Consider the following 65,833-nt stretch of genomic DNA (forward strand, 5'->3'; position numbering starts at 1 on the left):
CCCAGCATTAGCCAAACAAAACACACTTTCAGCTGCCTTAATATGAGACTGAAAAAAGGTCAAAATAGACAGGCTTTACAGAATAAATCCTGAAGATCCATTCTAATTTCCACTCAAGGATCTTTTAAGCAGTTCTTGGATGCTCTTTATGGTACTTTGATCCAAGCATAGTTTCATTAAAACTTTGTGGCTTGGTATTTTTAAACCTGATAGCTTCACTAAACTAGTTCTGAAAATGTTAGCTAAGCCGCTATGCATAAAACTACTTTACTGTCATGGTGTCTTCTAATATCACCTAAGTACAGGCTGTTGCAATTTTGAAAATGAACCTTTTCTACATTCACCAGATCTCAGCTTGGGAATTTCTGCTTTCGCACTTGAAGGCTGTCTCACAGCATAAAGGGAAGGTGCTGCCTTACCCCCTTCCTCTCCCCCTCCTTGAAACCTAAAACTAAAATTAGCTGCTGTACCTTATTTGTTCTGGAAGCAAGTTACACAGTACTTCTATCCACTGTGGTTTCCAATTGCAGGATTAACACTGGATGCTTAAAAAAAAACAAAAAAAAAAACCCACCAAAAAAAAAAAAAAAAAAACCACCAAAAAACCAACCACCCAAGAAAAATAACGAAACATTAAATGGTGGTTTAAAATCCACTCTAATGATGGTGGGATAAATTCCCTTAAGACCCAGGAAAACAAACGTTACTTCCCACCTTCATAAGGTGGCATGTTAATAAATCTGATTTAACTGCCACAGATAAAAAAAAAACAAAACAAAACAACTCAACTGTGTCTCCAGAGATTGTCCTTTGCTCCCCTGAAAATGAGGATGGCTGAAAGGTTAGGCAACAATTTTCTTCCTCACGCCTGGTGCTCACAAAAGCCTTGATTTCTCAAGGAGCTTTTGTGGTGAGTTTGCATTACAGCAGTTAAGAGAATTACAGAAAGATGGCTTCAGAAGGGGCTGGGCTGAGTTTTTGAGAGAAAATACAAGCAAAGGATTATATTTAAAAAAAAAATAAATAGTAAAACAGAAGAGATTGGATTTGCACAGGCACCCTCCTCCCATCTGAGCTGAAGGACAAACTCCCACTAATTTTCACGAGAGCAGCAGTCATTGCTGGGAAAAAAACAACACAAAACTTGCAAGACAACCCCAAAAACACCTTTGGCTGGGAGATTACTTTCATGCATGGTGGACATTTAAGACCAAGCTGGACAATTCAGACCAAAACAGGAGCTTACCTGTATAATCACACATGGAAATACAACTTTTGTTATCTGCAGTCACCCCCTGTCCTGGATGGGTACAAATATCAGCCTTAAACAGGCCCAATGCTGGTTTTTAACCACAAACCAGTGATTCTACAGGGTCTGAGCCCAGGATCCAACCTCAGCTCTGGCCCCAAGAAGTGCTCCATGGGACAGTTTTTCTCCAAACCCATGAATATGAGTTTTCACACGGCCAAGGTTTTCATGCTCACTTCTTGGGCCGGGGTTGCTATTAATTGTGTTGTAGGAAAGGCCAACTCTTGGCTCTTTAATTCTCTCAGATGGTTTCTCCAAAAAAAAAAACGGAATTACCGATTTTTGTGAGCAGCTGCTGCCCAGTGGGTTGGGATAAGACCATCCCACCTCTCATCACCTGGCAGGAATGGTTTGGTTGTTTTCACTGCTGCACACACCTCCGAGGGGTCAGCAGAGAATCCTGTCAGCTGAAGGGCTGACAAAAGCTCCTGATGTCAGGTATAAAGAATGCCACCTACAGCTTAATGTCTGCACAAACCCCTCCGACTTCGGGCAAACAATGAACGTTTTTGTCTCCTTAATGCCCAGTATGCAATCGAGTGGAAATGCTACTTCCATCCTTAATCTACAAATGAAATTAAAGTTGTTGAAAGACACACGATAAACCGGGATCCTTTGTTTCTTACAGAAGAGGGGAAAAAATTGAAACCACTAAATATTTTAGCAGATTTACTAAATTTCCAATTAAATCTGGAATTATGGCAGAGCCTGTATCTCCCCTCTCACTCCACCACACACATTTTCTATTTGAATAAAGTAGGTTAGACACAGCGCTCCCTCCACCCGAGCAGGAATATTAATGAAGCAGATCCGGCGCTGGGGATGCTCGGGCATCCCTGGGCAGGGAAGGGATGGTTTATGGGGAACAGGCTCGGCTATCCGGAGGGAGAGGGATAAGCAAGGCAAGAGCACCCTCTGCCCGCTGGCAGGAGGGTCTGGCTCTGCTCACATGCCCCCCCATCCCTCCCCCTCCTTCCCTTCGCTGAGGAAAGGTCACGGGAAGCAGCTTACACAAGCCAGATGAGGTGGAGACCAAATCAGGACCAAGATTATGTGTCAGGGACTTAGAGACGGGAGCGGAAGGGCTGCGTGCGGTGCCAGTGCGTGTTTGCTGCCCTTCCTCCCACCCCACAGAGCTCTGGACGTGCCAGGGGAAGGGGAAGGGTCCCCTGGCTCAAGGGGGTTCCAGTGCAGGTGGCCGCGTTGGCCGGGACTTGGCCAAAAAGGTTGGAGACGCGTGGACGTGCTTGTGGCTCTTCCAGTCTGGTCCAGCCCCGTGTGGAATTGGAGGTGCTGGCCCTCATGGGAGGCACAGCTTGGCTGTCCCCTCGTCTGCTTGGGGGACAGGTGGGGGATGTCCCCTGCCACAGGTCAAACCACAAGGGACAGGCCCATCAGGAGTCTGAGCCTGGAGCCTGGAGCAAAGCCAGGTGACATCGGCTCTAAGGACGGGGTCACAGCTCTGCTGGGCCACTTCTGGGTCCAGCAGCTGTGTGCTTCCAACACCAGCCACACCCTGGAAATGAGGGAAGGGAAGGAAATGAGGGAAGGGAAGGAAATGGGGGAAGGGAAGGAAATGAGGGAAAGGAAGGAAATGAGGGAAGGGAAGGAAATGAGGGAAGGGAAGGAGCACAGAGCAACTTTCCCCCACCACCATCCCTCAGCATGCAGAAATCAGGGCTTTAGGGATGCCTTGATCCAGGATGATGCATTTGGGACCATCCCCTTTATGTTTTGGCTCTGACATTTCTGGTATCTGTGGGGATGTCACCTCAGGGACACACAAACCCTGGAGAGCCCAGGGAGCCTGTCACCCTGCAGCCACAGGAGTGCCAAACATGCAGCTGAGTGAAAAATGCCTGGCCAAGGATGCACAAAGGTGGGCACAGACCCTCCAGAGTGGCTTTTGCTGTAGCTCATCCTTACACACCTTCTGTCACCTGGAGGTGACACACACCTCATGGGCACTGCTCACAGGCCCTGTTCCACCCTCACATCCTCTGCACCTGCAGGGATAGCTGAGGAATTTCCTCCAGGGTACTGCTGGGGCACCTCAGCCCTGTGGGAAGCAACCTGCCATGGGGGAAAATGCTTCTTATCTGGTGGTGAAACCTGAGCTCCAGAGGAGAGCACCTGAGCATTTACACATTTACAGAGCCAGTCCTGAGCATCTCCTCATCAGCCACCGTGAGGAATCCAGACACACCACTCACTTCTCCCAGGGGGATCAGGGACAGGGGTGTGTGACAGGAGGGGCTCACAGAAGTTGCCTTTGCCTCACGCTGAGCACACATCACTTTTCCTATGCATTAGACAAAGCTTTTCCTCCCTGGACTCTGTGTCCCTCCAAAACCACTCACTCCCTGCTCTGCCTGCTCATTGCAGTGCTCAGGGACGTCACTCTCCTCTTTCTTCTATTCCTTTGCACCACCTTGCACAGGAGAGATGGGTTTTTCCTGCCAACAAAACAAAATAAAAGAGTGGAAGATCCTTTTCTTTTCCTTACATGTCAGCTAAGCCTGTGCAAATTCATCACAAGTCTTTGCTGTGGCACAGAGCACTTGAGAAGAAGGCCAAAGAAATCAGCAATTTCCCTTAGTTTCTTCTCTTTAAAACAGCTCAATTGGCCCATTGCAACTTATTCCTGCTGTCTCTATTCATATCTTTTCTTCCAGGCAGCTGCCAATTGATGCTGCACATTTGCTTGGAGTGGAATATACCGGTGGGCCTGAGCTCTAAAACATTGTTTCAGTCATATTTCAATATTTAGCTTATCTACATCTGTATAAATCCTGTATTTTTCAAAACCTTGTACACTAAGAGAGCTAAATGGGAGTTATTCCCTTGTTTGCTGTGGTCAGAAAATGCAAATTCCAGCTGCAGAAGGTTTTGCCACCTCGTGTGGGCTTTCCCATACTGCGGATGCCAAAGCCTGAGCTTCAAACCTGGGCTTCCTCCAGCATGGACTGAGAGAAGGACACCCCAACCTCCCCATCCCCTTGATTCCTCCAGGATTGCTGCCTTAGGATGGGATGGATCACCTGGAGCTGTGCAGCCCTTCCAGGAGAGTCTTCCCTGGGAAAGGCTGATGTGCAAAGGGGATGATGCAAGGGGGAATTGGAGAGGAGTCTTCATCCTGTGCTGCCCCAGCCTGGAGAGCCACTCAGGAGCCAGGTCAGGATATGTCCCATTTTCCATGAAACATCAGTGAAGCTGAGGAAACAGAGGGAAATGTAGGAAATTCTCTGCAGAGATGTGCTTTCTTATTTTCCCTACCAAGAATGTATTTATCATGATTTTATATTTTTAGACTTTAGACCTGAAAATTCAGGGGTGAGGGCTTTTTGGGTTTTTTGTGAGGTTTTGGGTTTTTTTGGTTTGATTTGGCTTGTTTGTTTGTTTGTCTGTCTGTTTGTTTGGTTTTTTTAACAAAATGTAGGACATCTCATTTTTAACAGTTTCCATTTTAAATGGTCCTGTAAGGAAGAAGCCTTTGAAACCAAAAGGCCCAAATAATGCTTCAAACAGGGCAAATTATTCCACTGCTGTTTAGTGGAGTATCTCAAAGTAATGTTTCAACAGCAGAAAAAAAGTGACTTAGTCTAATCTAAACTGGCTTCAAACAAGTTTCATAATTCCCAGTGGGAATTCCTGCTTACCATTGCCTTGTGAGTTGTAGAAATATCCACAACCATCAACCTGCCATGGGCTTGTGGAGGGCAGCCACCCTGTTCTTAACCAAAGAGAGCAGACACAAAACCTCCCTCAGTGGGTTCAGTCAATCCCTGTGGCTTTTACTCCCTCTAAAGCAAAAAGGAATTTCTAAATTCTAAATTTAGAATTCCTAAAGGGAAAAGGAAAAGCAGCCAGAGCTGCTGCACATTTCCAGCACACTGGGTGAAACCCAGGGCAAGAGCAGTTTTTCCTCCTCCTCAGGTCCTGCACATCCACTTCCAGGAGTGTTTTGGTTCACCAGAACAGCAACACCCTTTGCTTTCCTGCCTCGTTGGAGCTGGAGGTTCCCACTTCTCACCAGCCTCAAGCTTGGCAGAAGGGGTGGGAGGCATTTGGGGTCTGAGGGACAACTCAGTGGTTGCACAGTGGCTTGGGATTACAAGAGCTGGAACCATGGATCCCTTAGGTTGGAAAAGTCCTCTCAGATCATCGAGTCCAACCATTCCCCCAGCACTGCCAAGCCCAGCACTGACCCCTGTCCCCAAGTGTCACCTCCACACAGCTTTTAAATCCCTCCAGGAATGGGGGCTCCACCACTTCCCAACTTCATAAATTTGTGGATTATTTTTTCCTTGTAGAGATCTGCAGATAGATCTTGGATCCCCCTAGCCTGGACTGGGGGACTCAGTGATCTCTGTCCCTAAAATCAGAGACAACACAAGTCTGGGACAGCTTGCTCCTGAGGGTCTTGTAGGCACTACCCTGGGTTATGTGATTAAACAGCAACACTGAGTCTGCAAAGCTGTCAATCCCATACCTTTCATAAGCACTTAATTCACATTAAAAAACAAACAAACAAAAAAAAGGAGTCACACCAGCCCTTAAAAGCTTTGGAGCTGCATTTCTCATGGCTGCAATAATACTTACTTACAATATGGACTCTAGCTGCTTTTTATGTAACTGCTGCTCGTAATCAGCTCAGTATTAGCAGCTCTAACCTGCTCTTGCTTGATTTATTTTATTTTATTTTATTTCTAAAACAAACATAGCTTTACAATCTCTCTGATTTCCCAGCTTTTATGCCACTCCACTGAGGCGCTTTAAACATCTCATTTATCTCGCATACGTTGGGAAATTACAACCCCCCCTCCTCTCCAAAACAAACAAGCAAGCGAAAAAACCTCCAGCTAAAATCTACACAGTTGGAAAGTGTTGATTTAAACAAAAACCCTGAAACAAGATAGGGAGAGACTAGAACATGAAAACAGGCTCCTTTTTTTTCCCATGCACAGATTGAGCTCTGAGGTTGTTTGCATCAAACATTGACTTGTTCCAAGCATCTATTGAGGTGTTGTGAAACTGGAAGGAACCAGCGTGAAATACATTTTTCAGTTGTTTGTGAAAGACTGTGCTGTTGTATTTCTCCTCACACACATTTCCCCTCTCTTCCTTCCTCACCACTTCATCCCACTTTCTGCGAAGGGGGCTGGAAGCAGTGGGAATAATTTGAAGTATCAAGCTTTCCAAACGAGGATGGGCGGGAAGAACATGTTAACAGGGGTTTTTTTTTTTTCTGATCTGTATTATTTATGAAAAAAATCCTCTCCTAATCAGAGAGGCTGATTTAAGGGTTGTGCTTCTTCCTGGGGATGTGCTTCTGAATACTGACTGCACTTAGGAATATCTACCCTCTCTGCAGTAGTGAAAGCGCTGCCGTGCCCCAATGCTTCATTTTTCTAACTGCACAGTTCACGAATACAAATATTAGCAAATTTCTAAAAAAAATCTGGCTTCTCTTACATGTTCTCCCCACCTATCTACTGCTTAGTGCAATCACAGGATTTATTCTATAGTGAGTGAAACTAATGGGAAACTTTCTCTCCCCAGTCACTGTTTTGTTATATACAAACCAGTGACTCACACTTTTCCATAAATCAAAGGGACAACATTCCCCTCCTTAAAATTATCTTCAACCTGTTTTGCATTAGGTTTTGGTGGTTTTTTTTCACTCTGTAACATTTTTATTTACCTGCAGAAACCCACATAAAAACACTGCTGGAAGAACATTCTACCACAAGATGCATCCTCTCCCTATCAGCAGCCAAGATTTGAATTTTTAATTGAAGACATCACTCAAAGACCAAAACAGCTCCCCACACTTTACCAAACCAACCCCAGCAATTTAACGAAATATAAAGTGGGCAAAACAAGAAAATCTCTTATGTATGGATGGGGCTGATGGAGGAGGGAGGGTTATAAATCTAAACCCTCCATTCCAGACCACATCCCCAAATGGAAATAAGCACCAAAGCATGTTGCTACATATTTTTGCAGGAAATAATTCCAAACAGCCTTATCAGCGGCGGCTGATCCGGCGTGGCACCCATCACTTATCCGTTGTGCCCTCTGCTGGATGCAGCACACAAAGGCAAGGAATATTATTTCCAATTAATTTTTGGCATCATCCCTTGGCATCTGCGTTAGGAATGCAAAGCGTGAAATTTGTAGTAGCAGGTTTAATATTTGATCCAGCCAAAAAAAAAAAAAAAAAAATGTTTTTTTTTGCTACAAGGACTTACCTTTGGTAGTGTTTTCCTCCCAGCTCGCCCCCCTCCTCCGGCTTCGCGTTGTGTCGCTGCCACCGAGCCTTGTTTATGGTCCAAACGGAGAAATCTGCCACCGAACGCCATCCATGGCAGGAATAATTTCATGCTGTGCAAAATTTGTTTCATTTCACATCCTGTAAGAATAATTACTTAGCATAATGCCACTTAAGCTGAATTTCTAGCTGCAAACATTAAGGAAATGGTAAAAAGCTAGATCCCGGTTGGGAGAAGAAAAAAAAAGGGGTATTTAGGGGTCCCCAGGGTTTCTTCAAACTGGTTGATTTTAATACCAGGAACAACTGGAAGAATTAAAGTGTTATGAGTGATGTCACTGAATTTAAAAGCACAATGAACCCAAATATTTTCATTGATATTTGAGGGCACCCATGGGCTCAGGTCCTCAATAGGACACTGCCTTCAGAAATTGAGGACAAAATACGCAGCCCATATTTCCCACCTTTCTCATGTTTTCTGCAAATAAGTTTATTTGAAGGTGACCGCTGCCCAAAATGGTCCTGAATAAAACAGCAAGTGAAGAAGCTGAATCCTCTTCATGTCATGTCACAGATTCCAATATTTTAGTGACAAAAAACAGGTCTCGGTAGGTTTGGAGGAGAGTCAATGTGATGGGTGAGCAGGGTGTATTGATCAAGTATCAGCATAAGCTGATGCACTGAGCCAAAGGCGGCTCTGACCTCCCTTCTGGGCCCCCACAAGAGAGAAAAATCCTCTTTCATATCTCGACAGAATTATCCATGGTTCACTCTTACCTTCTAGCAAAACCAAGCTGCTGTCTTCAATCAAATGCAAGACTGGCATGGTCTAATTGAATTAGCTCAATTAAGTTTAAAGATTAAAATTATGATTGCGGATTTCTAAAAAGAAATCCCACTTTCTCGATGCCAAACGTTACAGCTTGTAACTGAGTAGTAAATTCTGACTTGTTCTTTCCCAAATGCTGGAAACAATCACTTCCAGAAATCTTCTTTTTCTCCAAAAATGGCAACCCTCATGTATCAAGTATCCAGCATTACCTTCATCTTCCTTGAGACCACCGTGTCTCTTCCTCACTCACCAGGAAAGCCCAGTTTTGAATGAGACTATCAAGGATTTACTGGTAAAATTCACTGGCAATAAGTACATTTGCCTTTGGTTTGTTCAACCCAACAAAAGGCAAAATCTCCAGTTTGTTAGAAGCAGGCTGTGAAGGATGGATGGATGGATGGATGGATGGATGGATGGATGGATGGATGGATGGATGGATGGATGGATGATGGATGATGGATGATGGATGATGGATGGATGGATGGATGGATGATGGATGATGGATGGATGGATGGATGGATGGATGATGGATGGATGGATGGATGATGGATGGATGGATGGATGGATGGATGATGGATGGATGGATGGATGATGGATGGATGATGGATGATGGATGGATGGATGGATGATGGATGGATGATGGATGGATGGATGGATGGATGGATGGATGGATGGATGATGGATGGATGGATGGATGGATGGATGGATGGATGATGGATGGATGGATGATGGATGGATGATGGATGGATGGATGGATGGATGATGGATGGATGGATGATGGATGGATGGATGGATGGATGGATGGATGGATGGATGATGGATGGATGGATGGATGATGGATGATGGAGGATCGATGGATGATGGATGATGGATGGATGGATGGATGGATGATGGATGATGGAGGATCGATGGATGATGGATGATGGATGGATGGATGGATGGATGATGGATGATGGATGATGGATGGATGGATGGATGGATGATGGATGGATGGATGGATGATGGATGGATGGATGGATGGATGATGGAGGATGGATGGATGGATGGATGGATGGATGGATGGATGGATGGATGGATGATGGATGATGGATGGATGATGGATGGATGGATGGATGGATGGATGGATGGATGATGGATGGATGAATGATGGATGGATGGATGGATGATTGATGGATGGATGGATGGATGGATGGATGGATGGATGATGGTTGGATGGATGATGGATGATGGATGGATGGATGATGGATGGATGATGGATGATGGATGGATGGATGATGGATGGATGGATGGATGGATGGATGGATGGATGGATGGATGATGGATGGATGGATGATGGATGGATGGATGGATGATGGTTGGATGGATGGATGGATGATGGATGGATGGATGATGGATGATGGATGGATGGATGATGGATGGATGATGGATGATGGATGGATGGATGATGGATGGATGGATGGATGATGGATGGATGATGGATGGATGATGGATGGATGGATGATGGATGGATGGATGGATGATGGATGGATGGATGATGGATGATGGATGGATGGGTGATGGATGGATGATGGATGGATGATGAAGGATCGATGGATGGATGGATGGATGGATGGATGGATGGATGGATGGATGGATGGATGGATGGATGATGGATGGATGATGGAGGATCAATGGATGATGGATGGATGGATGGATGGATGGATGGATGGATGGATGGATGGATGGATGGATGGATGGATCGATGATGGATGGATGATGGATGGATGGATGATGGATGGATGGATGGATGGATGGATGGATGGATGGATGGATGGATGGATGGATGATGGATGGATGGATGGATGGTGGATGATGGATGGATGATGGATAGACGGATGATGCATGGATGGATGGACGGATGATGGATGATGGATGGATGATGCATGGATGGATGGATGGATGGATGATGGATGGATGATGGATGGATGGATGGACGGATGGATGGATGGATGGATGGATGGATGGATGGATGATGGATGGATGATGGATGGATGATGGATGGATGATGGATGGATGGATGGATGGACGGATGGATGGATGGACGGACGGATGGATGGATGATGGATGGATGGATGGATGGATGGATGATGGATGGATGGATGGATGGATGGATGATGGATAGACAGATGATGGATGGATGGATGGATGGATGGATGGATGGATGGATGGATGGAGGATGGATGGATGGAGGATGAATGGATGATGGATGGATGGATGATGGATGGATGGAGGATGGATGGATGGATGGATGGATGGATGGATGGAGGATGGATGGATGGAGGATGAATGGATGATGGATGGATGGATGATGGATGGATGGAGGATGGATGGATGGATGGATGGATGGATGGATGCTGTCAAACACAGCACCCTCTCCAACCAGCCCTCCACCAGCTGAACAAAGTGATTCCATATTCATTCTTTGTTTTCACTCTGTTTCAAAAAAAGCCTTTATTGAAAAGTCAAATGTAACAGGAGCTTCAAGAGGTAGGAAGGGAAAAAAAATAAAAATAATTTGGAGGGGCAAATCCTTCAGGCCCGAAGCAGGCAGCAGATCCTCCTTGGGCTTCATGAGCAGTGGAGTTCTTCAGGTATCTTTTTTTTTTTTTAAAGTGGTTTTATTACCAAATCAAAGAACATGACAGAAAAGACCCCCAAAACCACCCAAACCCATGCTCCACCTACATGTTTTTTCCCCAAATTTCAGCAAGCTCCATCTGACCAGCAGCAATGTGCTATAACTCCAGAACAACCAAGAACACTCAAATGCTCCTAGAAGGGACAAGTTGGTGCCACCAGCACCCTGCAGTTCTGTGTGGCCCTTGGTGGCCGTGGAGCCAGGCAGTGTCTCACAGCCACCTGGCAGGAGCAACGCTCCAAATCCATCGGGCAGATCCGAAGCCAACAGCCTTTCCAAGGGTTCTGACCATGATGTCTTCATTCCCCACTGCCTGATGGGAGAGCCTCAGCTGCCCTTTGGCTCAGGTAGCACCATGCCAAGCTCCCTGTCCTGGAAGTCCCTGGAAGAATGGTGTGGGTTTTGCAGGGTACAGGCACTGGCATCCCAGTGAGAGACACCATCCTTACTGTGGGCACTTTGGTTCATGAGACCCTCAAATGCAGAATTTGGGGGATGCATGAGTGGGATTTTCTGCTCTAAAACTCTCAGCTCGGTGTCTTTCAGGTGGAGCTTGCCCATGACATTCTCACTTCTCATGTACCAGATGCTTTCACAACTTTGCAAAAGTTTTAGTCTTTGTTTGAAATACAGTGTAAGGGACACGGGGAGAGAGGTCAATAAGTACCTTCAAATTCATGCAGCACTCACCAAAATCAACATTAAAAACCAATTCACGTAAGAACATCCAAGTGCCTCCACGCTGAAATTCTTCCCATCTGTAAATCCCACCACTAAACCCAGGGATGACTCTAGGTCAGCCAGAGCTGTCTCCTGGAATAAGGAAACCTCAGCAGTGCTCTGCTTGACCCTGGAGTGGTTCCAAACTGTCCAGAACAGTGGTGGCCCCTCACAGACCATCTCCCACCGCTTTTGGGAAGCCTGTCCCATGAGGAGGTTTGTGTAATGCACACCTATAGGATACATGAATTCCAACTGCACTTCAGGGTGGATCTCCCTGAGCCACATCTGCCTCCATCACTTTCTTTTAAAGAGCAAACACAAGTTGCTGATATCCTCATGAAAGATGAGCCAAACAATTTAGCAGTTTCCTCCTTTTTTTTTAATATATATTATTCTGATATTTTTTTAAACACCACATCAAATCCCAATGGGATTTTGGGGGTTTTGTTTTAATGGCAAGGCAAAAATTTGCTGATCCTCCCCGTGGCGAAGTTACTTTCAAGTCAGTGAAAGTTCTTGGCCCGCAATGAAAAGTCTTTGCCAATTAGCGCTCAACAACTTCAATTCATCCCTCCTGGTTCAAGATGAGTAGGAACCTAATAAGGCTGTGATAAAAGGGCAAAAGGCACCGAGTACCCAAAGGGGATTAATGGGCTCTTCCATTTATTTGTCTTCCTAACAGCTGAACTGTTACAAGTATTGACGGTCTTCAAACGCCGGGCGCCGGGGTCTCCAATGGCCAACTCCAGCTCCTGGCCCCGAGGGGCGAGGGCTTCCCCCTGGGCGATGCCAAAACCAACAAAGCCCCGGGGATCAGGTAATGAAACTTCAGCTTTTCCCCCCTCCTCCTTCTTCTTTGAGATTTATTTACTGGCAGCTGACAAGGGGCAAATTCAGCTGGAATTGTGTAGTCAAGGCCCTGTCAAGCCTTCAGAGGCACCCTTATGTCGAATCACCTTCCTGACTGGCATGTCGCTGAAAAGCCCTCGGCGCTGGTCCTTAACAGCTCCCGACAGCACAAAGGACACTCCAGACAGATGCCTACATGGCATCCTGCAGCATTTTAAAAGAGAATTAGTGGTTTTAATTATGGTCGTCGTATGAAAGGAAACCATGCAAGCTCGGCAGGAGACCTTTGATCAAACCCTTTTGCTAGCACAATGCCGCGGAACTGTGACTATTCCTAGCAAGGGGCCTTTTCTCGCTGAATGACTCACCAGTGATCTTTGAATGCAGACAAGTTCCTCACCCTCCCTCTTCATTAGCGAGCATTTCTATACAGCCCCTATATAGTGCGCCGAGTCTTGGAGCTATACAATGGGGGGGAAAAAAGAATCCCTACAGATTCTGGCCTCTACTTAGGAAGTGCTGAAGGACTCTGAGTGACTTTATTCATTAAAACAGGTTGCTATTAATTAACTGTCATAATAAAATAAAGAACTATTATTTGCATTTCTTAGTGCGCTCCCTTTAGTAATATGTATAAAAGATGCTTGTAACAAAAATGAATTTATAAGGGAGAAAAGACCCTCAGAAGTCTTTTTTCCCCTCTGCCCCCACCCCTTTTTTTTTTTTTTAGGGTCTAGGCAGCAGGAGCCTGACTAATTATTAGGACCCGTTTTGCAAGAGAACAAATAGAGGTAAAACACAAATATGAAAGTAATTAGGAAATGCAAAATCCTGTTTACTTGGCAACCGATTCATGCAACTGAGACTAACGAAGAGCAAATCAGCTTTGCTTGTTTGATAAACTTCAGGGTGCCACCTAAGAGGAGCTGATAAAAATTAAACTCTGCCAGCATCCCTCCGCACCGCCTTTTAGCCAACAGGCTCAGCAACATCCACGCAGCGGCTCCGTCTGCGAGCACCAGCAAATCTCATTTGAACAGGTCCAGGGGGAGGAATTTTGGAAGTTCCATCAGTGCTAGGTATTTCCCCCCTCCATGGAATATCTTCTGCTGAACACCCAGCACAGACCCCTGCGTCTCACACGCGCAGGATTTATAAGGCGACAGAGAACGTCAGGGGCAGAGTTCTGATTTTCTCCCTAAAAAAGGCATCACCGCCCTACTGCTCTTCACACCTGGGAAGGCTTTTGCCAGTGGTAAAGCCCTTTTTGTAGCCACCACCACTATTTATTACAATTGAGGATGATACTTTATTCAGCACAGCCCCTCTTTTCTCCCGAGCAGATAGCGGGATCCACAAAAGCTTCCAATTATTTCAAGACTACGCGGCTAAGGAGGGGCATCTAATCAAGATAAAGAAAACCCTCAGCTCAGTATATTTGCTTGAATGGATTTGCAATAATGCAGGTAACAAAAGCATTCAAAAATTGGATTCTGGATGCTTTTCTGCTGGGGCTGGAGGAGGGAAGGAGAAAGCCCTCCCTGAGAAAGCTGCACGGAGGAATGTGTGATATTCCCTCGCTCTGTACAAACACTTCTGCGGGGATTGAGAGGAAGGAAGAGATTTAAGTGAGGCACAGCCGACCTGAAATGTAGTCAATTACAACACAAAGAGTTAAAAGGACACCCCTGAACTGCTCCTCTTCCCTCTCACCCCTCTGCTTTGTGGCTTTGCAACCCAGAAGCCACAGTTTTCCATCTTTTTATTGATCATTTCTCATCTGCTGTTCGTACAGGGATGGCTCACAGGAATTAACAGGGAATTGCATATGCTACAAAAAATAAATCAAGTGTGAGAGGATGAAAAGTAAAGGATGCTATTTTGCATCTGGAGTTAGAGATTCCCAGACAGCAGCTTGATTTTTACATGGGAAGTATTCAAAGTTGGAAATCAGCACTTGGATTTAAAAGGATCTATTAGGAATAGTGGCCACATGTCCCTACACACACCTCAAACCCCAGAGCAGCAGAACATCCACCTGCAACACCCCTCGCTCCTGTCCCCATCCCAGTCTGCTCCAGAGATGATGTTAGATAATGTCATCTTTACAGAAGTACTTGTTTCTTCTCTGATAATTTTACCAGAAGAAATCCTGGCCTGGCAGCAATTTGTGCAAAACACTGAGCTGAGATATCATAAAACCACAGAATAACGTATGAAGTTTTAGATGAACAGAGCTTTGCAGGAACATCACCAGAGTTTGGGGTCTGTTTCAAGCATTTGAAGCACTGTTAACTGACAAAATATTATAAAAAGCATTTATGTCTTTTTTTTTTTAAAAGAAGAAGCTGAGTTCTTGTTAACCCCAGAAGTCTCTTGGCTGTTGGGGCAGATTGAAAAGCAGGGTGGATTCGCACTCAATTATTTTGGTTAAAGCCTCAACACCTCCAAAACTGCACTTCTGGCATCCCCAGGAGCCACAAGGATGTGGCAGAGCAGATGGGGATTCTGGGTTCACACAGAAAGAGGCCACAGCATGGATGCCATGACCCAAGGAGACAGCAGCATCCCAGGGGAGCAGCATCCCAGGGGAGCAGCATCCCAGGGGAGCTGCTCTTATGTCCCATATGAGGTCTCAGGACCATGGTCCTTCTGCCCCAGTGCAGGAGATGTCACACTGCTGCCATCAGAGTCCCTCTGCAAGGGTAAATACACGAGTTGCTTGCTCAGGGTTGGAACTCTAAGCAATAAAGACCATCCCATCATAAAATCCCAAAGGATTGAAAGCAGCCATCCCTGAAAAGCAAGGGAGGCAGAAAAAAATGGGTTGGTCTCTACCCACCTCATTCCAGCAGGACATCCTGTTCTTCCAGCACCTAAAGGGGTCACAGAGAGGTGGAAAGGAACTGTTTACATGGGCATGAAGTGACAGGACAAGGGGGGAAGGCTTCAAAGGAGGGCAGGGTTAGACAGGATATTGGGAAGGAATATGTGAGGGTGGTGAGGCCCTGGCACAGGTTGCCCAGAGAAGCACCTGGCAGTGTCCAAGGTCAGACTGGAAGGAGCTTGGAGCAACCTGGGATAGTGGGAGGTGTCCCTGCCCATGGCAGGGGTGGAATGAGAGGATCTTTAAGGTCCCTTCCAACCCAAATCATTCTGGGATTCTGTGATTATGATTCTGCAGTGCCCTTGGGCACAGCCAGGGCTCAGAGCACATTCAAAACAGTGAATGACCAGGCTCCTGTGGGGGGCATCATCCCACAGCTTGTCCTGCTGGAAACCCACCACAAAAACACCCAGACACAGCACAGCTAATGAAAAATGGCTTTAGGAAAACCCTTGGCTCAGCAACAGAGGAAACAATCAAATGCTAAATACATTTTTACATCTAGAATGGATGCTGCATTCATAAAAAAACATATATATATTCACAGTTCAAGTTCATAGTTTTCTTGTAAAAGAAAACTCTCCTTTTTGAAACCCGCTATTTAGTGGTGAGCTTCTCCCCTACCCCCAAAAAAGTTCATTTGGCAACAGAAATCAAACATCACTGTGTTCCTGCAGAGGGGATCACACCTGATTTCCTCTCTGCTGCCATTTCTGTCACCTTTTAAAACCCCTCTCACGCTGCCAAGAACTAATTCAGATTTTAAGTCCCGGCTTCAACACTTCAGCAGGACCAGGCGCTACCCAGCTGCGCGCCTCAGCTCCGCCTTCCTCCTCCTCAGCCCCTGCAGCTCTTCCCGGAGGTGCTGCACAGCCTGCAGGATGTCCTGGCGCTGGGGATCATCCTCTGCCTTCTCAGTGTAGAGCAGGAAATGTTTCACAGCCTGGGAGAGCAGCGTTTCGGGATCCACGTCCCCCCGGCGGAGGCGCAGCATCCTCTCGCAGGCGATGGCGTAGTTCTTGTGCCAGTTCACCGGGTGATGGGGATGGGAGTTGACAATTTCTCTGTATGACTGTTAAAGGAACAAAGAAAAAGGGGAAAAAAAAAAAAGAAAAAAAGGAGGTGGGGGCAGCAAATTAATTGAATGAAGTGGGAGCAACAGCTTTTAACAGTGCTACAAAACTGCCTGGAAAGAAACAGATGCTATTTAGATGTCCAAGTCCAGAGCTGGAGTATTTCTGTAATTCGCTCTGTGTTTGCCATTCAGCAGCATGAATCAGAAATCCAAGGGGGGCTGAAATGTTTCCCTTCCAAGAGCAGCTGTTTGTTTAGAAACATTACAGATGATGGTGATAACCCCACGGCACATTATGTGCTTCCCCCAGAGAGGTGTTACACCAAGCTGGGGGAAAAAAGAGATTTAACTGCTGCGCCTGCGAGACATTTACTCAATATTTCAGGAGATCAGGACGTCTTCCACAGGACTTAAGCAGTCTGTTGACTTCAGTGGGAATATTCATAAGCTCAACAGCAGGCATGTGCCTGGGAACTTTGCAGAACAGCAAAAATCACAGCAAAATGGGCAAGAATTAAGGAAACTATTTGTTGATTCTCTGCTGGAGTATGAAATACTGCTCCTCTCTGCTGACACACACTGATCACTCCGTGCATCTGTTGGCATCTCAGGCAGTCCAGTATTTCCAGAGATACCTACACCAGCTTATGGGTGTTATTCTTTGGTGTGAAATGCAGCAGAATTAATTTGCAGTGAGAAGACTGTCGGATTTTACACTTGCTGGCTCAGACACACGACTGTGTAATGACAGAGGGGACAAGAGCATAGAGGGGACTTCAGGACAAGCAATCTCTTGGCATGGCTTTGCAGCCCAGCACAGACAACATAATTATAGCAAGAGCAGGGTGTTGACTGGTTTGCTTTTGGCATCCTCCATGACTGAGGGGGCAAGCAGGAATGGATAAAATCCCTGAACAAATCTCTTTGAATCGGCTATGCTCCCAGTTTGGATAAACAAGGGGAATGCAGATTACAGGGCCTGCATGGAAACACCCTATTTCCATGGACTCCAGAAATTTAAAAGAAAAGGGGGGTCCAGAAATTTAAAAGAAAAGGGGGGGAAAAAAAATTATGATGGAGGCTGCAGGGAGCATTCCTCACCCAAATTCAGGACTTACAGTGTATGCAAATGTGTAAAGTTGTGATTTCATTTCTGTAGTCACACTGGCTGTTTCTGCTAGGTCAAAGATGAAGAAAGCGGTTTTCATCCTAGGAAAACAAGAAAACTTCCATGTGGTAACTGCCTAATGCAACCAGCTCACATCATACATGGCTTCAACATATCCACCTGTGGGACAGCACACAGGAGCTCCATTTAAACCATCAGTGATACAAATTCCTCTCCATAATCTATTTTCTCACTACATCCCAACCGCCTTTGAGATACTTTGAGCAGAACCTTTTGGTGAACAAAACAGCCACTTTCCTGAAGGCTTTGCTGGAGGCCTTGCATGCTTCATCTCATGCTGCCAGCCTTTTCCTTCTAAAGCTTGGCACATGTAGACCCAATAAGGCCATGGCCCATCAAGCTGCCTGCTTTGGTGTGTGTTTCCACACCAGTGAGCTGGCAGCGCCCACTGGCTGTTGGAAGAGAGCAAAGGAAAATTACCTGGCTTGCCACATCTCCTCGTTGGCAACAGCTTCCCAGGAAGAGGGGCTGAAACTAAACAGGAATGGAAACAAAATTCAGCCATCAGATCCACGTGGCTGGGTTTCACCCACCACAACCCTTCCAACCCAGGCAGCTACACACCTCCCAGGCAGCAGAAAACCTGTCATGAAGCCTGTGGCTCTGACAGCAGGAAATTCAGCTGATTCTCTGTCCTTCAAAGAACTTTGTTCCTCTCTCTCCATAGATGGAGCCTCTGGTATATCAGGTGTTTCACAGCATCCCAGTTCTCAAAGCCAGAGATGTTTTTTACCACATTTAAACATTTAAACCTCTGGATGTCTCAATAATTTTAGATCCTGATCAAATTTTAAGGTCAGAATTGGACCTCATACTTGACTAGAGATGTCCCTGCTATTTTTCACACGATTAAAAATCACAGCTCATGGAATGGTTTGGGTTGGAAGGGACCTTAAAGACCATCTTATTCCAACTCCCTGCCATGAGCAGGAACACCTTGAACTATCCCAGGTTGCTCCAAGCCCCATCCAACCTGGCTTGGAACACTTCCAGGGATGAGGCAGCCACAGCTCCTCTGGGCTGTGCCAGCATCTCACCACTCTCACAGGGAAGAATTTCTCCCTGCTATCTCTCCAGAACACAAAACACTGAGATTATGGCTCTTGTTTAATTCCTGTAACACTGCAGCGGGTGTGGCAGTGCTGCTGGCAGAAAATGAGGAGCAGGAAGGAGCAGAGGCTCCTGTGCCTCATACCTGCCATAGTCCTCAGTCCAGTTATAGAGATTCCTTGTGAGACGAATCCACTCCCCTGGGTCAAACACAGCTCCAGAAGGAACCAACTTCTCACATGTACCCCAGGGCCAGAGCGAGTGGCTCCTTCTCCAGGTCGAGTCCCCTTCATGAAGACCTATGCAGACAAACACTTCCTTACTGCCAAAAAAACCAACAGAGAGAGCAATGGTGAAGCCACCTCAGAGACTGAGGCCACCCCGTGTCCCTGAGCAAACCAAACCCCACCACACTGTGCAGCAAACTCGCTCATCCAGCACATCTCCCATCAGCACAGGCACATTGTGGGGCAGTCTGGAAAACAGATGAATTCCCCATCTGGCATTGCCCATCTTGAGCAGCCAGCACAGCTGGCACATCCTGTCCCCTCTCCTGGACCTCCCAAACAGGCAGAAGCTGTAGGAGAAGCCCATTTCTCCCCACTGTCACCTGGCTGTGCTCCTGTGCCTCCCCACCCTCGCAGGGCTCACCCCAGCTAGTCTAAATGCAGATGCTATTCTTATTCGTGTGAGTATCTAATCCTTTCTCCACTCTTACTGAGCTATTTTTATATGATGATTATTCCTGGAATACATTCATTCTATGCTAATCAGTTGGCCACAATGTTCACAAAGGAGAAGCAGCAGCAATTTGCTCTCCAACCATCGTCGTTCTGAGTACACAGGAACGTTCCTATTCTCTGTGATGAATTGTATCAACAACAACAACAAAAAATCATCAGTAAACACTCTGCAGATCACCTTTTTTTCCCTCCTTCCTAAAAACCAAACCAACCACAAAACAACAGGCAATATTCTATCCGGATGGAGTTACTTTTGCAGAGATATTTTGCTTTAATTGCAAAAATAATCTCGCCACCGGGGAGGAAGTCAGTGGAGAAAATTGGTCTTTTGGATGCAAGCTGTTCCATAAACAATTTCAAGAGGCAAAAAAAAAAGGTCAGAGATTTTAGGAAAGCTGTTACATATGAAAGAAATGCTTACTGTTTATTTACTTTGAGGAAACGATGGAGATTAAAGGCGAGTGTCCCGTCGGGTAATACTCCTTCCACAGGATTCCACCGGTCCCCGGGAAAATAAACGCCAGGTAAATGCTTTGCCAGCTTGGGTAAATACCATTCATAAGTCATCATCTGGAATAAAAGATATTATCACAACTACAAGAGGAATCTGAAGATTTACAATCCAAGAAATGGATTCTGCAGGAGTAATGACCATTTGCTCAGGGAAGTCATCACATCAGCGAGGACACGGCAGCAGAGCACCAGGCTGGGTCACCATGGTCAGACTGGGTCACCATGGTCAGACTGGGTCACCAGACTGGGTCACCATGGTCAGACTGGGTCACCATGGTCAGATTGGGTCACCATGGTCAGATTGGGTCACCACGGTCACACCACAGCACCAGGCTGGGTCACCATGGTCAGACTGGGTCACCATGGTCACATTGGGTCACCATGGTCACATTGGGTCACCAGACTGGGTCACCGTGGTCAGACTGGGTCACTGTGGTCAGATTGGGTCACCATGGTCAGATTGGGTCACCATGGTCAGACTGGGTCACCAGACTGGGTCACCATGGTCAGACTGGATCACCATGGTCAGATTGGGTCACCATGGTCAGATTGGGTCACCATGGTCACACCACAGCACCAGGCTGGGTCACCATGGTCAGACTGGGTCACCATGGTCACACCAGAGCACCAGACTGGGTCACCATGGTCAGACTGGGTCACCATGGTCACACCAGAGCACCAGACTGGGTCACCATGGTCAGACTGGGTCACTACAGTCAGATTGGGTCACCATGGTCACATTGGGTCACCATGGTCAGACTGGGTCACTGTGGTCAGATTGGGTCACCACGGTCACACCAGAGCACCAGACTGGGTCACCATGGTCAGACTGGGTCACCAGACTGGGTCACCACAGTCAGACTGGGTCACCAGACTGGGTCACCAGTGCCTTCTGATCAGAGGCACCTGGTCCTCTCTCCAACACAAAGCAGCCACTGCTGGTAAGACACACAGCAGGGATTTGGTTAAACACCAAGAACTGGGTTTGGGATTTGCCAGCAAGTCAGACTCTTGTTGCAAAGCCAGGTGTGAGGATGATGTGGCAGTGAAGTGTGGGTGACCCATCCTGGAACTTTTTTTTTCCCTTTTCCCATTTCTCAGTGAAAAAGGAATGTGCACACCACGCTCCATCCCAGGGTTACCCATAAAGCTCTTTTTAAAAAAAATCAATTTTATTTACTCATCACATCATGAGCTTTCTTGAAACAGAGAGCCCCTCTCAAGGAGATCAAAGAACAACTGAACTTTTGCTGCCCATGTTTAAATCTGCCTTTCTAAACAGCATTTTCTGGACATACCTCCTGATCCACTAAGGTGATATCTGGCCTCATGCCCTCACAATAATGAAGGTAACGAAGAGCATTCCCAGGCAAGTCTCCTCTCAGCAGGATCACTGCCCCTGTTGGCATGGAGGACAGCACGTTCCTTGCAAACTTATCAACAACGTAGTTGCTGCTCTGATCACAAGTGCTGAAGAGGACAGATGAAAAACAGAATCTTAGAACCAGATATTTGCATGGCTTTGCAGAACTTCAGAAGGATTTTATGCAATGGGCACCCACAGGGAAAACCCACCCTGGTCAGGCTGGAAACGTCTCAGAGTCACAGAATGGTTTAGGTTGGAAGGGACTTGAAAGTTCATCTCATTCCACCCCTCTGCCATGGGCAGGGACACCTTGAACTATCCCAGATTGCTCCAAGCCCTGTCCAACCTGGCCTGGAACACTGCCAGGGATGGAGAGTGTCAACAACTTAATCACTACAACAACTTAATATCTCCATTTCCAGAGAAACTGAGAGACAGAAACAAAGCATTGAAAGCACAGGCCCTCAGAAAGCACCACCCACTACAGTTTCACCAAAATACACACTCACTGCCCACCCTCACCTTAATTCTGATTTCTCCTTGAGCTAAATCTAAAACCTCACTAGCTGGTTCTGGAAGTGCCAGTACAACAATGGTTCTGTAGAGCATTTGAAATCCTCCTCATCCTTTAGTGTTTTAATTAAGATTGAAAAAGCCAAGATTTTGTAGTATCAGGCAGAAGTAGATTTACATCACCTGAGGTTGGGTCCTTCTCATTACAGTGATGTGCACATACTCCAGGTATGGACCCAGAGGACACTCCAGGACAGGAGCTTTGGAAAAGGTGTGCCAAAAAAAGGATTCCTGAGGATGAAGTCTACACTTCCTTGGTCAGCCTGTACCTGAGCAGGATATTAGGAATCTATCCAAGTGACTGCACACAGTTATGGGATAGGGAAGCCCCAAACTACAGATAAATTCTTCCAAAATGGGAAAAATAAATAGAAAAAACCTCAAGGCACAAGGTAACCTGAAGGAAACCAAGAGAAGTTCAGGTCAAATGAATTCTACAAACCTCCTTAGGAGACAAAGCAGAGATTTACAAGAGTTTTTTAGTAGAAGTTTACACATCTATGGAGTTTTTTTCCTTCAACCTCTGTGACATCCCCATGTACAGCCTGGAGTTGGTGACTCTGAGGGAGATCAAACCAGGGAGTCCTGCAGGCTGTGACCAGGCAAGCTTAGGCAGGGAGTGAGAAGTGCCTTTCTCACTGCCAGCCAAAGACAGAAACCTCAGGAGCACCCCAGCTCACCCTGCGAGTTCCCAAGAGAACTTCTCACCTGTAATTCGCCCAAAGTTGAGCAGCAACGAGGGCAAGAGCAGGAAGCCACTCCAGGCATGGCAGCAGCCAGGTGCCCTCCAGCACAGTGCTCCTCCCAAGGCTGGCCAGTGTGGCCAGCCCCAGCCCTGCCAGCACAGCCACCACAGCACTGCTCTGCAGCCAGAACCGCTCCACCTAGGAGAGACAATCCCAGAACTGGCCTTGGCTTGGAAGGGACCATAAAGATCTTCCCATTCCACCCCCATCTCACACCTTCCACCAGAACAAGCTGTTCCAAGCCCTGCCCAACCTGGCCTTGTTGTTGTATTTTGGCACCTTCTGCAGCTTCAAGACAACTGCCTGCTCCTGGTCAGGTGGTTTTAAGGTTTTTTAAGTGTTTCTCTCAAAAATTAACATACCAGAGCAACTTACCACGCCTAGAAACAGAGGCTTTGTAACATCTAAATTTGCTCTCCAAGCGAAGAAAAGGGAATAAAGGCAGAGCATTCCAGTGAACAGCCAGATCACAGATGATTTCTGATGCTTTTTCCTATTAAAAAAATAATGTATCACTCCTGAGACATGATGAAAAACGAAGCAAAAATTGTATGTGCTTGAACTCCTTGCATACCAAAATGCATTTAGCACAAGGAGCAGATGAGTCTTTCTTTACCTTTGCCATTTATGAAACTTCTGTTTTCAAAGCACAAAACCATGAGGATTTCAGGAGTTTTAAGCTTGCCATCTACCAAGCCATGGGGTTAAGCAGGAGAAAGGGATATTTTGCTCTTAATCACAGATGACCACAGCCAATTGCTGCAGTTTCTGCAGCAGCAAGCAGAAGGCAAAGCGAGCTGCCCATGCAGGCAGTAAGAGAAAATGTGCAAAAAATGCACATTGAAGCAAATATTGTCCAACTTACGGCAGTGCTGTGCTCACACAGGCCACGAGTGCCAGGGCAAGGACGGGAGGGGAGAGCTCTGACTTCATCTGTGCCAGCTGGAAACTGTGGAGAAATTCAAGTGTGGATGTGTCACCCCCAAATCACCCCTTGCACTCAATTAAAGTGTCAGGAGAAGCAGGGAATAAGCACAACAGAACATATTCCCATTCTTCTGGGATTAAGTCTACCAGAAATGGAGACAAGAGTGGGTAATATGGCAGGATTTTAAAGGGAAAATCACTGGGATGGGGGATCCAGTGTTTTTCCTTCAGTGGGTAAGACAGAGGGCAGGAATGCTGTCCCTCTGGAGAGGATGAGGAGGGGAAGGACAGGAGCCAAGCTGGCCCAAAGGAGAGCAGCAGCAACAGGTTACTCTCCACTGGTGTTACTCACAGCAGCATCTCTCCCATACTGGATCCTGTCTCGGACTTGGCCTAAAATAAAAACAAAGGAAACCCATGAGGAACCCACTCACACTGATTTGGTATCACTGGGGCAAGGAAAGTCTTCTCATTTTCTGTTTGCAAGAAAGGCAACCTCTACTCAAACCTTGACTGCAAGATGTTCTGCCACATTCCTGTTTTATGTGATGCCACTGAAGGATTTACCCCCTGGAAAAGCATGGCTTCAAGGTGCTGACAACACATTATCCTGTGATTAGGGCATGTCATATGGTGTGGCCATGATCTCTGCTGAATCATGGAATCATTTGGGTTGGAAAAGCCCTCTGAGATCATCGAGTCCAACCAGCACTGCCCAGCCCACCACTAACCCGTGTCCCCAAGTGCCACATCCACACATCTTTTAAATCCCTCCAGGGATGGTGATTCCTCCACTGCCCTGGGCAGCCCATTCCAATTCCTGACCATTCTTTCTGTGATTTTTTTTTTCCTAATATCCAATCTAAACCCCTCCTAGCACAACTTGAGACCGTGCCCTGTATCTTCATGTTGCAATTATTTACTGGGACATCTCCCCACAGCCTGAGACAAGCTCAATTCCTCCCTTCTTACCACACTTGCCCCTATCTCCTCTGCCCTGACAGAGGCAGAGCTGGACAAAATCTTTGAGACAATGAGAATTTTTACTGCAGAGACCTGCAATCCACGGCACAAGTCTGAGAAAAAGACGTGTGGAGGCAAGGAATTACCTTCATTGCTGTGCTTGTTGGAAAAGTGGTGGCTACCAGATAAAAGATAAGATAAACAGGCTCAGGAGGTCTGGAAGGAATATTTAATCTCAATAAAAATGGAGTAGCTAATTGCATCCAGGATTTGATTAAAAAATAAGAGGATGGAGAGCCAGGTCACAGCTCCTGAAGCCCCATTTTGGTGGCAGCTGATGGCCCTGGACACATCCAGCAGAGAGATGACATTTCTGATCCATGGCTTACAGGTGGAACCCCCTCCAAAATATTTTCAGGGCTTTTTTTTAGACCCTGCCTGCCCTTAAAGCAGAGCTATGGGATGTAAAAGCTGTCTGTCCATCCAGCAGTGCTCTGGCATTATCCCATCTGGCAGTGGGACCAAATGCATGGATTTTGCTGTATTTATTGCTCCTGCTTCAGACAAGTTCATCCTAAATGTGATTTGTGGTGTAGGATTACACGCAGTCCATCCCTAAGCCTCCTGAACATCAACTTGAATTCATCACATTTGATGGAGAGAGGAGTTAAGGGATTTGCATGCCTTGGTATTGCTCTGCCCAGTGGAGGCTGATTCTCAGGAGATGGCTGGGAACAGGACAACAGGGCAAGTCTCACAAGTCCTCCAGGGAACTGATCTCTGGTCTCTGTAGGAGTGTTTGGACAGATTTAGTGGCAGCAGCAGGAATTATCATGTCTTTTGACACACATCCTACAGCCAGACAGCTCTCTGAGCAGGGTGGAATGGCACAGTGACAGTGATGCCTGCATGTGAGGGCTGATTTCTGAGGATATGGGGCTCCAGGACTCCAAGGAGTGACAGAACACGTAGACCACACCTTTTAATCCTTTTTCCTCCCAGTGGTGTGATTTCCCAGCCCTCTGCCCTGAAATCTTTGAAGCAGGACAAACTCTGGGGTGATGGGCTGGTGATTTCCTTGGGTGGCCAGAGCACAACATCCAAGTCAGAGCTGGAGGAGGCAGATGCAAACCCTACACTCTGAAAGCAACCACGGATTCTCCCCTCTCTTGGCAAGAGCAGAGACCTCAATAACTCAGATCAGAGGATCCAGAGAACCCTCAAACCAACCACTCACTTAAATTCAACATTAGTAAGTTAAGAGGAATAATTTAGAACCCTCAAACCAACCACCCACTTAAATTCAACTTTAGTAAATTAAAGAGGGATAGTTTTTAAATGAAAACTGTTTACAACCTCTTTAAATGCCTGGGTTAAAAATAGAAAAATAAGATAATATTCATCATAAAAACACCACGAAATGGATGAGTCCCTCTGGCACAGTTTGTTATTTGGGCTCCTACACACATAAGACACCCATACAGCTCCCAGGAAATAATATGGCTCACCCCATAAAGCAGTGAGAATTATCTCTTTGCTTTCCCAGTCAAGTGACCCATTCCCACAAAACCTGACAGGTCAGGAGGTTGAAATCAGAAATGAATGCTTAAAAAATGAAACATTTTCAATTTCCTTCCCCACAAGCCCTTAATCGTCACAAACAGAACATTTCTGCTGTTGCGTAAGTGAAAAGGAAGTGATTTAGGAAATGACCCTTGTTTACCAGATTGAATGTCCCATATTCTTCCCTCAGAAAGTGGGTCAAAAACCCTTGAAAAGTCGTCTGGTCTCCCCATGTCCAGCGGGCTCGATTGAGGTAGGACGAAGCCGGCAGATAGAGATAAGGCAGCAAACCAGCCAAGAAGCATAAACCCAACTTCAGCAAATGGCCTAGGGACAATTCCTGCACCAAAATATGTCATATTGCATAACAATGTTTATTTTAGTTTAATCACGCTGGAACTTCAAGAACAGATAAAGAAAAAACATCAAATATATTTACACAGAGCTGATCTCTCAATTTATAGTAAGTCCCTACAAAATGCTATGTTAAACCTTACGATTTTGTGGATTACTAGGAAACTGCATCAAACTGATCTCCTTTGCATGGCAGGGTGAAATTTAAGTGAAGCAAATAATATTAGCTAGGACTCATGAGTATCATACTCATTGCATCTTTCACATTTAAATCATGGCATGACATGCATAGATGGCTGAAGCACTGCAAGGCTGAGATAACCCACTTTGCAGCGATTAAGAGTTGGCTGGTTTTCCATCTGGCAAAAAAAAAAACAACCCCACATAAATGCTGCTCTAGTACAACTGCACACATCATCACCATCATCAGGAGTCAGTTTTGCCATTTACTCGATCGTGATTACGCTGGCTAAATTGGATAGGCCAACTTTTGGGGTGGGATTTTCGAGACTGCCTAAGGGGTCAGGGAGACAAGACTTTCAAAGGGACTTCTGTGCCTAACTCCTTTAAGTGCTTTGGAAAATCCCACCCTGGAATATTGCACGCTTGCTTTGTCGTTAGCCACTGCTCTGTCAATCAAAGCACTTCCTCAGCATTTGGGGTTACTGGGAGTGATGATCTATGGAGCAGAGAAAGGAGGTGGATAATGGTGGTGGTCAGAGCTCCTTCAGAAGAAAGGTGGCTCATTTGTACTTTAAAAAGGCAGTTTTCCATCCATTTCCTCTAATTCAGTGGTTTCCTGCAGCAAGCACTACTTGGCTGTCCAAAGTATTTCCCGGGATTATTATACTGGGACAGCACTGCCCTTGCTGGAAATCACAGAGATCTCTCTGGAAAAAAAACCCAAAAACTGTTTAAAGAACATAAATACATTGCAGAAAGTCATTCTTGACTGTGTTAATGGAAACATATGGCCAGAAAAGGGGGTTGCTGCAGATGCTGAAGGGATTTTGGATCGAGCTTGTCTGAGTTGCATCACATTTCTTGCAGCTCCTGTGCTTCACCCAGGCTTGGTTATGCCCTGTGCCACTACTGAGAACCACACAGGGTGGATGTGGCTTTTGCTGGTTACCACCAGGGAGCCAACACACAGAAACTCATCTCCAGGTGAGCTGATGGCATGAAGAATCTTGAGTTTTCAGCTCCAAGTATTATTTTAGCTGTCAGGGTATTTGCAAGCAGCTGGGGTAGAGCACTCCTGTGCCAGGGACACGAGGGGGTCACAGATCACTGGCATGAGGAAGGGCCCTAAACTGTGACCACAGAATCCCAGAATGGTTTGGGTTGGAAGGGAACTTAAGAGATCATCTTGTTTCAGCCCCCTGCCATGGGCAGGGACACCTTCCACTATCCCAGGCTGCTCCAAGCCCTGTCCAGCCTGGCCTTGGACACTGCCAGGGATCCAGGGGCAGCCACAGCTTCTCTGGGCACCCTGTGCCAGAGCCCCAGCACCCTCACAGGGAAGAATTTCTTCCCAATATCTAAATCTAACCCTGTCCTCTATCAGTTTTAGGCCAGTCCCCTGTCCTATCACTCCATGCCCTTGTCAAAAGCCATCTTGTAGACCCTTTTGCAATCAGACCCCCTTGGGATCAGTGGCTGTGGTGTCCAGACTGTAACTTCAGTGCGTTCTGATTAATCACATACATCAACTTAGAAGTGGCACAAGTTCTGGGGGAGAAGAATTAATCCCAGCCTTAGAAAAACAGAGGTGTGGGTCAGTAAATACGTACCCTCTTTCTGAAAAGCCGTGAGAGAACCCAGGGCACAACACAAACGACATAAAGCACGATTGTGTGCTGATTACACAGACTGAGCCCACAGCAAAAAGCACCCAATTTAGAGATCTGAGGGGGAAAAAAAAAAAATTTTCACAATTACTAATTACAAGTTTGCAAAAACATCCAGAGATGAAAAAGATTCAGCACAGCATCCTTACAGGAGAAAGGCAAATACACCAGTAAGCACTGGTCAGTTGTAACACAGAACTCAGGGGATTTTTTTTATTAGCTAGAGGGAGATTTCAACTGTTTAACAGAAAACATTCTTTAAGAAGTGTCCAGCTGAACAGCCATGCCTCCATGCATACAGAGATCCTGTGCAGCATCATCACATCACAATGATGTGATGAGTCCAATTCCTGAACCCAGCTGCACAGGGGAGGCTGCCCAGCAGTTCACTCTCAATGAGTTTTCAGAAATGTCCTAAAATAAAGCCATTATCTACAGAAATCTAATTTTTGTAACAGGAATGGTATTTTCCTCTTCGTTATGCACAGAGGGCTAAAGTTAGGGCTGCACAAACTTCCTAAGCCAAGGGAATTAAAGGTGACACCCCTGATTATTCCAAAAGCTCAAGCCTGTTCCAGTGCCCAAGCACCCCCTGGGGAAAGAACCTTTCCCTGATATCCAACCTAAACCTCCCCTGCTTGTTTCAGCCTCTGGAGAGGGCAGTGTGTGAGATGCAAACACTTGCCTTGGTGTAGTGATGGGATCACCTTGCAATTTTTAATTAACTGCTCAGCATTCCATGCTGGACACTGCCCTGCCATGGAAACACCTTGCCCTAAGTTCACAAAAACCTTTATGGGTTTCAGAGCTGCCTGGCAGGGCTCAGAACCACCTCAGTAATTTTTAAAGTACATGGATGAACTTCAATATGATGTCTGTCTGACCATCTGATTTATAAAAAGCACTACAAGCTTGCTGCTGGCTTCTTCCAGGCGTGGGATGCCAGACACTCAAAAAAAAACATTGGAACAAGCTCCTTAACTGCTTCTGAAAATCTAATTTTGAAAATCCCATTGGAAACCGGGCATGCAAAACATGGGAGAAGGTTGGGAAATGCCCAGCTCCATGTCTGTGGAATTCAGGTTGTGGGGATCTTGGGACACTGTTCATTAGAAAATAATAATAATAATAATAATAATAATAATAAAAAAATCTAATGGTGAAACAAGGTCTCTGTAGCCATTGATAAAACATGTTATTTGAGAACTCACGAAGCTGAGTAAACTACCACTGCAGACTCCTGAAATTCTAGCCTAGCCTGACAAAAATCCCTTTATTCACACAATTCACAGGAGTCACAGCAGGCAAGTCTGTTGGAGGAAAAGAGATCAGATGTTCGGGCAAACAAAAGTAGAAAGAACAAGACTGCTGAGCAAAAATATCATTTGGCTGCCTAGTCTGTTTATAAAGTAGAAAATACAGCATGAAATTTTAAGTCTCTGTGTTTAACAATGCCATTATTTTAGGGGCACATTTAATTTCATAAGAAAAACTGATTGAAAATTTGCTTGTTCCTGTTTTTGAGTTGAAATCTGGTTTCTGATTAGATAAAGTTTTCTGTAAAATATATCCATTTATCCCGAAGAAAATTACCAGTTCTTAAAACAAAACCTTGAACACCCACAGCCTAGTTTGTGTCTTTGATGCAGGATGAACTAAAATGTTTAGATTGAAATGATTTTGTTTTTCCTGCTTCCACCCTGTGGGTATTGAATTAACCAACCCCAAACCCAACCAACAAGTCCCAACTCAAGCAAAGTGGGCAGGGTTTTTTCAATGTTTGTCACTTTTGAACATCCAGGTAGGTCAGGGATGGACCTCACTCAGCACAGGTGCTGAAGCAAGACCCAAAATTTGGCTTTTTTATTTAAACAAAACTAAATCAGCAGTAAACAAACAGGAAATTAAACAAACAGGCGATAACCAATTACGAATAAAACAAAGAACAATTCACTTTGCTTGAGATGTTTTACCTTTGATCTTTCTTTTGCAGTGGATGCCTCCTCAAAACGAGCAGTGAGAGCCATCAGCAGCCCCACAAACAGATTGTTTAAGCTGAAAACCTCTGCCGTGATGGACCACTGCCATGTTAGACGAGAAAATGAAAACACCCCCGCAGCAAGGATTCCTCCAGCATATGAGCCAGAAAGCCTGCAAACACAGATAACATGAAATCTTCTTTTCCAACAAAAAAAAAAAGAGCCTACTTCATTGTCCTTCTTTCTTTAATTTTTTAATTTTTTTTTTAAAAAAAACAAAACCATACTTTAGCAGCAGCAATGAGTGGCACCCAGCACCCTGCCAAAACATTATATGGTTAAGATCTCCCTAATAATTTCTCTGCTAAGGATTGCCATTGGGGAAGAGCAGAGCCTGTTTGCCAGCCACCCAACACCACAGAATCTGCTTCTTCTCGCCATGAAAACTTCCAGGATTGAATTTGGTTCAGAAATCCTGATGAGTGAAGGCCCAGAGGGTTTGTGGTGCACGGAGCCAGGGAGTCATGGCTTTAATGGGATACTCTGGAGGAGATGCCAGCAAGGGTGCAGCCTTCAATTCATCCAGGAGCTGAATTAAGAGTGGATTAGAGCTATTCAGGATGGACAGCACTGGCAGGGCTTTCCAGGGGTGTCCTGGGGCTGGGTGGGGGTTCAGCACCCACAGTCCCAGCAGGGAGAGGGGCCCACCAGGGTCAGGATTGTGGGAAAAGGGTGCCAAGATCCAGCAAGAGGGAGGGAGAGGGTGAAGCAGCCACTGTTGGGATGGCTGTGAGCCCAAAGCCAGGCACCTCTGGGACTCCCAGATGGGATTTTGGCACACATTCCCCACGGAGCTGCCGGCCCAACTCAGCTGGATGCTGCAGCCAGCACAGGGAGCCCAGGAGGTGGAATTCAGGAAACCCTGAAGAGGTTTCTCCTTCCAGCCAGCCTCACTGGGATCAGCTCTGGCTCTGCCTGTCTGGAAGCTCCCCCCCTTTAGGAAGTCACCCTGAAAAGATGCCGTGTGGGGCACCACAACATGCTCAATTAAGCTTTATCCAAAACCACAAACAGCTGTGGCTGTGGTCAAAGCTACACTCCAAAAATTCACCATTCCACTGTAGGACTCAGCTAGTCTCCACCACATTTGTTTCTAATTCCAGTCCAGACACACAGAGTTCCATTTAATCCTAACAATTCTAGCAGGTTTAAACTAAAAAAATTGCAAGTTACCCCACCTCTTCATCGAGCTACATGTGTGATTTCTACATGAGATGAGGAAGCTCCTGACAGAGCCCTCTCTACAAAAAATCTACAAAAACCAATCTATACTTGGTTTGCCAGAGTATCTAAAGGTGTCTGGAAAACAGAACTAATGATTTTTATCTCCTCTGAGAAGTATTTTGAGATCTGCACCTGCAGGATGTCTCCAAAGGGTGAGAAGTATGGAGTTAACACTGGGGGGAAAAAGGAAACAATTCTGAGGTGTTCCAGGCCAAGCTCAAGGTGACACAGCAAGTTCAACATCAAGACTGTGGGAAGAAATCTCAAAAAACAACAGAATTGGGGAAAAACCTGAAGAAAAATACCAGGAAAGGGCAGCAGGACCATGTGTAACTAAAAACCAACACACAAATACACAAATCCACTTTGTAACATTCCTGTTTTGACTAAACTATTTGAACTGTTCAAACCTTTAGTTATAAAGAAACAACTTCATAAATCCCTTGGAAATTCCTGCAGGGAAATAAGGTAAAAAAAAGGTGAAACAACTTTTCCAAAAATCTTCTTCAGAAAAGCAGCATTTTAGGCAAATGTCCCAGTCATTCACCAGTTCTCCTTGTCTTTCCCAGGGAAGACTCAAACATATCATGAGAGTTCAAATGAGATGAAAGAAATCCCATCCTCTTGATAAAACCTCTCAAACCTGCGAGTCGAGTTTTATGAAATAAGGTTTAAGCAAAAGCCACTCAACCCAAAGCTTAAAGACTTATCCCAGCTATGTGGGACAGAGGACACCTCTCCTCACTGAGCAGAGCAGGGTCAGGAGCCCAAACTAAGCCCAGCCCACTGACCTGTCTGTCCCCAGAACCATAAAAACAACCATAGAATGGCTTAGGCTGGATGGGAACTTAAAGATCATCCTGTTCCAACCTAAGCCATGGCAGGGACAACTTCCTCTAGGTTGCTCCAATCCCCATCCAACCTGGTCTTGGGCACTTCCAGGGATCCAGGGGCAGCCACAGCTGCTCTGGGCACCCTGTGCCAGGGCCTCCCCACCCTCACAGGGAAGAATTCCTTCCCAAATCCCATCTAACCCTGCCCTCTGGCAGTGGGAAGCCATTCCCCCATGTCCTGTCACTTCAGGCCTTTGTCCAAGTCTCTCCTCATCTCTCTTGGAGCTGTTTTAGGTTTTGGAAGGGGCTCTAAGGTCTCCTTGGAATCTTCTCTGGGCTGAAGAACTTTCCCAGGAAATTCATGGGAAAGCCAAGCTGCTGAGCTCCTGGCTCATCTCCTTTGTGACAGCCCATCTCATGCACGGAGCACAAAGCTCCTCTAAGTAGAACAGATGCCAAAAAACCCAACAGGAACGTGTTGCATTCTTGAACATCAAGAAAACAGCTTTGGGAAGTGCAAGCTGCAGACCAAGGGGTTTTCTGCAGGCTCTGTTACCAGCAATAGAAATGATGGGTTTGTGAGCTTGATGATTCAGAGGAAAACTCCAAAGTGGAAGAAATCAGAGCAGGTATCTCCAGAGGAGGATGAAGAGCACCTGGCAGAAGAAAAGCAATAATCCACAGTGAAAAGCAGCACCAGCAGGACAAGTAGAAATTAATCCCATGTGACTGTCAGCATGATTTTTGGGCAAATGAAATCAATCCTGCCCTGTAGCTGGGGTAACGTGGCCATGCAGCTCATTTTGTTCAACATGAAGGTCTCCATGCTCCTCTGCCTCTTGGAGTTCTCCAGCACAGAGTGACAATGTGCCACATTTCTCCTGCCTCAAAGATGACACACTGACCAAGGAGGTGACAAAACAGCTCAGGCACCTACACCACTGTGGACCAAAGACCAACCTCAGGGTGGAGAAAACACTGATGGGTGTTCAGTGATGCAAGGCAGAGTGAGATGAAAGAATTCTCCAGAAAAAGCACAAAAAACCTGCAAAAGGGAGTAAAATAGAGATGGGAAAAACTTAAAAAAGGGATGGGGCAGAGCTTTGAAAATGAGGTCAAGAAGCTAAAAGCCATGAATTTTTTTCCCCATCCCTGGAAGTGTTCCAGGCCAGGTTGGATGGGCACTGGAGCAGCCTGGTCTAGTGAAAGGTGCCCCTGCCCATGGCAGGGGGCTGGAATGGGATGAGCTTTAAGATCCTTTCCAACCCAAACCATCCTGGGACTCTGATTCTCTAGAAACATGAAAAAAATTTGCAAAGGAGGGCAGTGCAGTCTACAACTGAAGATGCTGATGGTGTGTTACAAAAGGAAACAGGACATTAGGGTGCTTGACATTAGGGTGATTAAGGCATGGCTGCCTTAATCACAGGCACAGAGAGAATTCTTGTGGTTAAGACAGTATTTTGTGGAAGAAGGTAAATGCAAGAGCTAAAGGGGATCTCCTATAAGCCCAGCAAGAACTCAACAACCCAGTGACCAACGTGGAGAGGGAGGGAACAAGATGAAGAAGCCACTTGTGTGGAAGTGAAGATGGCACAGAGTCATTTGTCTCACCAAAATCAAACACCAGGCATGGCACTGACAATGCAAATTATTTCCTGCACTGAAGCCTTGCTGGACAAGGAACCACAGAGCCTTTGGGCTCAGCCACAATGCCTGGAGCCTTCCCAGGTGTGCCATGGGTGGGAGAAGGAAATATTTTGGTTTTTTTTTCCTGGAAATACCTTCCAGTTGCTTAACACCGTTTTTCCTTTTAACAGCACATCAGGACTGCAGAGCAGAGGGCAGCAGAGAATTACCCTCACTCTACTTCTACTCGTGTTTGTCTTTGAACACATATTTCAAATAGAGTTGAGGTGCTACAAAACACAGCAAAGACACCCAACAGCTGAATCCTCCACTGGCCTCATGGAAAAGCAACATCTTAGGAGAGCTTTATCCCAGTATTTTGGGGAGCAGGCAGGACAGATAGCTGCTCCCCCAAAATCCAGCTTGCTCCCCCAGTCTTTGGGCCCAGCAGAAGGAAGAACAGGCCCAGCACACAGGAGCCAACTCATGGAAGAAAAAATAATTGAAGCCACAGCAAAAGTGAGAAAGTCTTCATGACCATCATCTGAAAATGTACTCAGAAGGGACAGAAAGAGTCAGCAAAGGAGAGGTCACAGAGTCCTTAGTGAGAAATATTTTCCCATGGCATCTCTAAACATGAAAGGAAAAGACTAAAAAATAATTATGATTTGTTTTCCTTTTCAAGCATGCAAGTGAAAGAATGTGCTGCTGGGCCTCAGCTCCAAGGATGCAGCCTGTAGGAATTTGCCTTAATCAGGACTATTTTGGCTACAAGTTTTTATTAAGAGTTTGCAGGAACATTTGGGAAAACTGAAATTAAATATTTTAACCTGGGTTTTTTTGCAATTATAGTTTTTAGCTTCTCATTTGTTGGCAATCACTGAAACGAGCAAGTTCGCAATTTAAAATTCAGCTTTTCCTTTAAGTTTGGTAAAATTTTCCTTTAGCCAAGGTTACAAGTCATATGCATTTAACAAAAAAACTCCACCAGCATTTTTATTTTTTATTTTGAAAATAATGACATTAATAGTTAATTAAATAATTAATTAATAGTTAATAAAAATAATGCCAGACATTCTATATTTAATAATTCCCCAAAATGTGTTAAATGATCGGCATAAAGCTATAGATGGATGGGAATTGGAATTTAATTAAAATGTTTTCATTAAATGCAATCTTCAGTGCACCGGATTCATTAAGAAAAGTAAGATAATTGGAATGGTTTATTTTTGAAGCTGATGTATTTAACACTGGCAACACCTATCTGTACCTAGTGAAATAAGCTGATTATTTCTGCTTTCTCTTTGCTCCAAAACTTTACAGGCAGCAGATCTTAGCCTCGCATCTTTTATTTTTTTTTTTATTAGGCAGTGGAGTAAGAAAAAACTCTCCTGATTTTTAAAATCTCCATTAATTAACAAAATAATGGATTTTTAACTTTTTTTTTTTAATTTCTGTCTCTCCCTGCACCGGCAGATGATGACCCTGATGTCGGTGGTTCCCTGTTGACTTCCACAGCAACTTCTGTCCCTGCAATTCTGTGGCTTTGCAGCAGCAAAGATACATCCCTTGAATGTGTTTTTATTTCAAGGCAGTGCACTGAAGAGTTAACATTTTGAATTTAAGAGGTTTTGCTTGTTAATCAATCAATTTAAAAAAAAAAAATCTATTTTTTTATGCAGGCAAAACAGAAAGGGACATAGAAGACTCAACAACCAAGCTTCCCAGGGATAAATTTTAAGCGTGCACGAGCATCGGCGCTGAAATGGAAGAATTGTTTAAAAATTAAAATCCAAACATGAGTTTAGGGCTTAAGTAACAATAATTATCCCCAAAAACCCCAATCCCTCCGGGTTTGCCTGCCTCTTAGCCACAAACACTCCATGACAAAAGGAGGTTTCTCTTGCTCTCAGCGCTGAAGAGCCAGCTCAGGTACTACAGGGAATAGCAAACCAGATTTTATTCTTCCTCAAGGACCTGGAGCTCAATAGCCACTTAAGCCCTGCCCGCAGCGGGAGGAGGAGGAAGGAGAGCAGGGCTTGGCTCATCTCTCCTGGTTGAGTTCTGTGGCCACAAGGAGCAAAGGGAAGAGGCAGGGCCACCATAAAATAAAACCAGCGTGGTCACAACCAGCTACTGTCCTTCGTGTGACACGGGACTTCAGCATCCCACAGACCTGTGATTTCTGGGATGGGGGTGAGCAGGCAGCATCCTCACCTCTCACCACACACACGGAATGTCACCTCCCTGCCACCCAGCCAGGGGCTGCCACCACCTCCCGACTTCTCTTTCTTGTAGTTATTTTATTGAAACGCCACGCTTTGGAGAGGGGATGGTCCAGGGTGGTTAGGGAGTGCTGAGCCAGTGAGGATTTTGGCAAAGGGGAGCTGGTCCTTGCACACTCTCACACACGTCCTCCTGGACTGGAGGTGTCCAGCTGGGACACCACCTCTGAAGGATATTGTCTGTGCCCATCCCTTTGGAAACGTGGACCTGTGAAGGTCACCAGCACGTGCAAGAGGCATCTTGCACCCCATCCCTTCTGTCCTGGGGCCAAGACACCTTGGATCCTCTTGTTAGGAGGATCAAACTGCTCTGGGATGGCAGCAAGGACCTCAGTGGGTCCACGCTGGGTCTGGACTCCAGGGATGGGAAGAGCTCCCTGTGACAACTCGTCAGGGGAGCGAGGAACGAGACATCCCAACCTCACACCCTGCATGCTCCAGGACGTCCATCACCACTGGAGCAGAGCCTGCCTACAGCAGCCCCTGGACACGGAAGTTTGGTATTTAAATTCAACACCTCCATGCCAAGCTATTCCAGAGCAGCTCAAGGAGTGGAACAGCTCATGACAGATCCATAAAATGCACGCAGGGCTGCGCTGCTTTAAGAAATATCACCCCATACTCACACTTGAGCTGTACAAACTGTGCTTCCAGCCATTACAAATGAGAACTTCTCTCCTGGTGTCTTTGCAAGTGCAAACGGTGTATTAGTTCGACCCTTTATTTGATTCACAATCCTTGGAAAATAGATACACCTTTATCCTGGGCTCCTGTAATAACCAGTGCCTGCTTCCAGCAGCCAAAAAACCCCAACCCGCAGTAGGAGCCGACTTGAGCTATTTAAATGTTTTATAAGTTGGCTTTTTTTTTTTTTGTGGGTAATTGCAGAAACTTTTCCTAATCTGACATTTGTTAAAACCCCTTATTAGAAATTATGCAGCCGCAGAAAAAAAAATTAAAAAAAATAAAAAAAGAAAGGGAAAAAAAAAAAAAAAAGGAGGGAGGGGGGGAAAGGAAGGAGCTGAGAGGGGGGGAAAAAAAATAGAATAAAATATAAAATAAAATAAAAATGAGCTGGCTTCACAATTACCAAGTCAGCCCATGCAGCCCTTCGCTATTGTACGAGTGGCATAAACCCCCCGGCGGCCTATCAGCTCCCTGGCAGGCAGGGGGCTGCGCTATTCAAAGCGAGAGATACAAGCTGCAGGGCAAAAACCTGGCAGCTCCCATCTGACCCCCCAATCCCCGGCTGGTGACAGCTCCAAGCTCCATGGCAAATTAGCCCTTCTCACATTACAATTGCAGGAGACAGATTCCATTAGCGGTATCTGAAATTGAGTGGAGAGCTGCTCCGTTATCAGACTTGACTCATAAGCGCCGCTATTAATCAGAGCTATGATAGCATTTATATATTTCAAGCTATCTGCCGCCGCTGTGATATTCTGCTACAAAGGGTTGATGGGACTTAGGGAAGGGAACAATGGAGCTTTCTGGGAAAAGCAGAGTAAATCAAGAAAGTCTGTGACTTCCGCACATTCTGAAGGGATTGCGGTTTACATAAATTTTCTCCCAATTGGAGATTGAGCTCTTCCTCATCTTACACATGGGATTTAGTTGTCACTCAATGGTAACAGCTGTGAAAAGGTGAAGCGGCCCACCGCTCAGAATATTGCCTCCGCTTTTAAAGCAATTAACCCATGAACAGGAGGATACCTGGTGATATCAAAGGGATTAAGCCAGGCAGTGCATTATTAACATTTCCTTGAACTAATTCTAACTCTGACTAGCTGTCAGAAAAGACTCTTCAGTCTTTTTAAAAAAAAGGAAAAAAAAAGAAAAAAAAAAAAAAAAAAGAGTTTTTTTGCCCTGCTTTTTCTTTTCCCCCCCCTCCACCCCTTTTCAAAATGAAGCAGAGTTACTGCAGCCTCGTGCGCCTACTTTAGAGCCAAATGCAAATGAACAGATTTGGCAGCGTCTTCAAACAGACTGAACTCGGCGCTGGTTTATTCTGGGGACAAGTGGGGAAAAAAATAAAAACAGATATGTGATCAATTAGCCAGAGGTCATGGCAGATTTTCTAAAAACATGTCAGTACCCGAGTACATTCCTTTCTTCTCTCCCTCCTAAAACTTTGTGACTGCTTCTCACTAAGCTTTCCAAACGCCCAAGTCATTCCTGCTGTGCTACAGCAGAGATAATCTACGATAATCTGTAATCTGGAAAAATCCAAACACGCCCCATAAGGAGATTCCTCCTTCCCCAAAACCCAATTTCTTAATTTCCCACTCTGGTTGAGCGGGCATTGGCTCCTCTCTCATCCCTCCATCTTCACCAAGCCATGTCTACCAAAAAAGGGGTCAAACTGTTCAGGGAGGAATCCTGCTCTGGCAAACCCAAGTACCCCAGGGACATGGAGCATTTCCTCACTCACCAGGGGCAGCAAACAACTTTTCCCAGCACTGGGCAATTTTAAGGGAGCATCAGCCCTGAGGTCCCTCTGGGATGGCCATGAAGGTCACTGATCCTCCTCATCCTCCTTAGGGACCTTCCCACAAAAGCTCCAGGACACACCCTGGGAGCCAGAAAGCTCAGTGCCATCAAGAGGGTCGAGTGCCACTTCCAAAACATCCCTATGATTTCAAAATGAAGGAATCATGTCGATGATTTCATTATCCAACATGCCTAATTCTCCTTTTTGTTGGTGGTGGGGGAAGAGTTGGCTCTGGGTTTTATATGCACTCACAGCTCGTTGCCTGGAAGGTTTAGTGGGCAGGGAATACAAATATATATATATATATAAAATATAATAGATATATAAAAATACACATATATAATGCATTAATCCAAAAGTTAATATGATACCCAGAACAGCAAACCAAAGAGATGTGAACTGCTTAATTTAATGCAACATCTTCCCCCTTTTTAAGACCCTGTGTCCAACTCAGCCAGAAAAAAGCTGGAAAAAACTTCCTACAAATACTTGGGCAATGACACTGCCTACTCTGCTACTGCCTCTGCAATAAAAAAGCTTTGTGTACCCAGAAACCCCAAAATAGCCAAACTATCCAAGGTATACCCTGGAAAAAAAAATGCACTTAGAGCAGGGGAAAGCTTCCTATTTCTCTTTGCAGCAGAGAATGCAAAGAATGTATCCCCTGTGCAGAAAATGACACTTTGGCAATCATATTATAAGAAGATAATTGGTTTACTTTGTAAACTTGCTATGCTTTGCCTCCCACAGTAAAACAAATAAATACTTGTTAAAGAAACAATCCTACAGCCGCACTCGCCGAGTCCTAAAAACATAAAGCAGCTCCCCCCTCCTTCAAAGCAAAGATGAATTATTTGCCTCAGTTACAAGCAGTCCGAGAAAACTCTTTGTAAATGGCATTTTACGATAATTACAAGCAATTTATTAAGACTGTGCAGAGAGGGGGGGGAAAAAAATCCATACTTGAGAAGTAACTCCAAGGAGCAAACGACTCGTTCAGCAATAGTCTGGATTACTGACAACAAGGCTTTCTGCACCAATGTGCTGCGATGTAATTTTGCTTCGAGAAGAACAATCCAGGCTTAAAAAAATAATGTAATTAAATGAGTGCTATCATATATTATAACACAATAAAATGAACAAACAGACGCGATGCGGCGGCTGCTTCCTCTCGACCCCAGCGCTGCCTGCGCGGAGCATCCCGCCAGCCATCACCTGGCAAAGGGGAAATCTGCTCCAGGAATAAATTCCACCCTAATCCCGCACGTGCCACAACATCCCAAACACCACAGAGGGAACCGCGACTCTTTTCCTTAAGCAATGAAATCGCCCCGACCCGCCAAGGAATAAACTCCGGGAAACGACTCGAACAAAAAGAATCAATGGGGAAATTAATAAAAAAAAAAAAAAAAAATAAATAAAAGGGAGAGATTTATTGTATGGGGATGGTGGGAGGAAGGAAGGCACGGCAAAACCCCGTGCGAGGGTAAACAGCAACCCTGCCCGGCCGGCGGAGAGAAAAGAAAGGTTTTAGAGGTTAAGTTCAGGTCAGACGACAAATGAAATTGTAACAAGCCAACTGACATTGTATAATGTCTTCTTCACTCGATCAATAGGGCAGCGTCAGCCCCATTTCCATAGAGATGGCTTCCTCCCCGCTGGAGGGTGGCTATTGTTTGAGCAGGCAGATTTGCCACTTGAACCGTGTTGCTCCCCAAGGATGTGTACTTCATCAATTATTTGTACTCCTAACATCTACATATTTTCATATTAACATCCACGTTTCACACGGTAAGAGGAGCAGGTGCTGATTTTGCCACTGGTACCTCGTAGGGGTCACCCCATCAGATAATTGTATTTAAACATAAAAATAAGGAGGGATTTGATAGACCCGTTTAGTCCCTTTGTGAGGACGGACAAGCCCGGTTTAAAACACACCACATCACCCTCAGACAGCTACAGCTTCAAGCACACAGTGCCAGTGAACACTTTCTAATTTTTTTTCTATTAAAAGTAAATTAAAAAGCAATAATTTTTCTTTTTTTTTTTTTTTTAGCCAAATGAATGTCCCAAAAAATAAATCAGTTTTCAGGTGCTTGAAAGGAAAAAATGTAACATTTTCATTTTAAAATAAAACTGACCTTACAATAATTTTAAAAAAAAATAAATCAATCACTGCTAGACTGAATAATTGATCCTGTCAGTATCTATGAAATAATTTCTGTAAGTCTTAATAGTTTTTATCATCTCTCGCTTTCACGTTTTCTGTTCCTTCATGCAGATTCTAAATTTGACAGAAGCGCCGTCCTCCAAATCCAATTAAACAACAACAAAACACCTAAACCTTCAGAAGTGCTAAAGTAATTCCCAAAATAATTCTCAAATGTAGCCTGTCATTTCTCTCCTGTATCTTTATTTCTCTAAAAGAACGATTGCACCATTTCCAAAGCACAAAGCGGGCACCCAAGGAACCGTCACACTGCGGTTCAAACTAAAAACTGGGGAAGATCTTCCAAATAACTGCAATAATGGGAATAATCATCTTTAAAAAAGAAATCAGAATCAAATACAGAAAACCTTCAGTAACTCCTTGCAGGAGTTTTTAACAGAATGGAGTTGTGCTCTGATGCTGCGCCGGGCGCTGTGCACGGGAGGGCAGCGCCACTTCCAGCTTCCCAAATAGGCTGTGAAATACAGGATATTAAATTAAATAATGCTGACTTAATTACATGTATTACCCACCAGTGAAAGCAATCACTTTAAATGCCTACAGAAATATTTAGGAACTACTCAAGCAATTCCAGTAGGTGTGCTTTGGAGCTGAAGCTACGTGCACGGTGATGCGCAAAAAAAGCATCTCCTCTTCAGCAGAGGAAGATGGACCCTGCGGAACAAAGTTTAAGTGAGCTCAGGGATCTCGGGCTGTGCAGAATCTGCCCCCCACCACCTCCCCATTAATTCCTGCTTTTATTTCTAGGTTGCTTTCACTCCCTGGGAAGGTTTCCCTGAGGGGTGGCTCTGGAAGCAGGCGGGAGAAAAGGGTTTTTGTCAAAATAATCCCGGTCGGGAGGCTCCCCGTCTCATCCCGAAGCGCCCCGATACCGTTTGCAGCCTCAAAACGTGCCCTATTTTCTCTGCAAAAGAACATCAGAAATTGTTTATACGGGTTGTCATAATCCTCTCAAATATGGGTCAGGCTGAGGTTAAGAGCAGCCAGAACTCGCACATCAAAGACGAGCAGGGTTAACAAAAACCCCACAACCACGTGAGCATCCCAATTGTTCCCTGTCCTCCCCAAGGTTAGAGGTGCGGAGAGGAGGCTCCGGACATCCCCTCCCCGAGCCCGGAGCTGCTCCAGGGAAAGGCAGGGATGCTCTCCCTGCTCCTTGGGTACCACGGGCAGGCAACTGCCCATCCGCCTCCGCCGGGAGCTGCAATTAAAGCAAGTTCACGGTTTCCCGATAGGTGAAGCTCATCCTGTTAATTTAAACAGACCATCTGCATCTTTCGAGAACGACAAACTTCATTAGTTCTGGTTAGTTAAACCGAGCGGTGATTTGTGATAATGAGCCCGAACAACCTGTCACGGCTGGGCAAGGGAAAGGGCGCACTTTTTATTATTGCTATTATTATTATTTAACAGAAAAGAAGAGGTGGGGGGGGGAAATAAAAGAGGGGGAGGCTTTTGTGCGGGAAAGAAGGTCAAATTCAGATTAAGTTGCTGTTAGGTTAATCAGAGGAACTAATTAGGGAAGGGGGGGGGGAAACGCTGGTCCAAAGGCCAGCAGGGAGCAGAGGGAGCCTTTGGGAACGTCCCGAGCCACCAGGGAAGCACCAGGAAGCCAAGGAAAAAGCAGCCCCGAGGACTTTACCTGAAAACCGTGCAAAAAAGCAACGAGGCAGCAGCTGCTCCCAGCAAGCCGCAGAGGAGATTGACTCGGAAGGCGGGGGAGCCGCCGGGCAGCCCCGTGGCCACTTTGGCCAGCAGCGTGAACAGGGGGTAGCCAGGAGGGTGGGCGACCTACGGACAGAGCGACACGGGGCTGGAAAAGGGGGAGAGGCAGGGAATGGGAGCAGGGCAGTTCTGAGCAGCTCTGCTTCCCGAGCCACCCTCAGTGCTTATCCCAACCCCTGGTGCTCATCCCAACCCTCGGTGCTCATCCCAACCCTGGATGCTCATCCCAACCCTCGGTGCTCATCCCAACCTCAGTGCTCATCCCAACCCTCAGTGCTCATCCCAACCCTCAGTGCTCATCCCAACCCTCAGTGCTCATCCCAACCCTCAGTGCTCATCCCAAACTCTCAGTGCTCATCCCAACCCTCAGTGCTCATCCCAACCCTCGGTGCTCATCCCAAACCCGGTGCTCATCCCAACCCCTGGTGCTCATCCCAACCCTCGGTGCTCATCCCAACCCTGGATGCTCATCCCAACCCCTGGTGCTCATCCCAACCCTCGGTGCTCATCCCAACCTCCCGTGTCCATCCCAACCCTCAGTGCTCATCCCAACCCTCAGTGCTCATCCCAACCCTCGGTGCTCATCCCAACCCCCGGTGCTCATCCCAACCCCTGGTGCTCATCCCAACCCTGGATGCTCATCCCAACCCCTGGTGCTCATCCCAACCTCAGTGCTCATCCCAACCCTCAGTGCTCATCCCAAACCCCAGTGCTCATCCCAACCCCCTGTGCTCATCCCAACCCTTGGTGCTCATCCCAACCTCCCCTGTCCATCCCAACCCTGGATACCCATCCCAGCCCCACAAAGATATTTTTCCTCAGTGGATCTGGCTCCACGCCTCGCCCATAATAATGAGCAAAAGGAGGTGCCACGTTTCATTAGCGTGCCTTAAAGGGCTCCTTGTTTGGGTTCACAGTATATTAGGGTCATTCAAAAGGCTGTTGTTGTTTGTTGTTTTTTTTTCCCCTTCTTCCTTTTTTTTTTTCCTTTTTTTTGTTTTTTTTTTTTTTTTTAAAAAAAAGCAGCTTCTCAACTATTTTATTGGTTAGCAAGTTGAAAGACCACACTGCTATCGGATTACCACCGCGCTGACAGTCCTAAGGTCTTGCCTAAAGGGATCATGCACCATAATAAAGTTTATTAAATAATAAAACTTATTAAAATTGTTAACCCGATTTATTTTATTCTCCCCAGCTTATACAAAATTTGGGTTGATAATAAGCCAGCTACTGTATATACAGTAAAGCCTTTGCTTTATAATTTAGTTTAATTGGATTTAAAACTTGAAGTAAATTGTCGCGTGCTGTACTTATAAGTTAGTAAAAACTGTGGTTTGAAAATAAATTAATCTACTTTACTCCATGCTTAATTAAACTTCCTTAATTCCTAAAACTGTTAATGAGAGCATTGATTAAACAATAAAACTAATACTTACTCCAAGCTCATATGCGGCTGTGATCAGCTCCCCTGTGAAAAAATAATGTAAAACCAATAATTACTATTAGGAAATGACACTCCTCCAAAGTTTTCAAAATCCAAATGCTTGCATTGGGGTTTTGCATTAATTTGACTGGATAAAACTGTAAATCTGTGGAGATTTAACAGCATGAAATTTTCTAAGAATATTTTCTCCCTCTGATGTCATTGCACAAAATATCTTTTGTATGTTTTCGCGAGACTTTTATGTACAGATAAGTGAAAATATAGGTAGGCTCGGGCAAAGAATGGCCTGAGATACTCAAAATGCAGACGTTTTGTGTGCGTGTATTTTTAATTTAAAACCATCTGACTCAATAACTTTCAAGCACTACACTTTGCAACGCTTAAGCTTCATTGTCTGTTCAACAACCCAGTTGTTTCTCATCAAAAAATAAAAAAATAGAAAGCAACACAAAACCAGAGCTTTACAGTTTTTAAAGAGGGAAAATATAATCACTGATCGTGCAAATCTGCATCCATTTAATCGGGAATGCTGCTCTCCCTTGATGCTAAAGCAATTCTGCTTCACAAGTAACTCTTTTACCTGTCAGTGGATGCTGCACCCAGCTCCCATTAGAAACAACATTTAGATTTTGCATTTTGTTTGTATTTTATGCCAGAACAAATAACTGCCACAAAAAGACCCACATTAGCAGAAATAGCTGGCATTTTTAGAGCATTTGACACTGGAGCATTTTGCAGCAAACACTCCTGAACAACATACATTGAATATATTCAATAGGCACAACACATTCAGGGACAAACAAAATTAAAAATTATGGCTGGTTTTCCTTCTTTCCCTCAAGCTTCATAATCTAATTTTCCTGGTCCTGCTCATTTTGCAAACACCAAGGTCATGGCAGAGGTGTTAGGTGGGAAAGACCCAAACGAAGGGCGCTGATGGTTTTAAATGCTAAATTAACAATATTTTAAATTTCTGTACAATCATATCCTCACCACACCACGTAAAGGAGGAGGGGGAGGTTTGTACAAATGGCACCTTTAAATCCTGACACCACAGTAAATGCTGCATTTTAAAATGAAGATGAAAGTCAACCCATTACTGCTGGTGGCAACTTCAGCAGAATTAGAGCTGGGGCCAAACCTGCCACTTCCTCACCAAAATCTCTCAGACACGGAGTTTCCTGCACTTGCAAACACTGGCTATTTTTATTTTAGGAAAATTTCACCCTACTGCAAAAAAGCAGATGCAATAGGGGAAACCATCCATCCCCATTATGAGCCCTTCAGTGTTCAGCAGCTCCAACATTTCCAGGGCACAGCGAGGCTGGGAAGGGATCAATCCTCCTGCAAGAGGATGATGATAATAAAGGAAACCCTAAATTTGGCACCCTGGGGTTCCCCAGTGTGCATCAGCTGGTGGTACCCATCACCCAGCACATCCCAGACATGCTGATCCCAAGCCAGGCATGGATTCACCCCCACTAAAGTCTTTCTGGGATGCAGCAATATGTGCATCTAAAACAGCAAAAATTTAGAGTTCATTCACATTGCTGCGACATTTCTATCAAGGGCAAGAATAACCCCAAAGAAATAACCCCACAAACCAACTAGGAAGCTGCAAAAATAATATAAATAAACCACTGGTAGAAGCCACCACCAAGCTTTGAAAGACAACAGCACAACTTTGCCTTGTAAGAATTAAGAAAAAAAAAACAACAAAAAGACCTGCAAAAAATAAGCTCCCAGGCTGCAGGCCTGTTGAATTCCAGTGGGAAAATCAAAATAAATACATAACACCACAACTTTGGGTAAGATTAATTCTCCATCTCCCACCCACACACCTGAGCTTCCCTTACAGCCTCCATGGGCTGGAGGAGTGAGGAGCACTAACATTAAATTAAATAACAAAACAGAGGAAGAACTACAGCACCCACAAACTTGGTTTCAGTGTCTTGTGAGACAGAATAACCTGGGGCATCCTCAGGCACTGGCTCAGACTGAAGAGTTTTTATTCCCTCCAGCTCCACAGGGCTAAAAGTTGGACTCAATGATCCTTGTGGGTCCCTTTTAATTCAGAATATTCTGTGATTCTGATGTAAACAACTTTCCCAGCCTGGCAACCCCAAAAAGGTGATCAGGCAACAGGCCCAAAGCTGCCTGAACTCTGATTTATTCCCAGCAAGTCTGGGAGCTGATGTTTGAAACATCACAGGGAACATTTGGTTCATTTATTTTCTGTATATTTTAAACTTTATTTGATCCCTTTTTAAGCTGTTTTAACATCTGTGGATGTTTCTGAATTACAATTCCATCTCCCCCTATTATTCTCTCATTCATTTCTTTATTCTAACTCTAAGTAACACAAGCAAGCTGCCAGTGGAAATTCTGACTGCCTTTGACATTTTCAGATTGCTGCAAACTTTGGGAACAATTACAAATACAGATAGATTAAAAAATAAAAATAAAATAAAATAAAAATAAAAATAAAATAATAAAATAAAAATTAAATAAAAATTAAATAAAAATAAAATAAAATAAAATAAAATAAAATAAAATAAAATAAAATAAAATAAAATAAAATAAAATAAAATAAAATAAAATAAAATAAAATAAAATAAAATAAAATAAAATGAAATAGAATGAAATAGAATGAAAATAAAATGAAAATATAATGAAAATAAAATTAAAATAAAATAAAATAATAAAATAAAATTAAAATGAAATAAAATGAAAACAAAATAAAATTAAAATAAAATAAAATAAAATAAAATAAAATAAAATAAAATAAAATAAAATAAAATAAAATAAAATAAAATAAAATAAAATACTAGGCCCCCTGTGTCTGGAAGCAGACACAGCAAATCCTTAAGCAGCTCTTTACTCACACAAGGAGCCTCAGTGCTTTTGGTGGCACAAGTTTGAGCTCCATGCTCAGGCACAGGCAAATTAAACACCTCGAGCAGGGCCATGCACAGACATTCCAGGGAATCCAGCTGACGTATTCCATGCTCAAGCCATGAGAAACTAGGAGAATAATGCCCAAAAAAGTCCTGGCACTGTGATGGGACACAGTGCTGGCTGGGACAGGCACAAGGGGACAGCAGGGATGAGCCTGTGTCTGCTCAGCCCCAGTGAACACAGGGAAGCCAGGCAGCAAATTTAGAAGAAAATTCAAAAAATAAATAAGGAGAGACAAGGAGTGAAGTCACAGGGCTGGTCAGGGGACACTGTCCTGAGAGATTCCCTCTAACACCACAATAACCCATGGAGAGTGGGGTGAGCCCATCAGCTGTTTGGTTGGGATAATTCACATCAAACAAAAAAACAAATCCCAGATCCATCCATCACATCAGCAGGAGCACCTACATCCCTCCCTGCAAAGGCTGCTGATGGTTATTTGCACCTCAGAGGGAGAAATCCAGGCTCAAGAACAATTATAAACCAGGTTCCAGAGGTTTTATGCAGCATGAACAGCTCAGAGCACAGGGTGCTTTCCACAGACAACAAAAATGCAAAAAATTGTAATAAAAAGCAAAATGGTAACAACTGCAAATATATCAATCATCACATATTAATTGATACACCCAGAAGGAGCAAACCCAGCCCTTTTAGTAATTTGGGAGCAGAAGCAAAAGCCATCATGGCCAACTTGGCCAGTGCCTCTCTCTCCACACATCCTGAGCGTGTAAAATACATTAATCCATTAAAATGACATTTATTTAGAAGGAATTTCATGCACAGCTTGGATTTGAAACCACTGATAACCAGGAGGTGCAGTGTTCAGCAGAGCTACTGAACACTGTTGTGGGATGACACAGAAAGAAAGTATCCTAAACACTCCTTCCATGAAATAAAAGTTATCAATATATCCCAAAGAAAAACCAAGTCCTCCTATCTCCAAGCCACACACACTAAACTAAAGTATTTTTTAAGCAAGAGCAGGTTGTATCAGTAAAACCACAGCAGGACCAACCAGGAGAACTCTGTCCCACCTGTGGGATCAGCAGTGCCAAATTCAGACAGTTCACAACCATTCACACAGTCTGACACTGTCAGAAGCAGCACTTCCAGACAGGCAGATCCAAAGGTTTCCCAGGAAAGTGACAGTCCAAGCAGTGACAGCACATCTGGCAGGACGGCACATCTGTCCCCTAAAGCCACCAGCTGTCCCCAGGGCCCCTGGCTAAATCCTTTGCAAAAAGGTTCAAATACAGGCAAACCATTATGGGGTGGCCTGAGGGCACCAGCCCCAGCAGGGACCTTGCTGTGCTGACCCCACTGATGACTGCCCTGGCCTTTAGGGGTGCACACCCCAAAGCAGGGTGTCCCTGCTGCACCCACCTGTGGGGCCAGTGCCCTTGTGGGGAGCTTCAAATGCACCAACCCCAATGGGGTGAGCACCCCAAAAGTGGCTGTGGGGACCTAATGGGACCAGCAACCCTATGGGGTGACAGCAATGCACCCATCCCTATAGGATGAGCATCCTTATGGGGTGACAGCAACCCCCTGGAGTGACATTAATGTCCCAGTCCCTGTAGGATAACAGCAACCCCCTGGAGTGACACTAATGCCCCAGTCCCTATAGGATAACAGCATCCTACGGTGTGGCAGTGAAGTGCCAGCCCTACAGGATGAGCATTCCTGTGGGATGACAGCCAACCTAACAGGGTGACAGCAATGCATCAGCCCCTCTGGAGTGAACAACCCTATAGGGGTAAGAGCCATGCACTGGTCTCTATAGGGTGAGCATCCCTATGGGGTGGCAGCAAGGCTGGGGGGGTGACATCAATGCACCAGTCCCTGTGGAGTGCGCAGCTCTCTGCCAGGACAACCCTATGGGGTGACACCAACCCTATGGGGCGACACCAACCCTATGGGGCGACACCAACCCTATGGGGTGACACCAACCCTCCAGGGGTGACACCAACCCTATGGGGTGACACCAACCCTATGGGGTGACACCAACCCTCCAGGGGTGACACCAACCCTATGGGGTGACACCAACCCTATGGGGTGACATCAACCCTCCAGGGGTGACACCAACCCTATGGGGTGACACCAACCCTATGGGGTGACACCAACCCTCCAGGGGTGACACCAACCCTCCAGGGGTGACATCCATGCACCTCTGGAGTGACCAACGCTACGGGGGTGTCACTGATGCACGAGTTCCTATGAGGTGAAAGCAACCAGTCCCTGAGGGCTCGTCCCCGCCCGCCCCCCGCCGCAGGCTGACCGCGATGCTCCAGCCCTACGGGCCGAGGCTCCCACCCTCGCCGCTGGCTGAGCCGGTACGTTACCCGCATCCCCGCCGGGCAGAGCGGGCGGCAGCGTGGCCGTGTAGAGAGCAGCCACGGCAGCGCCCAGCGCCCCGGCGGCTCCTCCCGCCCCGTTCCCTATCCCGATCCCGGTCCCGGTCCCGATCCCGATCCCGGTGCCGGCGCCGCTGCCGATCCCGGGCCCGGCCCCCGCGCCCATGTGCGCCGCCACCTTCCGGGTTCGGCCGCGCGGGGCGGGCGGGCTGTGCCATCCACCACCAGGGGGGGAGCATCCCTGCCCCACCAGCCTTCTCGCTCTCCCCAAAGCGCCTTCCGCGGCTTCCCTTATCCACAACTCTCAGACAGAGAGCGGAGAGAGCCGCAGACCCGCTGCGGCCATTCAGCGGGGCCTCTCGCTCTCTTCCATCCTCCCCCTCTGGGATGAGTTGGTACAGCCGAAGGGGGCGCGGCGAAGGGTGCGTGCGGCAGGGCGGCCGGGCGCGACCAACGCGCGCGGGGGGGGACAGGGCGAAACCACCGCGGAGAGACGGGGGGGAGGAGGGGACGGAACCGCGTCCTGCCTCTCCCTGGCTCCCGGGATCTTCCTTCAGGACGAGGTTTTTTAAGGATCGGAGCCTTCTGGCAGCTCTCAGACACATCAAACCCCTCCTCGGACACTGCTGGGTGCAGGCTGCAGCCCCTCCAGCACAGCCTCAGTGTGCCCATAGACAAATAATAAAGATTTAACCCCTGGATGGGGTGGGACGAGATGCTGGTGAAGGAAAAGATGGAAGATGTCAGCGTATGGAATATTAAAAGCGGCGATTCCCGCTGCGGGAAGCAGTTAAGGAAGGCAAATAGCATCCCGAGACCTATCGATAGAGGAGTAAAACACATCCGTGGAAATCATTATGGGATTGTACAAAAGAGCGGCGAGGCCACACCTGGAGAATTGAGACAGATTAAAGAGAGGCTTTTGAATACAAATGAAAAAGGTATAGAAGAGGGTAACGAGGATAATAAACAGCCTTATGGATTAGATCTAAGTGGAGACGTTAGAAAATTAGGTTTGCATTTATTAAGGGGGAAAAAAAAAGAGCAGGATTAAGGGCTGACACAAGTGAGGAAACACACGTCGTGTTCTGGGGGCTGGAGAAGGGCCCCAGAACAGCAGCACAAAAACCCTGACAGAAACAAGGAAGGCATTAAAGGAATTCCAGGGTCCCCAGAACAGGAGGGACATTGACCTGCTGGAGTCCAGAGGAGGCCACCAAGATGATTTGGGGGCTGGAGCCCCTCTGCTGAGAGGAAAGGCTGGGAGAGCTGGGCTTGTTCAGCCTGGAAAAGAGAAGGCTCTGGGGTGACCTCACTGTGGCCTTCCAGTGCCTGAAGGGGCTCCAAGGGAGCTGGAGAGGGACTTTTTACAAGGGCATGGGGTGATAGGACAAGAGGGAAGGGCTTCAAACTAAAAGAGAGTAGGTTAAATGGGATGTTGGGAAGGAATTCTTCCCTGTGAGGGTGCTGAGGCCCTGGCACAGGGTGCCCAGAGAAGCTGTGGCTGCTCCTGGATCCCTGGAAGTGTCCAAGGCCAGGTTGGACAGGGCTTGGAGCAGCCTGGGATAGTGGAAGGTGTCCCTGCCATGGCAGGGGTGGAATGAGATGGGCTTTGAGCTCCCTTCCAAGCCAAACCATGCATGATTTTATGAATTTAGGGAAGCTCTGTGCACTCAGCCGGGCTCTACAGAAAAGCTGAAGTTTTGACCCACTCAGAAGTCACTGGGGCTGCTTGCAGGAGCTGAGGTGGTGAGGGTTCATTTTGAGGGTGTGAACACCATCTGGAGAACCCAGTGGCTGCCTCCCATCCCAAAGGGAACCTCCCAGCTCCGTGGGGTCCGAGAGCTTCCACGGACTCAACTCCTTGGCAGGTTTCTGCCGTTGTTGGCTGAGGACCATCGGGGAGAGGAAAAAGACATGTTCCAATCCTCCGCCAGCCATTGTCACTATGGAAATGAGCGGGGTCATTGTTCCTGCGCCCTTTGGGGCTCCTAAAATGTAATTTTAGCAGCAAAGTGCGCAGCCTGTGTGTGAAAGCAGGCTGGTGGCGAGGCTCTTTATCCCGAGCGTGGCTTTTTTCTTTGCCGTATTTTTCCTTCTTTGTGTTTCCCTTGCAAAAGGCATCCAAAGACAAATGTTAACCGTGGCTGATTACAATTATATTGATGGGGGAGGTAGCAATTTACGGGTAAATATCAAAACGTGGAAGAATGGCTGGTAATAATAGGGTGAGGACAAACTGTTCTTTAATTGTCCTGCAAGTTGTTTTATATCTTTGTCATGCAGAAACTGGAACTTTTAGGGTGCCAGTGACAAAGTACTTTGCTGTAATGTGGTAGGGCAGGCTCACAGCAGCCTTTATCTTACTGAATAACTACCACCATTTCAAAGGCTGGGATTACAGGCACACTTTATGTTGAAAAGGGGAATTTACATGTTTCTTCTGTAAGCAGAAATCTATTAATTCGTGAGATTTGCCCCCTCTTTCTTCATCAGCCATGACCCAGGGGTCCAGCCAAGACAGGAAGGACGTGCAAACCTCTTTTTTTGTTTGTTTTTTAGAGACAGGTAAGATATTTTTTGGCCATTTTCACCCACCCTCTGGAAGCTGGGAGTTGTCCAAAGCCAAGTTAGATTCACCTCAGAGTGAACCTCCAGGCTTTCTCAAATCTTTGAGTATGTGCTCAACAGCAATTAAAAAAGAAGAAAAAAAAAAAAAAAAGTATTACTTAGAATAAACCAAATCAGTGGGACAAGTGGAAAGCATTTGAAAGATGGCCTCGTGCTACACAGAGTGATTTATTTCTAAAAAAAATCCTTGGAACTTGTAGCACGAGAGCATACTCTAGTGGCAACTGAGCAAAGAAAGTGCTCTGGTTTGTGCAGTGTCTTGATGATAGGACACCTCCCACCTTTCTTCGAGAGGTTTTTTTCCCTCCTATCTCCTCCAGCTCAACGCTCAGTGCTCAGCCCGACAGGAAATACCCAAGGCAGGCAGAGAAAATAAACAGGAACTGCTAAAAGTAATTTTAAAAACACAGCTTGGGGACGTATCTCCCCAAAATGAGTGTGTACTTAGAGAGTTGTCTTTCTACCAGGCTCTGTTGCAGATTTTCTCCTGAGAGACACAGTTTAGAGGAGGCAGGAGATAGGAAAAAAGGAGAATAATACTTAAAGCAAATTCTATTCACCCATGGCAGTGTCATTACAAACTTGAATGAGCACAGTTATTGCAAATAAATAAAAACAATAGACCAGAACCAGTTTTACATAAGAAAATACTGAAATACCGTTCAATTAGTCCTAAGCTTTAGTTAAACCTTTTCTTTTGCCCATCAGGTGATAAGGTTAATACAGAAAGCACTCAACTGCTGTACTCGTGTAACAACAGTCAGCACCCATTTAATGAACTTACACGTACACACATTTAGCAAAGCTTCAATATTGTCAGCGCTGGGCTGGCACAGAATTTTAATGGCAAAGTAGCCAGCCTGGGCTTCATTCTAAACAATATCCCCGTGCAAGGAGAGCAGATCCTCGTGGGGGACTACCAACAATACAAATAAGCACAGCTCCTACATTTAAACAAGAAGTTTGGCAGAATTTCCGCCGACGATCTATGGCTGCCTGCAAAGCATGAGAAAGGAGGTTATGCTGCTCTTATTTGTTCTTAAGTTGCTTGAATAAGCTGCTTTTTATGGCCTGCAAGGGGGCAAGACCAGGCTCCCATATCCCAGTTACAGCAATGTGGCTGCAGTGGATGTTGCAGATGGTGCAGAGGGAATTTCCAAGGGAATAAAGTGGAATAAAAGCACACCCGGTCCAGGGAGCATCCTGTTGTCCCAGGGACAGGCTTGGATGTGGCTGGTCACCCAAAGCACGTGGGGAACCTCTGTGCTGGTTCCTTATGCTCTCCCTGGCCATCCAAGGGACCCAGATTCACTCACAGCACATCCACCAGGAAATGCCCAGTGCCTTCTGAACCCCTCAAAATTCAAAAGAAAGGTAAAGATCTCGCAGGTGACAAGGGGTCAGAGGTCTGGAAGAAGACAGGGGCTCAATTCCATAGGAAAACAGACTTGGTTCCATTGCTGTGGAACCTCTTGTTCTTTGTTTTAAAGCTCAGCTGCATTTTATTCCCCAAATAGGAAAATGGATTGAACTAATTTCCCCACGTTTCTTGCTTCAATTTTTAATTTTAATTTCCCCATTTCTTGTTTCCCACAGTTTTGTCAGAAAAGCTTTATTGGCTTGTAGAAGACTCCGGTCTCTTCCTGCACCAGTCTCAGTGGCCTCCCAGCTGATTTTCTATCACACTGAGCAGTCACAGACCCCATTTGTCTCAGCTGACAGTCATCTCTATCTTTTCACACCTGATTTCCTTGAACTAATATTATTTATATTATCCCCATGCCTTATTGTCAGACTCAGGTCTGGTGTCTGATCTGCGCAGTGACTCCACCACCACCTCCCAGACCATCTTCTCTGGCTGCTGCACCACTTGAGGGCCCTGTTCCCTTCATCCCTGGGCTGCTCCATTACTCTCTGGTAAGTGTTTGGGATAAGGGAACATTTTTTAATAATTTACATATTTCATCTTCTTTTTAATTACAGGTGTAGGACATCAATTTTTAGCTCATACCAAGAAACACCTACACAGCATGTGGCTGAAAATCTGTACCAGCAGTTCAGTGATCTCCAGGGTTTAAAACTCTAATTTCTTCACCTGTGCTCACAGGTCCAACAAAACTCATCAAGGAACTCATTTGGGTAAGAATTTTTCACATTCCATCAGTCCTCTCTTGTTTTCTTCCCATTCTTTAAGCTTCTATCAGTATTGTGTCAGCTCAGGGAACTTGCACAAAGGATGTCAAGTAGGACAGGACTTGTACCCTCCAAAATTTCTCTCTGTATCTGGTTTAACCTGAGTTTTCCTGCCTGGCCCCACTGTATCTTTGTTGTGTTCCTCCACTGAACAAATCCTTGGTGGTGCTGCTCGTGGTTAAGCTACTCCAGGTTGTCTTTTATTCCAGCTGGAAACTGATGCAGCTCCAGAGCCAGTTCCAAAACCTGTGTTCTCCCACAGGGTTTTTGTATTAATCTCATTCTGGTAAGATTGTGGTAGGAGCCTTTTCTCCTCCCCCTGTTCTTCATAGATGAAGTTGCAGACAAGGACTGTGGTGTGTTGATACACAGCCAAAATGAACTTGTGTAGATGCTGAGCAGCAGGTAGTGTTGGAATAGAGGAGAGATGGTGGACTTGCCCCATCCCTGGAAGTGTCCAAGGCCAGCTTGGACAGGGCTTGGAGCACCCTGGGATCATGGAAGGTGTCTCTGCCCATGGCAGGGGTGGAATGGGATGAGCTTTAAGGTCCCTTCCAGCCCAAACCATTCTGGGATTCCATGATTCCCATTTCCCTGGATCTGAGCAGCCCTGCTGATGGCCCTCTAAGCTCTGTTAGAGATGTGCCAGCATGCAGGACATGCCATCCTGTGGATAGTTCACATTAACCGGAGAGCTCCAATGTAATAAATCGAAGTTTTGGAGGGGAGAAAGTTGTGAGGTTAACCCAAGGATAGGATTTTGAGTTAGGCTGAGTAGGCTGATTTGTTTTTTCCAGCCTAATCTCTGGCTCAGGCCCCTCAGTTCCTGTCCCAGGGATGACAGTCCCAGAGCTGATTTATTTTTTTATTACACAGGAGCAGAACACAATATTCTTCTTTTACACTCACAATAATGGCTGAACCATTTAAGCATACAGCAAATTCAGGCTGGGACAGTGGGATTCTCCATAGCTTCAAAGAACAAGCCAAACCTCAGACATGTTTCCTTCAGCATGACAGGAGCATGTCCCAGCTCAGCAGCTCCCCAGAGATCAGGTGGAATTTTACCCTCCACACATCCAGGCAAATCTGAATGTGCTCCATCCCCTTGTTTTAAGGTCTGCTCAGGTCCTGCAGTTGTTCTCCTTAGAGGTCAGGAAGCACAAAAACAGAATCAGGACACTTTGGCTCCATCTCCCATTTCCTGTGGAAGGCCAGGCTAGGAAACAGATTAAATGGATTACATCAAGTCCAGATTAAATCCTGGCTTGCCTGGTCACATCACCAGTTGCTCAGCACCCATGTGGCCAGAGCACTCCATGAGAAGTCCATGCCCAAACCAGCTGCCTTGTGGCAGACAATGTGGGAAGGACCCCAAAATCTTGGTGGAATTGTTTGGGTTGGAAACATCTTAGAGCCCATCTCATTCCACCTCCTGCCATGGGCAGGGACATCTCCAACTAGGCAAAGTTGCTCCAAATCCCATCCCATAAAGAGGCAAATCTTCCAATCTGGTACTTCCCAATCATGGATTTGAGGTAAAATGAGCCTTCCCTGAGCATCCTTTTAACACCAAATGTTGACAATCACAAGAAAACAACATTTAACATAAAACAAAGGGCAGCTGCTATAGGAGAGTGCCTGAAGTTGCCACAGCTTCTAATTTAGGAGCCTTAGACTTCTCCTCCTCTGCTTTCTGTCATCTGGCATTTGCAGGCTCCTCTCAAGCCACAATGAGAAAAATGCATCTCATTTTTCAAAGGCCAGAACTGCTGGTGCAGAAAATAGCAAAGTGCAAGGGGCTGAGCTCTGCTTCTGCCTCCACTGGGATAAATCCAGCTTCCCTCGCTGCCTTCAGCTGATTTACTCCCCTTTTGGTGTAACCCAAAGCAGAATTTGCCTCTTGATGTTTTTCCATGGCATTAAGGCCTTTAAGGAAAATCCTACAAAAAGATTTAGGCGCAAACAAAATCTCCTGCTTTCCACAAATCTGCCTGAACTTACACTGCAAAAGGAAGCGCAGGGGAACTGAAGCCTCTTGCAGAGGACAGGGGACTCTCCAGCAGGGTCAGCTGTGCATATATTTACACATGATATTAGCAGGAAAAAAGGAAAAAATGGGTGCATGGTGACCCAAGGTGGTCCAAATGTTCTGTGCTATCATTCCTGCAGGGGTCAAAGGCCTTGTGGGTTGAGGCCTTGATAAGCCTGGTGAGCTAATGAGCGACAGCTTAATCAGCACAGATAATTCTTCTGCAGTACAGGAGGTAATTGCAGCCTTTTTCCCTGTTTTCTAGGAACTTGGTGGATTTTTTTTCCACTCATAAATATGAGATAATGCCATTCAACTTGACCTTCCTGAACAAAGCTTTTGCAGAATAACATCCACTGGTATTCATGGATATCAGTTTATCTGGGCTGGTTTTTTGTCCACTGCAGCTGACCAACTGGAAAGAACACCGTGAAAACTAACAAAAACCTTTAAAATTCATTTGATTCCTCTACACATGGGTGAAATCTGTTGTGGTGCCGAGCTCAAGGAGTCACTCTTGTTATTTCCTGGGAGACACCAAGCACAGAGATACCTGTGAGGTCTCATCTCTTATCTACCCAGAAATCACCCAGCTCTGCAGCACTTCTGGGGAAGGAAATTTTCAGCTAAACACCACGAGCTCTGCATAACCCATCCTTTCACCTGGCACTTTCTACCCGTGTGCTGGCCAAAACCACACCTGTGAGAGGCTGCCAGGAGGGCCCTTTGAAACAGCTGTTGTGTCTGGAAGCTGGAGACAAAGAATCTTTGCTCAGACACCCCCTCAGAGTTAGAAGAGGCTGTGGCAGAGCAGGAGGAAGGCAGGACAGTCTGTGGACCCCAGGGTGGCCACCTTGAGCTGCTGTGTTCCCCCAGACAAAATGTGTCACCAGTCCAGATTGGAGGGTGGGGGATATCCTGTGTCCCACCTCCTTTGGCTCACTCGAATTTCCCCTGACTGGAGTTAAAATAAGGAGTCAGGATGATGTGTTGCCAAATTCCCTCAGTGGTGGTCAAACAGGAGCGGCTGCCCATCCCCACCCCTCTCTCTGTAATCACTGGATTTCCCAGCTGGTCTCCCAGCCCAGGACCTGCTTAACTCCAGTGAGCAAACATGAGGAGGGGAATTCGGTCCAAGCAGGCAGGTGCAGTGGCTGGATAGCTTGTGGATTTCCCTTCTGCCACCAAACAACAGTTACTGCACATATGTTGGGAAGATAAAGCCTTGTTTGCCGTCAGAGGGGGGAAAAGGCAGAGCCTCCCTGCAATTCCTGCTGTCCAAGAGATGTGGGAGAGAAAGGTGTGTATGTGAAAATAAGGAAGGATGCTCTCCCAGCAGCTGAGGAATGAAAGCTGAAGCATTTTGATCTCAAATTCTTGCCAACAGGAAATAGCAGTCGTGGAGTTACATCTGGTCCAGCACTGATGGGAGCATTAGGCTCAGGTTGGGCTTCTCAAGGAGGATTCTTAAAACATAGGACAGGTCTAAAATTTGCTGTGAGCACCAGTAGGGGTGCAAAAAACCCCTCTGTAATTCCATTGAGCAATCTACAGCTTAACAGAGAGGAGGGTGGGGAGTGATGTGGCCGTGGGCTGTGAGTGCCCCATGAGGAGAAGATTTCTGACTCTGGAAGGATGATTAATTGAGCAGATGAAGCTGAAGTAAACCCAAAGTGCTAAAAGCTGCAATTAGACAAACTACACCTAGAAGTAAGGTTCTGAATGGAGGGAATTAAACACTGCAGAAATCTGGCTGGGATTGCAGATTTCCACTCCTCTGCATGGTGATGGCCACACACACCATTTTCTCCTCTTGGTGTTCCCCATTTATTTTCCAGTTCTCTTTTGTCTTTTCCAGGGGATACAGGGGACATCAGGGTTTGAGATGATTTAAATGTCCCTCCAGCCATGAGTGAAGACAGACAGAAGGGATCCAGTCTAGCAGTAGTTCAGTGTTTACCCACCAGGATATCAAATTCCCAGTGGGGACAGCTTGGCTTTCCCCTAAAATATTTACTCTAGGCATAAACACTCTTCCTATGTCCATGCAATTCCCATAAATTTCACACAAATTTCCTATAAATTTCTTTCTAGTCCCACTCAATGTTTCCAAGGGACTAAGACAGGCAGAGAGGCCCAGCCCCATGGGCAGATGACCTGTACATAAAACCAGTGCCACCAGTACCTCTGGCCTGATTCCACCCCATAAAGCAGCACCCACTCCTGAAGTCCACAGAGTTCCAGGAGGCCAAGGCTGAGAGGAGAGCAAGACCTCCTGTTCCTAACAGCCTCTAATCCCTGCCCTCCATAATCAGTTTTAAAATGGCCATCAAATCTTCCCTCCACCTCTAATTGAAAAAGTGATGTCAGCAGTAATCTGCTGCCCCAATTTATCCCCATATATTTGGGGAGGTTTTGGGCTAATGCATTGTTTCATAAACATATGTTTTAGCCCAGCCGTGTGTGCACACACACAAAGAGAAAGCTCTGAACACACTGCACCAGTTATGGATCCTAATGCCTTAAATATTACTTTTAATACTAATGTCAGATTATTAAAAACATAATCCATTCTCCTGATTGGACCTAATGTAAGCAGGAGGATAAGAGGACTTCTATCCATGCATTAACACATTTCATGTGGTGGAAAGCCACTTTCTTCCTCTTAAAACATAAGGTCAGGAACTAATAGAATCTGTACTTGAAGTGGGTTTTTAAAACATATTACATAGAAAGTTTAGTGAAAGTTAATCTGTTGATAAGTGTCGGCTGGAGCCGTATGGGTAAACAAGAAATAAATGTAATTCACATGCAATTTTTTCCCCTGTTAAAAACCTATCTGTGCACTTTAAAACATTTATGTTTAAATAGAGCAGAGACCAGCACTAAGAAGCACTCAGCCCAAAGCAGCTTTATATAAATGTATTGCAAGGGACTAAAATAAAGTAAGCTACCCAAATCTCCCAAAGATAAAGGGAGAAGGGCTCTGACCCCATGTGAATTCTCCCCTCATCGCAATCCTGTGCTGTTCCTGGGCTTCATTCCCTGTTCTTGTGCACCTCTCTGTGGCAGCACTCCCCATCCTCCCACATCTCTGTGCCTGACCAGTGCTGGGGCTCGGGGGCAGCTTGGCAGTGGTGGGGCAGCGTTCCTGGCACCCTGGTCCCCACCAGCAGCTCTGTCACCTTTCCTTGGAGCCCAGCCTCTGCCAGCTTCTCCCTGCCAGCTGCAGGACCTCCTCAGCCACACATTCCCACTGCAGAGGGCTGGGTTGTTTCCCAGACCAACCCCCTTTGCCCACTTCCTTTGCCCAGCCTCTGGAGAGGAATTTGGAGAGCCCAAAGCAAAGCTGTATCTGAATACATGTGTCTGTATACTGAAGCAAAGACAATATCGACAAAGGGCTGATTTTTGCCCCCAAATTTGGCAATGCCATCATTTTTAAGCAGCATCAGCTCCCCAGTGCTGGTGGAGTCCAGGCAGCTGACCCTGCTGCACTTCAGTTGTTGCTTTTTTGGCGGCTTGAGGGCTGGCAGGTGGTTTGGGAGGAAGGTTTTGGAGCACTGGTGATGCCCTCTCAGGGGAAAGCACGTAGCCAGCTGCCAAGCTCTGCCTCTTCCTTGCTCCAACAGCACATCTGGGCTGCTCCACCAGCAGCTTTACACAGGAACCATTTGGTTCCCCTAAAATGGATTCAAAAGTCGCTGCAGGGGCTGCTGGCTGCCAGGGAGGGAGACGAGAGGGCAGCAGGAGAAGTGGGAGGTGGAAGCTCGCGCTGGCAGGCACCAGGACTTGGCCCTCATGCTCCCAGCCACATGCCAGAGATTTAAGCTTCATGAACAGGCTCCAGCCACCAGAAAGAGATTGATGACATATGGATTTTGTACATCCAGCAAATGGGAGAAAAGCTCTCTATGGCTGCATGGGATTAGCAGAATTTCCACACCGTTCCTGATAGCCAGGGTCCTGCAGGAGGGATGGATTGATGAGGGACAGGGAGCTGGGGGGTGGTGTTCAAACCTTTCCACCATCACTGCAAGTCACTCCTGGTCATCCTTGTCTCAGTGGCATTGGAGGGGGCTGGCACCACCCAAGACCCAGGCTGGAGGTGCAGAGAGAGTAGCAGAAAAGCCTTAGGGATGGGCACCTGGAAGGAATTCAGGTTCAAGTGGGTCCAGACCCTCCCTAGAGTAAAAACAAGCAATTCCCTTCCTTCCCTGTCATTCCACGGGCAAACATTGTGCTTTGTCTTTCAGGCAGGTGCCCAAAGGTGGCTGGTGGGTGGCACAGGGGTGTGTGGAGGGGTTGTGTGGCCTCCTCTCCCGTGCCAAAATGAAGGTGGTGCTCTGTGGGAAAGGCAGAGTGGGACGAAGGTCCCAAAGGGGATGAGGGCCCACCCAGTCTGGCACAGCCTCCTTCATTCAGGCCTTAAATCTGCTGTGTGAAGCCTGGAGAAGAAAGAGTGGAGAAAGGGGTGGACAGATAGAATAAGTGCCAAGAATAAGTGCCTGAACTTGGAGGGAAATACAAAACAAAGTGATTGCCCCATCCCTGAAAGTGTTCCAGGCCAGGCTGGACAGGGCTTGGAGCAACCTGGCCTAGGTGAAAGTGTCCCTGTCCATGGTAGGGGATGGAATAAGGTGATCTTTAAGGTCCCTTCCAACCCAAACCATTCTGGAATGCTGTGACTTTGAGATTTGGCATTTCCCAGCCTGTCACACAGTTTAGGCAGCCCTTCCTGGTGTGGACATAAGTTGTGATGCTGCTTTCAACACAGCAGCCTCGAGCTGCTGCAAGTCCTTTGGCCAACTACACCAGCACCACAAAAATCAAACAGCAAGGCCTTTCACTCAAGGGACCCAGTTTTCAGAATGAAAAAATCCTTTTGCCTTCAAATATCCTCAGGACATAACCCAGACAAACATCATACACCAGTCCGCAAACAAAGTCACCACAGAAGGAAGAGGAAAAACATTAAAATCTTAGGTACTGAGTAGTGAGCCCCAGACATTGTGCTGCCATGGTATTTTGGGAAAACAGTAGGAAAACGCTTTGATACAAATGAAAATTAGTTTGTGAGTCTGATGGTGTTGGAGGAGGAGGGAGCTGCTATCTAAACCCTTTACGTGGCCTGAGTCCTTAGCAGAAGCTGAGCATGCCTCAGGGGATCAAAAATCCCTACAAATGGGAATTCCTTGGCCATCTCTAAGGCTCTGATTTTGTCATGGCAGCCACAGGAGCCATGCATTCAAATTAACTCCGTGAAATCTTGCAAATGGATGGAGAAATACCTCTAATTCGGCAGGTTCTTTCTTTCGCTTCCAAAAGATGGTGTTTTGCCACTGACAGCAATTCAAATCAGAGGAGATATCACTCAGCAGGGAATTATCTCCTGTAGCTGTGCCTGTGTCCGAGACATGGAGCTGAGTGGGGATGTGGAAGGAGTGAGGGAATGTGACCAAGGTTGGGACAAGATGTGGAAAATTTGATCAAGAGCTGGCCTTGGGCAGGGCAGCGTTGCAGATCCATGACAGTGCTTTGAGCATCAATTAAAGAGGAAGCAGAAATCAGAGCTAATGAAGAGGCAGCTGCTCTGGCACTGCCAGCTGGGCAGTGTCCCTGTCACACCGCTGAGTGCTCTTCTCTATTGGAAAATTTACCATGTTTGGTCAAATTCGGAGACTTCAGGGGTGCAAATTCCAGTGAAATACTTGACACCTGTAAAACCTCGGTGCCACTGAAGCCATGGCACTCCCACCGTGGCCACTGGCCTCCTAGATGATGGCCAGTGGCCATCAGTGGTGGATGTGACCTCATGAATGGCAGCTCCAGCTCAGGGTCACACCTCCACCAGCTTCTCTGCAGAGTGAATTATCACCTCCTTGTGCTGTTAGTGAAAGATGGAGCTGTCTGTTTGTCTGTCTGCATGGAAGTGCCCCAGGCAGGTGTTCAGGAGAGATATTTTACTATTTAAAAGTGCCTTTAAAAGCCAAGTTCCTCATTTGGTATCAGTCCAGAAGTTTCCTCTCCTCCTCTAATCTCCATGATTAAGCTAAAAATTAATACTCTGAGCCCACAGATGCATCATCTGCTGGGAATTCCCTTCTTCTGTATATTTAAGTGTCCCTTAAGCAGCGTCACGGGCTTGGCAAGAACTTGTGGTTTGCATTTGCAGCTTTCCTTGCTTTTGTCAACATGTCAACACCACAACCTCTACGTCCTCTGGCCCTTCAGGACGATGTTATCATGGCAGGAGTGAAAAGAAGAGATCCAAAGACCTTCCCTTGAGAGGAGTCACTTTTGGGAGGCTGTCAGCTGAGGCAGAAGGTGGGCATTGCATTAAGGAGTGGTCTGTGTGACCATCACACACCCAAAATTATGGCAGCACCTTTGCACATGGCACAAGGAAAGTGGCAGCCCATTTTTCCAGGTTGGGATAACACAGGGGGAAGAGGCTAAAAATCACCTGGAAACACAGGAAGCTGAAGTTGAAAACATGAACAAATTTGGCAATGTCTCCTGTTCGGCAGATCAGCAAGTATTGAAATAAAATGGGTGCAGGAGCTAATTATATGGAAATATTTCTATTTTCACATTTCACTTCAAGGCAAAGCAGAGAGTATAGCTAATGTATCTCCACCACTGACAGGAATATTAAGTTTTCTGTCATTTTTGCTACTACAACTACCTTTCTCAGCGTGCATTCTGTCCTAGTTCCTATTAAGGTGAGAGCAGAATCAAACTCATTAATTGTCTGCATTTTAGATATGATAAGAATTTAGTGGTTGGTGTTAATTAAACTACAAAACAACTCCTCTTGCTGCGGTGTGCATTCCAAGTTGGAGCAATTAATTCATTCACTTAAACTGATCAAGATTTAATTACCATCACTCTGTGCAATTACTCCATAATTAAAGTAATTTGGTTCATTCCACTCGCTGACAGTGTCATTGAACAGCCATTCATAGTACCAAAAGAAGTGATAATTAACTTAAAGAACAGCTCAAGGCAGTTTTACACAGACTTTTTGTTATTCCTAAATATACCTATATGGGAGAAAGAAGCCTATCACATACTACAGGTGCTTCCCTTGTAAAGAGGTTCAGATCTTTTGTGTTCAATTTTTTTCAGCAAATGCACTGTAACAAACCCAATTTTGGGGAAGGCTCAGTAGTTGTCACCAGGTAACACAGCATCTCCTAAAGGCAAGCACAAAAAACCCTGGATCTTTCCAGCTGTAAAGGCATTCCATGCCCATTCCTACAGACTCCTCATTAGGAAAGAAAAAAAATCCTCAATTAAAGGTTCCTTCCATCCAGATAATACTGCCAGATCTTAGATCTGATTATCTTGTAACAGAGCAAGGCCTCAGCTGATGGGACCAAGGGAAGTCAAAAAAATCTCAGGTTTTTTAATGGTCATTGTTCTCAGTCCCCAGGTTGTTGACTATCATTGCATTATAGAATTTTTTGGGTTGGAAAGGACCTTAAAGCTCATCTCATTCCAACCCCCTGCCATGGGCAGGGACACCTTCCACTAGACCAGGCTGTTCCAAGGCTCTCCAGCCTTCCTTGAACGTTGCCAGGGATCTATAAATAAATACCTGGTCTAGGTGTTCATGGCACATCTATTTGGGACCAGATTTTTTGCTTATTTTGTTCCAGAAAATTTATTTTTCTGGTAGAATTATTCCTCAAGGTTTGGAAGTGAATATTGCTGCCTGTTTTCAGAAAAGCTGTTTGCACCCACAAGTACAAAGCTGCCACCAGAAACCTCTGTGCTGAGCCCCCCTCTAAATGGCCAAATTTATTAGACCAGTCTAATCTTTCACCTGTAACCTTGTGAAACGCCCATGCCAAGCTCCCTGCAGGGTGGGCAAAGAGACAGATATATCTGTCTGTCCTGACTTTTGAAGGATGTAGTGACAGTGAGGACCTTCAACACATTGTCCACCCATTCCAGAGTAAAACCTTCTCAGGCCAGCAGAGAAATTCAAAACATGACCTGTCACAACCTTTTGGACATGAAATACACAATGTTTGTCGTGATTTTTCTTTTTTTCCCCTACCATAAAAGTGATGTTATTCTAGAGAATCATCTCAAACAAGTAGAAGCAGCTCACTTGCCTTGATCTGATGGACAGCGTCGACCCCAAACAAGCCAGGTTACAATGATCATGAATTGCCCAGGGGAAATGAGGCTTTGGAATTACCAGGGCTGGTTGATCTTGATCAGAGGAAAGCATGGAAGTTGAAGAAGAATGTAATGGGTTTAAACTGAAAAGGGGGAAATTTAGATTAGCTATACAGAACAAATTCTTGCTTGAGGGTGAAGGTGGGGAGGCCCTGGCTCAGAGTGCCCAGAGCAGCTGTGGCTGCCCCATCCCTGGCAGTGTCCCAGGCCAGGTTGGACAGGGCTTGGAGCACCCTGGGATAGTGGGAGATGTCCCTGCCCATGGCAGGAGTTTGGAATGGGATGGTCTCCAGGGTTCCTTCCAACCCACACCATTCTGTGACTCAATGATTCTGAGGTAAAATTAAAACAAAGTGGTTTAAGCAGAAGGTGAACAGCTCATAAAGGGGATTGTGGTCCCTGGCTCCTTGTGGCAGCAGATCCCTGTGGCCCTGCGCTCCTGTGACCCACTTTGGAGGTGGCAGGCTCCCTGCAACTCCTCTCTTGGTGCTCCTCTATCAGCCAGTAAATCCACACCCCCCAGCAATGCCAGGCCTCCCCAGAAAGCTGAGCTATGCCATGAATTATTCCTCCACCTGCAGCATCCATAAATCAGAGCCTTTTGGTTGGGCTCCCAAATGCTTGTTAGCCTTCTGTGACTCAGCAGTGGCTAAGTTAATGTCAGCTCTACCCAGGGGAAAATCTTCAATATTTCTTTTTACTTAAAAAGAAAGAGGAAAAAAAAGAAATCTCAAACATTATTTTTAAGCTCCTAAAAGAGCATTAGAAAAGAATGAAGGGGAAGAAAAAAAGAGACTGTGTAAAGATTGCTTACCAGAGTCCTTTTACAATAGTCAGCCACACAACAGAAATAGGTGGACATTAATTCATGCTAACCTTGCACACCTAAATACCATTAATTCATCAAAACTAATAACATTTATTCCTTCAAAAATGAGATTAAAGAGAGGCACCCCTTGCAGTCATAATCTGTGGCTGATGACACTAAAATGAAACCTCCAGTATACAAAGCTACCAGCAGAGCTTGCAAAATCTCATAAATTGCAGCTGGCAACACATAAATCCTCGGGACAATGTACATTATTTTCTGGGGAGCAGGCGTTTGCATG

At 45.9% G+C, this 65,833-nt stretch overlaps 1 protein-coding gene across 2 annotated transcripts; it reads right to left on the reverse strand.

Annotated features, from left to right (window-relative positions):
• Positions 1–13,492: 13,492 nt before the first annotated feature.
• Positions 13,493–49,859, reverse strand: TMEM260 (transmembrane protein 260). Of its 2 annotated transcripts, none has more exons than XM_058828496.1 (16): positions 49,664–49,859; positions 44,356–44,387; positions 42,837–42,985; positions 30,437–30,614; positions 28,407–28,520; positions 26,420–26,599; positions 24,086–24,126; positions 23,672–23,755; positions 23,182–23,299; positions 22,769–22,944; positions 21,420–21,591; positions 20,030–20,178; positions 19,011–19,187; positions 18,236–18,289; positions 17,745–17,835; positions 13,493–16,623 (listed from the first exon to the last, which is right to left on the reverse strand). In XM_058828496.1, exons 1-16 carry the CDS (start codon positions 49,839–49,841, stop codon positions 16,351–16,353), a joined length of 2,166 nt encoding a protein of 721 aa, XP_058684479.1. In that variant the 5' UTR covers positions 49,842–49,859; the 3' UTR covers positions 13,493–16,350. The 2 variants fall into 2 exon arrangements, 1 of the variants encoding a protein (XP_058684479.1); XR_009276379.1 differs by having other exon boundaries at positions 16,576–16,623; positions 19,011–19,164; positions 20,041–20,178.
• Between the last annotated feature and the right edge of the window lie 15,974 nt (positions 49,860–65,833).

Source organism: Poecile atricapillus, chromosome 1 (assembly GCF_030490865.1).
Source record: "Poecile atricapillus isolate bPoeAtr1 chromosome 1, bPoeAtr1.hap1, whole genome shotgun sequence".
NCBI lineage: Eukaryota > Metazoa > Chordata > Aves > Passeriformes > Paridae > Poecile > Poecile atricapillus.

Bases quoted from the DNA above. Each gene is read 5' to 3' on its own strand.
- TMEM260 (XM_058828496.1), bottom strand. From the start codon at position 49,841: ATGGGCGCGGGGGCCGGGCCCGGGATCGGCAGCGGCGCCGGCACCGGG. The intron at 42,986-44,355 runs GTAAGTATTAGT...CTCTGTCCGTAG, and splicing joins CAGCCGCATATGAGCTTGGA to GTCGCCCACCCTCCTGGCTA. The intron at 22,945-23,181 runs GTAAGTTGCTCT...TGTCTCTCCTAG, and splicing joins AGCCTCTGTTTCTAGGCGTG to GTGGAGCGGTTCTGGCTGCA.